Source organism: Durio zibethinus, chromosome 11 (genome assembly GCF_047325235.1).
Source record: "Durio zibethinus cultivar Kanyao isolate XHJ-2024 chromosome 11, ASM4732523v1, whole genome shotgun sequence".
Classification (NCBI taxonomy): domain Eukaryota; kingdom Viridiplantae; phylum Streptophyta; class Magnoliopsida; order Malvales; family Malvaceae; genus Durio; species Durio zibethinus.
In genome coordinates this window covers 22,666,842-22,735,871 of record NC_143172.1, presented here as the reverse complement: position 1 = coordinate 22,735,871, position 69,030 = coordinate 22,666,842, and the positions used below count along the sequence as shown (strand labels likewise).

Below are 69,030 nucleotides of genomic sequence, written 5' to 3'. Positions count from 1 at the left end.
ATAAAAAAATTGTTGATAGTCCATAATAAAGCAGCACACATATTGAAGTTCTCTTTTTTTTTTATGCATCATAGGTTTCAACTCTTTCTCATAATTGCTTTAACTCTTTAATAAGAGGTTGTAAGTAAATTTTTATATCATTATCCGGACCTTTTTTTTCAAGAATTATCATAGATAATATAAATAATTATTGCTTCATGGCAATCCATGGTGATAAATTATAAAAAATCAATACAACTAGCTAAGTACTATTAAAAGTACTCATCATTTTAAACTGGTTAAATCCATCAGATGCTAGTCTAAGCATAACATTTTGAGGATCAAATACAATGTCTGAAAACCTAGAATGAAATGATTTTTATGCTAAAGAATCAGGATGCCTTAATGATCCATCATCTATCCGTTTCTCATGATGCCACATTGAATCTGTAGTTTTGAAAGATATGAAGAGTTGTTGAAGTCTTGGTATTAATGACAAATAATGTAAAATCTTAACAGGCTTCTTTTTTTACATAGACCTCATCACCATCTTCATTTAACCTTTCATCAGGGTTTTTGTCCACCCAACGAGAAATACCATATAAATAACAAGATTCTTGATTTTTTCTATCACTCTAATACAACATGCAATCATTGGGACAACTATGAATTTTCTCATATTCGAGACCTAAATTCTTGATCATCTTCTTTGATTCCTTACAATATTCAAAAAATTTTACAAAAGGAAACATTTCTTTCATAAACTCTAATAATAAAGTTATAGAGTTTTTCGTCCATCCATATAAGCATTTCAAGTTAAAAAAATGAACACAAAAAGATAACCTTGAATGCTTTGATCTCTCATAAAGTTCTTCATTCATATCTTCAAGTAACCTATAAAACTTTGATGCTTCTCTTCTAGATTATTGGTCAAGTACACCTATCCTAAGTTCACCAAATTCATTCATTTCAACATTGAACTGATTAAATCCATCATTTTGGGGAGAATGATTATGAAAATGTTGGTTATGAATGCTAAAAGCATCTCACAACATGCCTTTAATGTCATCTGCTATAAAAGGATCATGTTAGTGTTTGGGAGCCCTTGAAGTTGAATGAACTCTAGTGAAAGACCTTGACGGTACAAACTCTTTATGAAAATACCAATTAACATATCCCGAGAGAAATCTAATACAAATTAAATGTTCAAAAATAACTTGACGTATTTTTCAATCAATATTAGCACACTTCACACATGGACATAATATCATATTATCTTCACTTGTTTTCTCAAATGCAAAATTAAAAAAATTTTCCACTCCATCTCTGTATTCTCGATTTAATCTTAACTTTTACTTCCAATTCTTATCCATTTAGTACTTACTACATTATCCGACTAAATGCATATAAATAATTTATATGAAACCGAACATGTAAAATACTTAAGTTTATTATGTTTTAAACAAAAGATAATAACAAGACCAGTACTTATAGAAAATGAGAACTCTTTGTTATGAAGTATTTTATCAGCTACTTGATATTATGAATGTTAAAACTCTATTACTAACGTAGACAGTACCTAAGAGAATTTATAGTTGGGGTAAAAATAAGGTAAAATAGGTACAAAGGAAACCTAAAAAAGGAAAAAAAAATGAAACGAAAAGGGAAGTGGATGATGGGTTACAAATGGGTATGTGAGGAAGGTGGATTTTGGAGAAAATTATTTAAACAAAAAAAATTACGAATTACAAAAGTTGAATGAATAGTTGAATGAAGTAAAAGCTAAAGTAAATAACTAATGAATAGTTGAAATAGGGTTCTAAAAGTCAATGCTCGAATACTAAAAGCTGAAAGAAAGGGAAAGTAAATTATAGTTGGTCTGAAAAGAGAAATAGTTAAATAATGAAAATGAAGCTTGAAGTTGGTGATTGGATGTGCTAAATTTAGGGATAATTTTATTGGATCGGATAATTGAAGGCGTTTACTAAAAAAAATGTCTTTAATAATTTTCTTTTAAATATTTTTTGAATATATTATAGGCGTCTTCAACAGAGTTATAGTAGAATTATTTGAGATTATTAAAGGTGTTTACGCCCCAAAAATACCTTTAATAATTTCATTTAATTTTTATGATGTATTTATTGAAGGTATTTTTTGCCTAAAAGACAACGCTCAAATACTAAAAGCTGAAAGAAAGGGAAAGTAAATTATAGTTGGTCTGAAAAAAGAAATAGTTAAATAATGAAGATGAAGCTTGAAGTTGGTGATTGGATGTGCTAAATTTGGGGATAATTTTATGGTACCGGATAATTGAAGGCGTTTACTAAGAAAAATGTCTTCAATAATTTTCTCCTAAATATTTTTTGAATATATTATAGGCATCTTCAACAGAGTTATAGTAGAATTATTTGAGATTATTAAAGGTGTTTACGCCCAAAAACACTTTAATAATTTCATTTAATTCTTATGATGTATTTATTGAAGGTATTTTTTGCATAATATGCCTTCAATAATTTCTTCATTTTTATTTGTGAATATCAGTGAATGTGATTTTCTACTAAAAACGTATTCAATAATTTTTTTTTAAATTGTTTGAGATTATTAAAGGCGTCTTTTGTACAAAATGCCTTTAATGTTACACAAATAAAATTCTAAGGGGTTATTGAAGTAGTTTATTCAAGAAAAACACCTTGACTAATTCACTTTATTTTTTGAAGGAATTTATTAAAAGTGTAAAATACCTTCAATATTCCACTACTCAAATTTTTAAATGGTTAGTGAATGTGTTTATTTTAAAAGAATACCTTCATTGATTCCATTTAATATATGTACATAATTATTGAAGGTATTTTTTTAGAACAAACGCATTAAATAATTTTAAAAAAAAAATATTTAAGATTATTAAAGGCATTTTTCAATGAAAAATACCTTCAATATTTCACTACTTAAATTTTAAGATAGTTAGTGAAGGTGTTTATTCTAGAAAAATGGCTTCACTGTTCTTTTTTAATTTTGTACATAATTATTGAAGGTATTTTTTTAGAACAAACGCCTTCAATAATTTTTTTTAAAAATATTTGAGATTATTAAAGGCATCTTTCAGTGAAAAATATCTTCTACTATTCAAATTTTAAGATGGTTAGTGAAGGCATTTATTCTAAAAAAATACCTTCACTGATTCTTTTTAAATTTTATATATAATTATTGAAGGTATTTTTTTAGAACAAATGCCTTCAATAATTTTTTTAAAAAAATATTTGATTATTAAAAACTTTTTTCAGTGAAAAATACCTTCAATATTTCACTACTCAAATTTTAAGATAGTTAGTAAATGCGTTTATTCTAGAAAAATGCCTTTACTAATTTCATTTAATTTATGTATATAATTATTGAAGGTATTTTTTTAGAACAAATACCTTCAATAATTTCTTTTTAAAAACATTTGAGATTATTAAAGACATTTTCTAATGAAAAACGCCTTAAATATTTCATTACTCAAATTTTAAGATGGTTAATGAAGGCTTTTATTCTAGAAAAATACCTTCACTAATTCATTTTAATTTTTTTTACATAATTATTAAAGGCGTTTTTTATGAACAAATGCCTTCAATAATTTTCTTTTAAAAATATTTAGGATTATTAAAAGTGTCTTTTAATATAAAATGCCTTCAATAATGTTAAGGGGATTTTTGAATGCGTTTTTTTGAAAAAAAAAATACCTTCAGTAATTTGTTATAATTTTTTCAAGAAATTTATTGAAGGTGTTTTTTTGCATAATACACCTTTAATAATTTCCTCTATTCCTATCACGAGAATAATGTGATTTAAGGAAAACGCCTTTAATAATTTTTTATAAAAATTATTTTTTGGATTACTAAAGACGTCTTTTAGTAGAAATGCCTTCAATAATTTTCAACTAAAATTTTAAGGGGGTTATTGAAGGTGTTTTTTTTCAAAAAAATACCTTTAATAATAATTTTTATATTCATTCCCCTGTCTTGAACTTCAAAATCGCAAACTGTTAGTAGAAAAAATGATTAAAAGTTGCATTAATCAACCAAACCAAACCCAAAAACACATTTCTATCAAACTTTTAGTTTTTTTATCCCTACCATCGTCATCGACCTTCAACAAATCAATGGTATGCACCTCTCTGTTTATTGGTATGTCTCTATTTTTTTTGTTTACTATATTATTTATATTATTCAATAAAATAACTTTTTTCGGTTCCTTACTATTTACAATTGCATATATTTTTATTAATTTCACCATAAGCATAGTTATCCATGCACCTTTCATTACATGTATGCTATTTCTGTATACTTTTTTTAAAATATTATGGTTTGTCGAATCTTGTTATGTGATATTATTTTGCTGAATGGTCTTGTATGATATTGGTATGCTGAATCGTATGTTAAATGGTTTTCTGAATGATTTGCTGAATAGTATTTCTGAATGATTTACTGAATGGTATGTCTGAGCACATTGCTGATTGGTTTACTGAATGGTATTGTATGATATTGGTATACTAAATCATATGCTGAATGATTTGCTAAATGGTTTTCTGAATAGTTTGTTGACGAGTGTGTTTAAGTACATTATTGATTGGTTTGCTGAATGATGTTTCTATAAATAATATGGTATTGGTTGTATTTAATTATGCACAGTGTTAAGTTTAGACAATCATTTTGTGTAATTTGTATAATTATGATCAAAATCACAGGTATTATGGACTCCGAACAACATCATTCTCCTTCTATTGAACATACACAAGATACATCTGTAGGTTAAAAAAAAAAGAGAAGGGGCCTAAATAAATACCTTAAAGTGAGTGACACAAAAATTCACGTTGACTTCAATTAAAGTGGGCAGCCTATGTCTGAAGGAGCTGCCAAGTTGGCTACTCATATTGGAGCTATCATCCATAGTAAGATTTCAATTATGTACACCAATTGACGATGAGTTCCTGATGATTTAAAAGATGATATATGATAGTCGGTTGTGGTTTGTTTATTCAACTATTTTGTAAAATTTGTTAAATGATCATTACATTGAAATTCAATATGTTCATATTAATTATGTTAAATTACTTAAAAATGGTTCGACGTCCCAATTGACTATAAAAAGATTGTATTACAATCTGTTGGAAAAGTATTCAGAGACTTTAAAAGCAGATTGACAATCCAATATATTTTACCACTGGTTGATCAAAGTGATGTATTGGCTATTCTACCTGTGTCATATGCAAATGTAATAAGTGTTAAAGATTGGATAAATTTTATTCGATACCAACTTTTAGAAAATTTCTCAGTACGCAAACCTATTACCAAAAAAATTATTTATAAGTCTTTATGCAATATATCCTTTGATCTTCATATGTGATTGACATAATTTTTTTCTTTTATAGAAAATAAAAAAAAAACAATGAAACATTCAGGCCAAACAATAATATCACCATTGGATAATAAGAAAAGGATATACAAATATGAAGTATGAGCTTATATATATTCGCATACTTGTTTTATACTTATTAATGAATATTTATGAACAATCATTTCATACATTTTGATTCTTATATTATAATAATTTAATAGGAATCAATGAGCTCTGGCACTGAAGTTTCCAAATGGGATGTCTGGAAACAATGACATCTACGAAACGATGGATTTTTTATAGTTGAAGCAACCGAAGAAATGACAACAAAGATTGTATGTATAACTACATTTTTAATATCATGTATGATTAGCATTGTGGTTATATGCATGACTGTATACTAGCTTATATAGATTTATTTTCTTTCAGGATGATTATGTTACCAAAGTGAAATCTAGTGAATTGGTAACCCAGTATAGCAAAGATCCATTGTCTTTAGCATCAGGCGCTAAAGAAATTCCTAGTCGAGTTCATAAGGTTGGTAAATTTATCTTACCATCAAAGTTTTTTAGTAATCAACCCAAAACCTCACGAATGAAAAATGCACAATATGAAGAAATCATTGGGCAACAACAGCAATGAATTGATGACTAAGAGTAATGCCTCAATGAGCAACAATAAAGACTCACTACTTTAGAGGCCATGTTGGCAACAATGCAGCAAAGCATGCCAGTAGGCTAGTTTGATAGCATCATCCACGTAGGACAAGCATCCGTTGCAAGTTAAGTAGCCAACCCATCCTCTGCTACCACTAATGAAGTATGATTTTGTTTATAAGTTTAATATTAATTTGTTTATTATATTTATTGATTTGGTTTTAATACTTATATTTCATTAAATATTGTAGTAAGATTTTGAGACTCAAAGTATGACCCTTACTCATGCTACCATGGATGAGTTATCTAATTATTCGTTGGAGCATTTATCCAGAGAAAACTTCATAACCATTGAGTCTGAAGAAGGGTTATTTGATAAACTATCATTTTCTTTTATTGGTGTGGAAGATGTTAAAGAATTTTGTGAACTAGATGAATTATCAGCTGTTGATATTATTGTTTATATGAGGTTAGCTTATAATACAAATATGGACATTCAATATGTATTAATCTATATTATGGTGTAATACTAACTAGCATTGTTGATTGTTATCGTGCAGCTTCTTATATAGAAAGCTCAATGGGAGACAGTTGACCAATAAATTTAGATTCGTTGACCCTAACTTCATTAATGAGTAGAGTGGCACAGTCGCTTATCATGCTAATCATGTGATTGAATGCATGAAAAGATTGACTAATTATTATTTACTCCCGTATAATGTACAGTAAGTTATATTCTAACCTTAATTATTCTAACTTTACCCAAATCTGATCTGATGCATAATTTGAGTATATCATTGTTATTATTTTGCAGTCATCATTGGGTGCTTATTATGATTGACACCAAATCCTTAACACCATACTTACTTAATTCAGTTAATCTAACAGCGATGCCTAACTCCAATATTCAAACTTTTATAAATAAGTATTACACTTTATTATATTATATATTTTCTATTTTTTCATAAGTAATTTTATTTATGTATTAAGTAATTTTTTTCTTTTCAATTTAGGGTAATATCTGCATTCGATAAGAAGGCAAAGAAATCGAAATGGGTGTCATTACCGGTAAATGTAAAATTTATTCTTTTATACTGAGTTTATATAGATAAATATTTTCTAAGTCCACTCAATTTAATTTTCAGATAATTCGTCGACCTAATAATACTGAATGTAGATATTATGTCCTTCATTTTATACAGGAGATAGTTTTATATGATTTTATGACCATACCATTCAAGGTTAGTATAAATTTCATAAACTCGTTATATCTTCAAAAAAATAAAAAACTAAATTATGTTATCATTTATTAACATTTATTTTTGATTTTTTTATTAGGAGGGTAAAGAAAGCTTCACGGTAGAGGAACTGGATAAAGTCCGTAAAGAATGGTGTGAGTATGTATTATTATTTATCAATGTTGATAAACCTTGAGGTTAGACATTGTTGTTTGAATGTAAATATATGAGGAACAAATTGTTGTAATGTTTTTAACATGCCATATTGAATGGAAAATTTAAGTTTGTAGATTGAGGTATTAGTTTAATATTATTGGTATACTTCATATGAATACACTATGTATCCTTAATATATTATTGAGTACAATTATTTCAAAAAAGTATATTAATATGGCAATGTTATTAGTTTTAAATTTGGATGTGTGGTCAATTTATTGAAATACAACAATGTTCATTATCTAAATTTCAAAATGTAATTCGTAGTATCACATATATAAACCAAATGTTTTCTAGGTATAAATATACAATTGACTTTAAATGTTTTCTGAGCATAAACTTACAACTAACTTGACATATACAATATCAAAAATATTTTTTTGATGGGATTAATGAAGACGTTTTTAGCAAGAAAACGTCTTAAATCATCCCTAATAAAATATTATTAAAGACGTTTTAAACCAAAATCGCATTCAATAATCCCGTCTAAAAATATATTGTATGAAATATTAAAGGCATTTTGGGCAAAAAACGCCTTTAAAAATTTGTTTCAACTTTTTTGTATGGATTATTGAAGGCATTTTAAAAAAAAAATACCTTCAATAATATCAACTAAAAATTAATTGAATGGATTATTAAAGACGCTTTCGATAAAAAATACCTTCAATAATCCGTTATATATTTTTCATATGGATTATTAAGGGCATTTTTTTACCGAAAACACCTTGAATAATCCCTAATTAAATGTTATTGAAGGTGTTTTTGAAAAGAACTGCCTTCAATAATCTGACCGTTCAAATTTATCGTATGAAATATTAAAGGTATTTTGAGCCAAAAATGCCTTCAAGAATTCATTTCAACTTTTATGTATGGATTATTGAAGGCGTTTTTTACAAAAACTTCCTTTAATAATCCAAACTAAAAACTTATTAGTTGAATTATTAAAGGTGAGTTCGACTAAAAACGCATTCAAGAATCGGTTTCATATTTTTTCTATGGATTATTAAGGGTGTTTCTCTGTAAAAAAACGCCTTCAATATCCTTTTCAAATTTTTTAAAGCAATTGGTAAAGGCATTTTTTCCCAAAAATGTCTAGAATAATTAATTATAAATAATCTCTGCAAACACAAAAAAGGTTAAAGGGAGAGATCAAACCTACCACCTTATGGTTAACATCCGTACAATCTTAAATTTTTTATATGATATTTATTGAAAGTGTTTTTGATAAAAAAAATACTTCAATAAGCCTATGAAATTCTTTGGTGGAATTATTAAAGGTATTTCTTGTAGAAAACTCCTTCAATAATCGCATACATTTTTTTATGAGAGGATTATTAAAGGCGTTGTCTACCAAAAATGCCTTCAGTAATTCCCTATTAATTTTTTTAATGGGATTATTCAAGTCATTTTTTTGCCAAAAACGCCTTTAATATTCACATCAATTTTTAAGGTAGGATTATTCAAGGTGTTTTAGTTGATAAACGCCGCTAATATCAAGTCTTGGGTGGCGTTTATAAGTAACAATGTCGTTATTTGAATATTTAGTGGCGTTTTGATAATAAACGCCTTAAGTTTTATAAAAACATGAAAGCTAATGACGTTTGTAAGTGAAACGTTGCTACAAAATTGTCACTAATCTTTCATTTTCTTGTAATGATAATATGTTAACACATAACATATTTAAATTCAAATAGGTTCAAATCTTATATGTATGAAATATAATATGATAATACATTACATATTTAAATTCAAATGCAAAATGCATGTTCAAAATTTAGGGATTTTTTTCGAAAATGATTTTTTAAAAAAATTATTATATGACTATGATGTAGTATGCATATGAAAGACCTTAATACATAAAGAAAATATAATACAAAATAATATAAAAACAAACATAAAGTGATATAAAAACTCTAATAGTAATTGATTCTATTTAAGTTTGCACATCTAGTCCATCTATATATAACATCACAAAGAAACAAAAAGAATAGAGGCTACTTGTACTCTATAGCAAAAAAGGAGTATCACAAATGGGAAAAAATTTTGTTCTAATGTAATCTATTTCTTAAGCATAAAAAAGAACTCTTATATAGAATGGATCTTTAAACTAATTATGAAATTATTTGTAACTTTGGAATGATTAATTGAATAAAATAAAATTAAGAATGAGTAATAGTATTGAGAGCAATTTAAGTTTGACAAATAGAATGGTCTAAGTATAATTAAGAAATAAAAAGAGAAATTTTAAAATTAGTGTAATAATGATAATGAAATTAATTTGAGTTGACATACAAAATTTGATTTTAATTGATTTGATTATCTATTAATTATTTTAAAATCAACATATTAAATGCAATACATACCTTAAAGGTGCAGCCAATAGGTTACAAATTTCAAAAGCGAGTGTGTTTTTTAATAAATGTAATTTGAGAGTTGAATATTTATAATTAAAAAAAATAGACCCAATTATTTTATTTATTAATAATGATAATCAAAGTTTTATTACTTTTAATATGAATTTATTTGAGAGTGATTTAAAGTAAATAATAAAAATATAAATATAATCAATTTAGTTTTTTTAATATTTTTAAATTAAAAATGCATCAAATGAAATAAGATGCATTTATTAAAAGATATGTGATAATTTTTAAGAACATAAATATGTTAATAATATAGACCATCCACATCAAATATTTTTTTTACCGAAAGGTTTTGTAAAGAGAAATAAGAAAAAAAAGTGAAAATTAATAAGTAGTATTTCTTACATTCCATAAACAATAATGTGGGTTTATTTTTTAAAAATATTGATAATTAATATTTTAAACATTTTATTTAATTAAATTTTATAAAATATATTTAAAAACCTTTTCGTTCAAGATATTTTAAAAATATTCTTTCATATTTTAATTATTCATATATTTCCAATAAAATGAAATCAAAATTGAAATGTTTGACCATTGAATAATTAAATTAGAACCATGGGGAATAATAGTTTTCTATATTGTTTATTCTTTTATGAATAATGAGATAGTCGACCTGTAGCATTTTAATGATTTTTATTTTTAAATGAATTATCGTTTTATAGAAATTTTAAATAGATTATTATCTTATACATCAATGTTGAAATTATTAAATTTTATAAACAAATTATAATCTTTTGATTATAATTTTACCGTTATACTTTTGATTTCGTTGATTATTGAGTTTATTATTTTAAAGTGATCTTTATTTAGAAATAAAGATATTGAATTAAAATAGCTTGATTAATAATTTTGAAGAACAAGATTTCAAGATAAAAAAATCAATATTTTTCTTGACTTATTTTGAAAAATATTTTAGAAAATTTTTAACATTTTGGGCTCAATCTTTTTCTAAAATATACAAGTTCTCATATGAATATTATTGGTCAAATTATTTTTTTTTAAAAGTCAATTTATTTTCATGGTTAAAATGTTCAATTTTTGAAAAATGTAAAGAGAGGATCGGTCACATGCTCATAAGGATAGATGATTACTTTTTGATTTTTCAAAAGGATTAATCCTTTTTTTAAAAAGATCATTTCTTTAAAAATACAGAATGCTTCATTTGGTTTGAAAGCATGAAAGAATCGATCCCTTGGTCACTAATGGTTTATTTTTTGGAATTTCGCAGCTAAAGGATCAATCTCTTTCTCAAAAAGATATCGATCCCCTTATTGCAGACAGAATTAAAATGAGCCAAAATTTAAAGATCTCTAACAGCTCTTACACCCCATCTTAGTCAAAGGTGAGCGGTGGAAGATGACAGTCAGCGATGACGGTGGACTGAAAGAGAAAAGATAGGAAGAGAATTTAAGGGTTAAAGAAAAAGCATCAAAAGATGGATTAAAAAAATTGTAATATTTTTTTTAATAATTAAAAATTTTATAATTTAGTTTGATTCAAAATGCATCGAAGTGGATGGATAAGAATATGCCTTGTGGCATAAAAAAATAAAAGCCATATCAACAACAAATAAATCATATAAGCGAAATGCGAAATCAAGGCCTCATAGCCTACTTAATGAAATAAATTTAATAATTATTAATTTGATTGAGATTATCAAATTAATATAATAAGATCATCGAATTTATATAAATTATATTAAAAAATTATATCTCAAATATTAAATAAATAATTAATTAAATAAATAATTTGACCAAATTTAAAAAATTTACACATTCTCAAAAAGCTAACTTTAGGATATAACCCTCGTCAAGGATTTGGCTTGCCATTAAAGCATTTTCACCTCTTTTTTTTTCTCTGCATAAAGTATCATTATTTCTTGTCTCCTAAACGCATTAAGACGTGGAAAAGAAAAAAAAATGTTCTTTGCAATTGCATGTTAAATGGGTGGCGGGACCCGCATTATGTAACCGTGTTTCACGGTTGGGGTGTCGTGACCCGCTGGTGAGGGATAGCAAAGGGGAGGGCGAGGCGAGGACTCCGGTCCTTATCCGTTGAAGGAGAAAAGAGACCTTCGGTGGGTCCCACTCATGTAATTATTTCAGCACCTCTTATCCAATAGTTTTTTTTTTTTTTTTTACAAACAATTACTATTATTTTTTGTCAAATTATAACAAAAGATTTTTACTATAACCAACGTATGTTGGATCGAGTTTGTTCTTTTTAAATAAAGTTTTAATTTTAAAATTCTTATGAATAAAAAATAAAGGTGTTGAGAGTGCTTATGTTTCTTATGCGATTCAATTAAATTTAATTTTAAATTAATTAAAATTTAAAATGATTATCGAATATCAAAATATTTTAGATAAATTTTTTTTATTATAAAAAATTTAAATTTAAATTTTATATTCTAGTTTTTAAAATTTTAATCATCATATTATTTTAATTTAATAATTTTAGTTTAATTACTATTTTTATTAATTTTTTATTGTTAAAAATATTAATTTATTATTAATTTGATGGTGTAAGTATTAACTTTATTGATATGACTTAGAATTTACTGACGTGATAAGTTTAATAAATAAAACTATTTTACAAATAATTTTAATACTCATATGAAATTCAAATTTAATTCTTTTAATATAATTCATAAAAATTTCATCTCGTATAAGTCAAATTTGATAATATTAGAACAATTACTAATGAAAAATCATATTTTTTAATTTAAAAAAATATATTATTTTTTAATAAAAATTAATATATCAATTTTAGAATTTTCTCATATTTTTAAAATATTAAATTTAACATTTTAAAAATATTTTAATTTTAAAAAGCTTTATATTTTTAATTTTTTTAAAATAAATATTTTAAAAATTTTAAAATTTTGATTTTTTTAGAAAATTTCTTGATTTTTTAAAAATATTAAATTTATTTTTTTAATATTTTATTTTTTAAATTGCATTTTTTTAAATGTTTTGTATATTTTTTTTTCAAAATCTAACATTTTTATTTATTCAAATATTTAATTTAATTTTTTGTAATTTTTATAAACTTTTCTATATGTCAATTTTTATATTTTTATAATTTTTATTTTTTTTTACATTTTTAAAAAGAGTTTACAATTTTTAAAATTTTGTGCGTGTGTTTGTTTTTATGTTATTCAAGGGAACAATAAATCGAAATTATAAGCACTTTGTGTATTTCTATTGCTTTGTTTTACCTTAAATTTTTATATTCTTTCTTCTCAAATATACGAAAACAAAATAAATTCTAAAGACACGTGTTTTTTTATAATTTATTTATTTATTTTATTTAAATATTTAAAAATTTAGAAATTTTTTAAAAAACATAAAAATAAAAAATTTTATAAGAATTCCAAAAAATTAGAAAACAAAACAATAAACATTTTGATTAAATAAAAATATTAAAATTTAAAAAATTAAAAAAAATTAAAAATAAATTTTATTTAAAAATTTTAAAATACTAAAAAATAAATTTAATATTTTAAAAATCTAAAAAATTTCTAAGAATTTATAAATATTAATTTTTTAAAAAAATCAATAACATTTCTTTACAAATTAAAATTTTTAAAAATATTAAATTTAATATTTTTAAAAGACTTAGTATTTGATTTACTGTTAATGTAAAATTTTAATTATATAATTAAGGTTAAGAGAGTGACATATGTCTCATTTCTTTTTTAATTAAATTTTTAATTTTTTAAAAATATATCTTAAAAAACATGTGTCACTCTCTTAATCTCTTTTTGTAATCAAAATTCTATGTTGATATTGTATCAAATACTAATTTTTAAAAAAAATATAAAAAAATTTCTTAAAAAGTACAAATTATTGATTTTTGCAAAAAATTAAGATCTTGTTTCTAAAAAAATTAAAAAAAAAAATACAATTTTTATTAATAATAGAACAACATTATCAAATTTAACTTGTACAAATACAAAATTTTTATAAATTATATTAGAAAGATTAAAGTTCAAATTTTGTATGAATATAAAAATTATTTGCATAATTTGACAATTAATTTCATTTATCTAAGTTGTTACATTTGAAAAATTAATACTATGTCAGTAAAATTAATGATCATGTCAATATTTTAACGATAAAAGATTGATAAAGTTAATTTAAGTTAAAGTTATAAAATTAAATTAATATGATAATTAAATTTATATGAATTATAATATATGCATTAAATTTTAAATTTTGATAGAGTATAAGACTTTCGGCATAATTTGACTTTTTTTTTTTTTTGGGTAGGTTGGAGTTGGATATTTATTATTTAAATTTGATATTTATGTATTTGTGTTATGATTTATACAAAGTTATTAAATACAATTCATGTTGATAGAAAATTAACGAAATATTTTTTTTATTTTATCAAATCATATATAATTTTTATTAAAATTTTAAATCGTATTATTATTTTTTTATATTTTTGACATTATTTTGATATTATATCATATTGTATTTTAAACGGAGTAGAGGTGAAGTATCTTTTCCATAAAGAACAGAAAGAAATTTCGAGTATATTCGCTTACACGAATCCGATCCATCCTCTAAGGAGTGTTTGTTTGGTAATTGTCATGGGTCTTTGAGATTGACTTAGGCCCATTTTGATATATTATGTGAAATGGGCTGCCATGCTTCTACACTTATTCTCATCAATTCATCATTCTCATGTGGAGAATTTGCTCTTTCACACTGTTATGTTTGATAAAGCTTCAATTAAAGCTTGAGGATACTCCTCATCTTATTATTAAAATAAAAATATATATATGTTTATAAATGGAGGAGAAAAATAAAAAAGAATTTAAGTACGATTTGAAATGCTTTATTTATATGTATAAAAAGACAATTTCTTTCATTTTCTTTTATAGCTCTTATTTCCTTCCACTCATAGGCAAGAAATTAAATTTCCCTTGTTCTTCTTACTACACTTACTTTAAACAAAATGTTAGAAAATTAATTTCTACCTAAAATTCCATGAATCTATATGTTTTTAATAGTTAGAGATGAAGGATTAGTAAATATAAAATCCAACATTTTTTATAGGAAAACTCTTGCATTGTGCACATGGTACTTGTTAGCATAATTTATACACCACTTTTTTTTTGTTTTGGCACATTTGATTAAGTGAACAACTGCAAGTTATCACTATCTTTTCAGAACCCGTTGGCAACCAGATATTACCTGATGCATTGGATCCTTCTCCTGTAATGGTTGAAAAATCTTCTGCACTGCAAGAAGGGATTATTAGACTCTACAAATTAACACATGTCGGCAACCATGATTTCACGTCAAAATCAGACCAGTATAAATGGCATAGAGTTCAACCTTGACTACAATACCCTAGCCAAGTTTGCTAGTGGAAACCAAACAATAAATTACCACTTACATCTGTACATAAACCATTTAACGCCAGGTACTAAAAATTCGAACTAGCCGCCTCATCAACATTCACTTTCATAAAGTTGGCGGAAGGAAGCCTGTCAAGCAATAAACCGCATCTGCTTTGTAACAAAAATCCCTTACAAAACCTGATACTACCAATAATCCCTTATTAACTGCATTATTAAGCAACAAAAAATTAGCATCAAATGTAACTTTGTTTCTATTTTTTTTATTGTACATAGGTCACTGGAAATATGATAAACAAAACACACATATGGTTACACTTGTACAATAAAAATTATCTTAAAACTGTTAGCAAGAATCACAAAACAATTAATCATATATGCAAAACAAAGTTTAGAAACTTTACTTTCTTATTATAGAGATTAAAAAGTAACTTGAAATATAATGTAGAGATACAATGCATTGCACATATAAAAAATTAGAGTAAGATATTACTTATGGCATTGTAGATGACATCGAAGTTTTTTGGTAAATCTTCAAAGTTCTTCTATGTGTAATCAATAGTCAAGGCATGATTGCAACTTCTTTCTACAATAAAAAATTAAGCAAAGGCATGGTAACAAAATTCTAAATTCTTGCTAATTATATTATGTGCATGTCTAAACCCTAGTTACTCCTAATAAATCCAAGAAAGATGAAATTAAAAGCAAGCAAAAATTACTTAAAAAAGTTTAGAAACTTAATTAAAAATAAACTAAATTTTGTTAAAGTCATATAGCATTGAGATTTCATTAACTCTAAAGCCAAGACCCAAATTCAAGTCTTAATTAGTTAATCGACAATAGAGATTAATAGATCTTTAGATTGAGAAGCTTTCATGGATTATCTTGCTTGAATGCAACCAGACAGATTATCAAGCATGTCCTTGCTACTTAGTTTTCATGATGCTTGTTGTGGACAATAATGTTTTGAATAATTTTAAGTGGAAGAATTATAATGCCTATGTCGTTAAGTGGGAACCAATGGCTATACTCTCAAGGTTATGATGTAACTTTTCATCCTTCATAAGTTGAACATAATTCCAGCTGCTTTGCTTTTGTGTTCAAGATTTGTTACAACACAACTTTAGATCTAATCCATTCAAGAACCATATAAACTGCAAAATCAAGCTAAAGCAAAGAGATGCTGATCACCACTAATCTGCCTACATTTATTTCTTCCTCAGGCTTTCCCAAAAGCAACGTGTGAGCTTAGCATCTACAACAATAATATTTTTGAAAGACACATAACGCAGTTATATGATATACGTAACAATAATTTTCATCAAAGTAGACAAATAATTTATTGAAACTGACCGACTATAGATGCATAAAGGAAAATACTTCCCTGGCCGTAAATTCAAAGCTCAACAATAACTAAAAATAGATCCAACTATTAGCTATTTTTACTTCGTAAACATAACTAAAAATCCTTAAAACTTTGTGAGTTCGAAGATTTAGTTACATATTTTTTGTTATTGTTAAAAAGTAACCAAATAGATCCAATTAGAACTAAAAATAGACCCAACCAATAATTCATTTTCAACTCTAAGTGCACTTGAAATTTTACAATTCACATAAAGCTACTAAGCATAAAATCTTTGGTGAGATTGAACTATTTTCCAATGCAACTCCTATATATAAGAATTCACCTCAAAACTTCAAATTCACCTTAACGTAGTGGAAATGTCAGTTTTCTATTTCTATTTAACAACACATTGTTTTTTCCTTTAATAAACTAAGCAAAGTTAAGTATTCCCTCATCTTACTGAAGACAGTTATTTGGACAAAGTAATGCCAATAAGCAGTCATTTACCTCCAAGTTCTTGTTTCAGTTTTCCAGCTTCAATCATTTTTAGAACTGATAATTTGATAGTCATAGCAAATTTTCCTCTATAAAACCCTGTCACAATGCACAAAGGATTCTTTTAGAGGCTTTCATTTCCTCTATAAAACTATATACATTAAACAATATGCTTATTTGTAGCCTTAATTAGCGCAAAAGGTTTACTTAGCAAAACCTCGGTTTTAACTAAAAATAAGGAAAATGAAGCCACTTTGTGTAAGAGAAGAGATTAAATTAAAATAATTTTTATATTTATGTTATATCTCTACTTTGAAGATGGATGAACATGCATACACCAGCTATAGTGAAAAATTACAAATAAACAAATTTGATCCTAAAAAATAAACCAAATAATAAAACTATAGCATGAAAATAGATAGAATAAAATGGGTAAAAATAATCTAGTAACCGAAATTGAAAGTCTGAATAACAACTACCTCATGTATCACTGACCCAATTTCTGTCACATCTTCTTATTCAGTCAACAAAGAACAGACTTGACATTTGCTAAGTTGAATCTCTCTCTTTTTTTGGCTCTCCACGCTTCCTTCCATTCTTTCTCCCTCTCCCTTTTCGTCGTAAAAAATATTTCAAAAATGAAAAAAATCAGATCTCATGAACAGATCTTCTTCCGCCATCACACCTTTGCTTCCTTTTTCTCTTTCGCTTTCCAAATCTCTATTTTTCCTACTCTGTTGTTGCATATTTCGGTGTCTTCTTCTCACCCCTCCCATCCCTCCACTTTTAGCCCCATCCATCCTTTTTTATTTTTAACTCACCTTTCTCTCGACAATTCCATACTGAATCCCTTTCTCTTTCTTCTCTTAGCCTTTCAAAAGTTCTAAGCTCAGAAGTAAGCCTTTATCTCTTTTTTTGGAAATTTTTTTAGAAACCTAAAAGATAATATTTCTTGCATGCAATGTTCTCATACTTGATAAAGAGAAGAACTTCGAGCAAACAGTAGTACCTAAGAAAAAAAAAGTAATCAAAATATATAAATTTGACTATATACTCTCAACAAACAAAAGCAAACAAAAATCACCTATAAAAAGAAAACACTATAAATGCATGAAAGGAATAAAAAAAACCTAAAAAATAAATCTAAAAGAATTAAGAGATGGAGAAAGAAAAAACAAAATTACAGATTGACAGAATCGACAAAGAAAAGAACAAAGAAACAAAGACTTTCTTATTAAAAATAACAAAATATGGTTAAAAAAATAAAAAACAATGATATCCAAAGCTTGAGGCAGAGGTGAAGATGGTGACGTACAAAGATTTGTTTGTTTCTGTTGCAGGATTGTTGAATTGGGAAGCGTGAAAACTAATCTTATCAGATGAAGTTTTTGGAGCTTTTTTAAGTCCAACACTACCCCTCAATTGTTTCTTTTACATTGCTAAATTGTCCCTTTAATACGAAACGGGACAAATTTTATATTAAGTTATAGATATATAAGATTTTCATACTTTATATATAAAAGATAAATCTGAACTCACAAAGGTTTCATTTGGAATCAAAAGCTATTGTAGTGAAGCATTATTAAAGTCTTCAATTGCATCATTTCAATGTTTGGATAATCATTTTATAGTACGGTGATATATTTTTATTGTAAATTATGGTGTTAGTTTTTTTAGATCTAAAGAGCAAAAAGATTAAGTTTTTCATTAGAAAAACTCAATAGACAATTATATATATTTTAAAATTTTTAATCAAATTGTCCTGAATTCACAAGCTTATATAAGCATAACCACATCATCAATCTATGGCTAGATCCCTTTGGACACTAACTTGTCATGCTTTAAGAGAATGGTCAACATCCATATTAGTTCGGACCTACTAAATCATCCTAGCACTAAGGTTGCCCAAAACATCCATCTTATAGGTATAAATAGTACAATTCAAATGCCATTTTCTCATCTTGCTTTTTCTACTCACTTATTATCTCCTCCCTATTTCTTTACTTTGATTGATTTTTGATTTGAGTGTTAGAACATAAACATTAAAATCACTATTAGCCTTTGTTTTTAATCACTTTCTTTCTCTCTCTTATGATTTCAAGATTTTGGTCCTTAAGGATAACTTAGCATAAACATATGGATAGAATAAGATAAGATAGGATAGGATGATTATCATCTAATCTTATATTTAGTCTACACATAAGAGAGAGGATTGGATAGCAACAAGGAATAGTCGTTCTCTTAGTATAAAATGACTCGATTCACTGTAAAAAATAAATAAATATTTTAAAGAGAAATTATCAAATATATTGATAGTATAATTTTTTTAATTTCATAAGCGGGATTAAGATAGTGACATGCATATATTTAAAAAATAAAAAGGTTAATTTAAAAAAAAATGAGATATGTATCATCATTTTAACATCACTTGTAGAGTTAAAAAATACCATTATTAGTATATCAAATAATTTTTTCTATTTTTAATCTTATGAAATTAGATAATAAATGCTTATAAATTACTTATTTTACTTCTAAAACTTGCTTTTAAAATTTGATTTAAATAATTAATAAGGTGACAAATGTCATTATTTAATTGTGAATCAAAATTTTTTTTTAATTTTTTCTTCTTTTTCTTTATTTAATTTTTCTCTCTTTTTCTTTTTCTTTTATTTTTTCCTCTTCTTCATTTTTTGGCTTTTCCCCCATTTTTCTTTATTTTTTCTTTCGAATAAAAAAATAGTTTTGATAAAAACTTATTTTTTGAAAAGTAATTTACATTCTTGGAAATAATCAAAATTTTAATTATTTTTAAAAAACTAAATTTAACTCTTAACTATAAAAATTATTCTAAATTAAATATTTTGTTAATAGATTTTGAATTATTAAATTTAAATAGAAAAAAAAGTTTTTTCTTATTTTTCTCTTTTCATTTTTCCTTTTTTGTCTTCTTTTTCCTCTCTTTTGTCTTTTGTTTTTTTCCCTTTTCCTTTTGCCGTGAGGGAGAATAAAAAAAAAATAAAAGAAAAATAAAAAAATAGATAAAATTATAATTTTGATAATTATTTTTGGAAAAACTCAATTATTTTTTAAAATTATTTTTGCTCTCAATCATATAAATTATTTTAAATTTAAATTATACAAAGAAGAAAAGCAATGAAAAAGAAAGAAAATAAAAGGAAAATAATAAAAAATATTTTACATAAAAAATAAATTTAAGTTTTAATAAAAGATAATTTTTAAAAAAAATTAAATTTAGCTCTTATCTATAGAAGTTATCATAAAATATCTATTTTTTGATTAAAAATTTTTAGAATCACATTTATATAAAAAATTATAAATTTAAATTATTAGTACTTTAAAAGGAGTAATTTTAATTAATAAAAAAACCATTTTATCTTCATCTTAGGCTTTACTCGGTAAAGTGAAAAAAAATAGAGAAATGAAAAATTGGAGGGAAAATGTAGAAAGATAGAAAACATGTTATTTCTTTCCATATATGTGCTTGATAAGAAAGTGGATGGAAAATATCTTTTCTTAATTAGTAGAGTTGAAAAGTGAGAGCAACGAAAATAAAATAAAAAAACAATCATCTTACCCCTCATAAAAATATTTATGAAGAATTGTGCTTGGAGTTCCCTCCCCTACCCCCTCTCGTCAATCCCACGCACCGCTTATCCTTTCACTTTTCTTGTCCTTTCACTTTTCAACTGCAACAGACATCATTTTAGTCTTACATATAACAAACATGATGAAGATAAAAATCATTTTATTATAATTTTAATTTTTATACATATTAAATATATGATAAAATAATATAATATAATTTATAATCTTATATTATCTTATTCTATCTTAAAATGTACACCAAACACACTCAAAAAGTAATAAAATTTAAAATCAAACTACATGTTAATTTTTAATTAAAAATAATCTATTCAGGTAATAATACTTTTTCATTAATGAAAAAACAATACATTCAGACATGAACATTCCATTTATATTATTCTAACTTCTTGTCAGTTTCTTGTTGCAATTTAATTTAAATTTTACTACTAGTAGGTATTACTCTATCTATCCCAAAATATTATTTTTTTATTGACATTTTTGGTCAAATTAACTCAATTTTGATTATTATTTTTAATAAAATAATAAAATAAAAATTTTTCATAAAAATAAATTTTGTAAACTTTGAATTTTAAAATTTTGAAAACATATTTTTTAAAAATTTTAATTTAATATTATATTTAAAAAATAAAATTAAAGTAGAATTAATTTGACCCAAAAAATTCAACAGGAGATAATTATTTTAGGACAGAGAGTATTTATTTACAAAACCATCTCAAATCAAAAGACAAAACGCAAACATATCATTAAACCAACCAAAAACCTAGCCAAGAGTCAAAACGCCCAACAAATTCCAGCGCAGTTCCCGGCATTCGTCACCAGGGAAATGCCAGGGCCAGGTCCGCACCTCATGTATGCGATGAGCTCTGGCGTAGCTCTGACCCACCTCACCAAGGGGCGTTTCTCCCCTCACCACACCCTTACTTACACTCTCAACGCCTTCTTTGGCCCTGACATAGGCTCCTTCTCAGAGTGGCTAAGCTCTACTTTCTTTGCTGGCTCTTCCTTTGTCTCTTCTTTAGCTGATGCAATCCATCATCCTTTTTATTATGTGTTCATTCTGGGGTTCCCTTTATGCGTTTTCTACTCTTGGGTATCAAGTGTTTCGGTGCGAAGAGGTTTACTTGATTCTGTTTCTGGGGTGAGTTGAGTTTCTTTTATATTGGAGAAAGATTCTTATTTCCTTTTTGAAGCGTTATTTCTTATGGTAGGAAATAGAAAATATATTATTGCTTGTTCTAGCTGGATTTTTGATATTGGATTTGTTGGTTAATTCTTTTTTTTTTCTACAGTAGCAAATTTAGTTAAGTTGGATTTTTTGATTGGCTTTATTTTATTGTTTATTGATTGGGAGCATATAGTTGTTTTGGGTCTAATTGAGCTTATTTGAGCTTGAAGTTTTTTCATTCTGCTTTCCTGCTCAAGTTCAATTAGGATATTCCACATAGCTTCTTAAGGTATTTTATCTTCTTTTGCCGACTGGTCTGAAATTTGGCAATCTCAAAGGAATTCCTATCTAAATTGCATCAAGAAAGAAAAAAAAAAGGAGAAAAAAACTGAGACTTTAAAGCAAAATCCTGTTTAAATCATCATACCACAACCCAAATAGTTAACTTTTGTTAATGTTGTTTTCATTTCTAAGACTGGAAAAATAAAACAAAGATATGTTAGTATCCTGCACAACTTAGCTATTAGCTTCACATTTTCCCGTTGCTTTAATATGTAAAGTATACATAGGTAAAGCGAATTGAAATCTAATTCTTGGTGAACTGTTCAGTTGGTTGCTTATGGCACCAACCTTGTAATAATTGTGATTGGCCAATGTTTCAGATTGATGGCAATGGTGCTCAATATCAAATTAGTTGACTGCCTTTGTTTAAGAACAAGTTGCTCGGTCAATGCTATTTGATTCAGTTGCCAATGCTAGGTCTTGTTCTGTGTGGATTTTATTTTGCAGGTGCCACTTTCAAGGAGTCAGTGCTTATTGTTGATGTCAGCGGGTTCTTTGTCACACTTTTTCCTTGACCACTTGTTTGAGGTAAAATTTAAAAATTTTGTTTCCAATTCATGTGGCTAAGTTTGTTCGATTTATTTTTTCTGTGTAATTAGCATGTAAGGGTGATGATGCAAAATGATGCTAGAAATTGGTGCAAAACGAGGAAATTGATGTTTGAGATAGAACTTATTTGCTAAGCTTCAAGAATGATGAAAACTGTAAGAGATTCATGGTTGATGATTCTTTTTTGGAGGGTACAAGGCTAATTATTTTTGTATTGAGAGATGGAATTGCTGAAATTACTATGTTTTGAGGGCTAGCTATGATTGCATGGGTTTATGACTTGACTATTGAGTGCTAAATGGGAAGAAACTGTTGAGACAGAGTGAGAAGGAAACGATAGTAAATAAATTTTTTAGTGCTTAATATGGAAACACGGCTCAAATCATCCTTTCCCATATCTAACCAAATGACAGGTTTGGAGAGAACAGAGACTATACATCCATTATCAAGTTTCTAGAATGTTAAAATGTTGAACACTATAGTATATAAACAAATACATGAACATGGTCATTGAATATTACTTTAGGTGGGGGCCAAAATACTTTAGGATGTAGAATTCTGTTTCATTATATGACTGCCATGATGAACTTATTAGGCATAAAAGCTATGTTCGTGACAAAATTCTGATTCAATGGCTCATTAGAGATGGTGTAACGTGTTCTCTTGGTAGGCACAATAATGTGCAGGGTGGTAAGAAATTTGATCTATGGAATGGAAGTGTGTAAATACTCAAACAAAGAGCTAGAATATTATTGTTAAGATTTCATCAGGAAGATAAATGCCTGTTCATTGCTTATTCATGAATTTCTGCTTCTAAAGGCATGCTCATTTCACTTTGCAGTTTATATCTCTTGTAAGTTTTTGTATAGATATCAGATTAGTAGACAATCCAAGAACATGAAGAACATTTTTAAGAACAAACGAGAGATTAATTTGAACATCACCTAATCCTGCCATTATAGTAAGTGAACCATTTGCAGCAACAATTTTCTTATTACTAGGACACAGGGTATATGTACTAAACTTATGTGAGGAATGTGTCATATGGTATGTGGCTCCTAAGTCAATGAGCCAAGAACTCGTAATAGGCTTAACTGAGGCATTTAATCCATGAGAACCAGAAGCTTTACCTGAACTAGAGACCTTACCCAAGGAATATACCCCAGTAGGCTTTTCAAGGGTTTTCAATAGGCTTCTCAGCTTTTCAATCTCTTCTTTGTCCAACTCTCCTTGTTTTCGAGATATTTGTAGTACTTCGGTGATTTTTTCAGTTGACACCTCCTCAAATTGGGTGGTAGTGATATCTTTCTTTGAACTGAAACAAGTCTTAAGATATAATCAGAAATGACTCTTAGCAATGAAGGCTAAAGAAGGGAAAAATAAAATGGCTATGAAGGCCTTAACAGGGTTTGGCAATGAAGGCCTAAAATAGAAGTAAGCAATGAAGGCTGAAAATTTCGCTTCCCAAGAAGAGCCTAAAGCTCTGATACCATTTGAAAAAATTAAGAAATGAAACTGTATGAAAAACTAAGAGAAAAAACTCAATGTATATTAAAAAACTGCTCATTAAGAATTATACAAGCACCTTAGGTATATGTACAACTAATTAGGGTTTAAACTAGGAAACTAAATCTTCCTAAAAACTGATCCTATAATTGAAGGATTGTCTATCATAATTTTTTAATTTTTTGTCCTTAATTCTAGGGATACAAACACTTAATTCTAGAGATATAAATATAAATATACAGATTATAAGATTACAACCAGCTGTAAATAAGTGTTTCCCACACAGGGATAAAATGCAAAATGGACATTGGGGCTAAGGTTGGTTAAGGAACAGTTTGGACTTTGGAAGAAGTTATAAAATATGAATTAAGTCAGGAGAAGGGGAGTTAGAATACTTCTTTTCATGGTTGTTCCATCTTGAAATAGTTAGATATTAGTATTTTATTTGATCGTTTACCTAGCAATTAATGCTTTCATGAGCATGCTTTCATTTGTTTATCTGGTAGCTTCTTTGAGATGAATTACTGCAAATTCTATGTTCTAGCATTTGCCATTGGGCATATATCATACAATGCTGCTATGTAAAATGGTGAGATGATCAAGAAGAGTTGGCTGCCATCTTGTCATATTGCTGGTTTACCATGCAAGATGTCATCTAGTTTGGCCACATTACCAATATTCAGATTCAAAAAATGTTAAGAGGCCTTGTTATTTGAATTATGCTGAGTGACGTGAAGATACCTTGTTAAAACAGTCTAAAATGTGGATGTCAGGTTTCTTATCTGATCCTTCTCTGGACTAACATTGTTAATTATTGAATAGTAGTGAAGGTAGGGCAAGAAGAAAATACAAGTAATTAGGGTATAGATTTTCTCTTACAACCAAACAACAAACTAAACCTTTTCCAACTAGGAAGTTTCCCCGTAATAATATTAATTAATCTAACCCTTGGAAGGGGTTAAAGTTTCATGTCTTTGGTTTTGCTGCATTGAATGTCTTATCTTATTTAATCTTCGACATTTCTTTTGCACAAGTTTATAGACCTTATGCAAATATAAACATACAGGAAAATGGACACTCATCCATGTATACGTGGATATTGAGCACTGGTTGGTGGATAAACCGTGCACCTGTCAACCCAGATGCTGTCATTGTTGTTGGATTGTTATGCACTTGTTTAATTGGTGGCTTCCTTTACATCAACAGGTGCTTGTTTATCAAATTTTATATGTTTGTTTGATCTTATTATTTCAGCTTTGTGTATGGTCCTCATAAACTGGTATTGTACTGCTATCCTGTTTGCAGAGCAAGGTTGACAAAGTCCACCAGAAAACAATCATATCAATCCATGAAACTTATTTTGATTATAGCTAGCCTCTACTGCTTGTGGTGTGCAAGCCAAATATATTGGGTGAATCCTCGTCGGCCTGCAGTTGGTGAAGAAGCTGATCTTGGAGTCCTCCTATTTATGGCCACATATTTTTTTCTTCCTCACTGTCTCTGTATTTTGTCCATGAACTCTGAGGATCTTCGTACAGAGCAGCTCCCTCTTTATTTGTATTATCAGCATTGAGAAAGGTGATCATTGCTGCTCCCCTGCCAATTAGATATACTTACTATGTATAGAGAAAGTTTACAGATTGTTCAACACTGCATCCTGTTAGGCAGCATCATATTGCCTTGTGGAATGGTACCACTAGATTGTAATGTGTTGTGGTTAAATTGTTCGTTGCTTCTTGTTTTCCTGTAAGAGGGAAATTTTGTATGTGGAAATAGTGTACAGACTCTTCATACGAGTCTGATACAGAAAGCCATAGCTTCTGCCATTGTGAGCACATATTTTCTTTGGCATATATGACTATAGTAACAATTACTTTGCATTAAGGAAAATTTCTAATAATACTGGTGCGTTCATTGATTTAGCATATATTATGCTAAAAAAATTGGATTCTGCCTCGAGAAACTGCAATTGCTGATGGTTCTGTGATGATGAGAAATATCACAGAATTGAACATATTCAAATCAACAACAGATACAGGATCAAGTCGTATTTTATGAGTATGTCAGAAATCCAACTTTGGTAAGAATTAGTCCCCGTAACAATATATAAATATTGTTATTTATTTAATTTTATATTTATATATGTATATATATTAATAAAATTATTATTTAATATTTTAATTTAAAATATTAATTTAATAAAATTATTATATTTATATATAAGTGAGATATTATTTAATTTAAAAATTAATATTTTTATAAATATAATATTATATTAAAATTATTAAATTAATTTCAAATCAAACACGAATTATATAAATAAGGTCGGAGTTGAATATAAAATTATAATTCAATATCAAATTAGGTAAATGCCAAATATATTTTTTTTAAATTTGATCGAAGTTGTAACGAACGAAAATCTTTTCTTATTTGACTCGTCATCATCCCAACGTGGGATTCATATCCATGTACAAGATATCATTATTTTTATCAATAATGAATCATAATTTTATTCAACAAAAAATATTTTATATGTTAACAATGCATCGATAATTATATACCAATCAAATATAAAAATACATAAATAATTATATATCAATCAAATTTTAGTACATAATCAATATAAGATTCAAAGTTTTTCTTTTAAAATAAAAAAAAAATCTTTTATCCAACTAGAGTTCATTATCTTCAATAGTACATTACTAATACTCATCTCCAATGCTATATCAAATGTCACTGTTTATATTAATTTATAAAATATTATTTTTTCTGTCTCATTTTGTATATCTTTATTGATTTTTTTAGTCAAATGAATTCAATTTTAATTATTTTTTTTTTAAAAATTATTTTAAATTAAAAAATTTTATAAACATAATTTGAAAATTTTGAAATTCAAACTTTACAAATCTTAATTTTAAATTTTTTTTAATTTTATGATTTTAATAAAACTGATGATCAAAGTTGAATTGATCTGATAAACAAAAAAATAAATCTTAAAATTTTATTTTAACTTATTAAATCTTAAAATTTTATCTAAAAAAATAATTTAAAAAATGTACCAACATTACTATAGTACACAATGTGATTTATGACTACTCCTAATATTAAGAATATGCGTTGGACCTCACATGATAAACTCTACCTATATGTCAACTTCAGGGGTGATTAATGTCCACATTATTATCTCGTTTGCTCCTCTTCATCAATTGTTTAAGGAAAATTATTTAAGTAATAAATTTCCTAAAGTACAAAAGGAAAAAAGGTTTATAACAAACCATGCAGTAATTGCCATGGGAAAAGAACAGAATGGAGCTTTGGCATTCACAAAAATTGAATAGTTCTGCGACCATTTTAATCAATTTCAGTACTTAAACAACTCGTTTCAAAGCTTAACTTGGGTGCATGAGAGATTATTCAATTATTAAAATGAAAACTGGAAATAATGGCAAAGGCCAAGCTGATCAGATTTTTGAACCAATCACCTTCATAGTGAAAGATGGTAGACAGAATGCCGCAGCATGAATCTGCAATAATAAGGAAAAAAAAAGAATAAATGAATTAATTCATTAGGGCAAAAAAAAAAAGATGGAGCAGTGAAGAACACTGGGTGGGACTTACGTCAGAGTTGTAAAACTTGGGTGGTCCTTTTGCTACACCAAAATTTTCTGGATTTAAAGGATTTATTGGGTGTTTGAAGTCTACAGCTGGCCCTTCAGTGGAGCAAAGCATGAATCCGATTACCCCACTGAAAAAGAAATTTGACAAATGAATCCACACTCACAATTAATTTATATACTCATTATTAAGAATTTTTCAGGACAAAAAAATTATAAAAACAGTTGTGGGTTTGCAAATTAAAGTTCATGCCTAGGATATGCAGGAACAGTTGTCCAAGCATAATTGACAGATCCTTTGAATACTTTGCTACAATTTGCCATCGTATGCGCGAGGTTGAAATCTTTCTGCCACGGACCATCTGCTGGGCATGACATGACTCCCCCAGGGCGAAGAGCCTTTGCCACTGCTTCCAGGAAGCGTTTATCCCCGAGTTCTACTGCAACGGGCCCTGTATATTAGAATAAGATAATTAAGAATGTTTAGCTTGAGTAGAGTATATTGAAAGCAGTATTTTGAATATAGACCAGTTTTGGGGAACAAGACCTAGCAGTTTAAACCAATTATAGGTAATATATATATATATATATATATGGAAATACTTAGTATAAAATGAGAAAATGAGAGATACCCATCTCCTGGAATGCGTCCAATATAATGACGTCATATGTGGCTGGAGGAACAGACTTGATGAATTCGACACCTGCAAATTTTATTTTGAAAGAAGTAAGAAAACTAGAAAATCACTCCAAGAAGCTACAAAACCAAACAAAATTTTCAATTATGGTCAAACAAGAGCAAGCTATACAAACTGCCAAGTTGCATACCATTGCCTATATGTACATTCACCCTGGGATCCTCGTATCCAACTGCTATATCGGGAAAGAATTTTTTGTAAACCTGAAACAGTTGAGGAATTCACAAAAACGTCCATTATTTCACTTTTCAAGCTCGACTTGATCACTTAATTAATAGTAGTTCAAAATGGCTTCGGAGCCTGCAAAACATGGTAAGATGAACTTCGGTTTACTCACGTCGATCACCATTTTGTCAAGTTCACAAATATCTATCTGCTCAACGGAAGGATGACGGGATAGTTCTCGTAGAATACCACCATCTCCTCCCCCAATAAGTAGAACCTAAAAGGGGATGGAAATTGAAGTTTTAGTTTCAGTTGCAAGTCATGCCTGAGCTTTTTGTTGGAAGCCTGTAGACAGCTTTTTAAAGAATTCAGCAAAAAAAAAAGAAAAAGAAAACATTGGTCTTTGTGGGGAACCTTCTTTGGATTTGGAATGGAGCAAAGAGGAAGGTGAGTGAGCATTTCTTGGTAAGCAAATTCATCCCGCTCGGTGAGTTGAAGAGATCCATCGAGGATGACAATCTTGCCATGTTCTGGCGACTACATACAAAGAAAACATTTGTAAAGAATTACCAGCAACATGAGTACTAATCTGGTTTGTTTATTTTTGGAAACTTTCTTTTTCTCTGTGATTTCATTTCATAGTACCTGAAATACCAAAAGTTCCTGGTATTCTGACTTTCCATGAAACAAGATCTTTTCTATTTTGTAGAATTTGGCCTCCCCTGCATGCAAAGTAAAAGCCCTTTAAATTAACAACTGCTTGGGTCATACATCAGCAACTAAATCTCAACTACTTCTATAGTTCTATTCACCAGTCACTAGCTTGTCTATCGACAGAGTCAATTTGTAAATGGGTAGGAAAACAGCAACACATTCAACGTATAAAAACAAAAGCTGAAATGATACACAATAGACACTATAGGGCTGAAAATGATGTAGTACATATGTGATGAAATTTCATTATAAAATCTAACTGGAGATTTTGGTTTTTACAGTTCATAACAAGGGGCTTTTCAGATTATTATGTTTCAACATGTATACCTTCACGTGCTGAATAGTTGAAATACAAAAAGTAGGCATTGGGACCAAATATTAAAAAATAAATATACCTGGCCATTCTTCGAGAACATTAGCATACCACCCAGGTATTTGAACAGATGCACCAGCAATTAATTTATAGTGTATCTCAAGATCATCATCATCAGCAGCTGCTGAGGACTTGATGGTCTTATATTCACTCACAAAACTATCTGCAACCACTTCCTTCACGTGTAAATTGGTGGATACGTCAACCAAAGCGAAACCATTTTCTGTTTGCATAATCAATCCTTCCTTACTGAACTCTAATTTTGCAATGTCAGAGATCTCTTACTCAATGTGCTAGCTGTTGCAAGCCGCGTCTTGCATGAGGGTATTAAATAGGCCAATCTCCAAGATATTTTTTTGGCACCAGCTGAACATGCAAGTTGGCACTTCTGCTTGAAGCAAAGTTTAAACAAGTTTTTCAGATAAATTTTGTAAAATTCTTTACTAAAAATACCTAATCAAAATATTAATAAAAATTTCAAACTGATAGATTAATAGGACTAAATAAATAGATTAATAATATATAAAAAATAATTAAAAATAATATTTATAATTTAAATTTAATTAATTTTTACTTAACAGTAAAAATTTTATCAAAATTTTTAATAAAAAAATATCAAAATTCTATATATATATTTATATTAAAACATTTACAAATTTAATTTATATAATAAAAATTTTTTAAATTCAATTTTAATTTAATAATTTTAACAAATTTCACAATCTTTATCTAAAAACATTAATGTATTTGTCTTTTTCTCTGAATGAACAACACAGGCCAGTGAATTTGCAACTTGCGGGCCTATTTTGGGGTCTGAATCTTTTGTTCCCAGATACTTTTGAATCGGTATATCAGTGTGTGTCCAATACTGTCCCTGCGGTCCCGATTACGTAACGTGATTTGCATTGAAAAGGTAACGTCAATACTAACTTTCATTACTGCTTTATTATCTCAATAATGGGCTGACATGACAGCCCTGGCCCGCTCTTTTATTTTGTGGCATTGGTAGTAAAACATTAAAAAAATTTTACCACTCTCCTAGTGATCAAATCAAGTTCATTTTTACCAATCAACCAGATTCTGGAGATTGTATGGACATGCTTCTTCTGCTTAGTCAATATATATTTTTTCTCCATTCCACATGGGTTAATTTCAATGGCTGACAAAAAGAAAAAAAAATTGTTTTAAATGAAGCATTGGAGCCCGTACTGTCATTACACCAAATAATGCCGACTGCCAGAAAAGCTAAAAAGTTGGAGCTGAAACAGGTAAGAGGCGCTTGGGGGTCCCTGGTTGGTTGCTGAAGATTAAATGCAATAATGCCCATTGGTCGATCAGAATGTTTGAAACTTAACTCTAGGGGCAGGTACTGAAGCCAGCTAGACTATTTCTCGTCTTTATTTGATTTAATTGAAGTTTAAGGCAAAATCTTTGATTTTATTGTATTTTATATTAAAATTTTATTTTATTAATTTTCATGAAATTGATATATAAAAAATTTAAATATTAAAAATAAAAATCACAAAAATTATTTTTAAAATATAAAAAGAATTGGACACTAAAAAGAATAAATTTTAAGACATAAAAATGAAAAAAAAATTGGAGGAAGAAATATTTGTTTAATTTTTAAACATTATATATATAAATAAATTCATCTATTTTTAATTAAAAAAAATTTTAAATAAACTTTTCTTATACTTCATCTGTATCTCTTTTACTCGCGTTATTTTCTTCGAACACCATTAAGTAATAACCCTATTGTTGTTCTTTGAAAGATAAATAAAAGATTAAAAAAAAAGAAAATACAATTAAAACTTTTTGTAACTCATCTATTATATTAATTAACTTTTAAAATATTAAATTATAAATTTAAATAAACTGAATATAAATTAACTTTAACGGATGTTTGAAATCAAACTTTGAACAAACATTTTCAAATATTAATAAAACCTACCTAAATTCAACCCACTTACATTTTTAGTATCATCGTTAACATGATTAATAATACAATATATGTTTGGTACATAAATATGTTTTTTATTGGTTTGTGTCAATACCTTTACTATATAACAGTCAAATTCATATGAAATTTACATTAACGTTAAAGCAGGTAAGAGAGAATGATGGTATGCTGATAAGATGTTGAATTTTTAATTTTAATGATTAAAGTTTAAATATAGATAATCTTGAATATTAAAAGAAGAGAGTGATGTGTTGGGAATGGACAGGAACGTGAATTAAATATTATATATCTATGAAAGGCCAGAAATACACCGACGAAATTAAGACAGGAAATGAGCTGCGTTATCCTAACAGACAGGTTGGCCAAAATATTTATCATGTTTTTCGTTTTCATTTGGAAAGAGGTTAGAGACCCGACCGTGCATTTTCATTCCAAATAATTGAAGCAGGTCACTCTTTTCTGAAGCCAGAAGAATGAAATCCATGTTGTCTAAGCCCTATCCCACTAAAAATTTCACAATTACTTGTCTGTTTCTTGTCTCATCTATTCATTTCTAAAGAGATATTCAATTCATTTTGTTTTTCATTTTAGGTTAGAGTTGCTAGCCGTTGAAGAGGTTGTTCATGATGAATAATTAATTATTTCAATTCAAAGTTTTAAGTTGATGAAACATATGATTTTTTTATTTTAATGTAACAGATGGCATTTTACTATTTTAGGTCCTAATTAATGCTCCGTTTATTTCATTGAAATAATTTTTTTTTTTTTCAAAATTTTGAGTGTTTATTTCATGAAAAATAACTTGACCAAAGGAAAAATTGTCACGTGTCAACGGAAAATCAAGACATTTATCTTTTTCTTTTCAAAAGGGCAGTCAATTTACTCAATTTGGAAAGAGAAAAGACCTACCTCCTTCTACCTTTAGTCCTGAAACGCTAACTTGCCATCGCTGTCATTTCTTATATTTATGGCGACACTCCCGCCTTTTTGTTCTCCTTTTTAGGTCTTAACTTTTTTTTTTTCTTTATCTTCATATTGTTTAGGCTCTAGCTTATTTCGTCCCTTTGAAGTTCCTAAATTTTATTTATTTATTCATTTATTTATTTTTTTCATCCCTTATTTAAAAAGTTAGAATCATGAAAAGCCATGAAAATGTAAAGATTGAACTTTTACCTGTTTATAATTAAAACTCATTTTGTTATCTGGCTTTTTTTTTTTTTTTTTGGTTCAGTAAGTGTTAAAACTTAAAATTGGGGTTTTCATTATTTTTTAAAATTTAAAAAGCCATAAGCAAATCAATTTCCTGAAGTTGATTCGTTGCCAGATGGTTTTTAAAATTTTGATTAATTGGTATTCTGGCAGAAATCAATTTAAACGAGGAGTTGATCAACAGCTTAGGTTGCAAATAAAATACATAGATATATCATCACTCCCACTGCTAAACAATGATCTTGGATTGCTAATGCATTTCATTGCTTGCATGAAAATACTTTCTGTATGCTTCACCTGATTAAAATGACTACGTTACCTCGTCATCTTTCATTTCTTTACATATTTTTTCTTTTATCAACACAAGTTTTTGATTTGGATACGAGTTTTGTTCCTAATATATTATTATGTGGTATGATTTGTACTATCTTTATGATTCATGATTAATTAGGAGGGTCTTGTTAATCTTAGAATGATTTTGCATAAAACGCATAAGGAGTCACAAAAAATTTTTGGGCCTACCACTATGTTAATAGCAAGCAACAAGAAACTTAAAAATCTTCCAGAAGAAACTTTGATGTTCAAACAATTATAAATTTTGACTTTTGGTTTGATTATTATTATTATTATTATTGTAAGCCCGAAAATTTTCACTTTAGTAATAGAGGTTTTCAAAAGGTTTCGTACACTTGAAAATATTTTTGGACATTGAATTTTTTTTGACTGTGATACTTATGTATAAAAAGTTGATTTTGAAATCATTTAGAGAACTTTTACTTAAACAGGTTTCAAGCTCGTAGCTTAATTTGTTTGCAGGAGTAAAATACCATTGTGTATTAATTTAAATATTAAAAAAAAATATAATAATAAAAGAGTTCTATCCATATTTTTTTGTGAGTTTCATTAGCTTAGATTGTATGTTATCAGAAGGTTGAAGTTATAATACAACCATAATATATAAAAATTATGTTTAAGATGAGCCATACATTTAAATTGGTATAAGCAACAAACTATCTAGATTTAATTTAGTCATGCAACAACATATGGTGGAGCATTTTAGAAGTTTTATAAAAGAAAATCAAAACTGTTACACGTTAAACTTCACCAAGGGTGACAAATATTGGTGCAACCCTTTACTGATTTATTGACTTTATCAAGTTTTTGCATAAACAACTCTCCAGGCACCACTGCTCTGCGCTCTACAGAAGAATGATGCAGTGAAACTGTCAACTGAATAACATATGCAAGTGCAACAATAATTGGTAAAGCATAAATCTAGCTGGGGGAAAAAGGGTCAAATACTAACTAAAATAGCACCCATTGCGATTTTCATTCGATAGAACATGTTCTACAAGCATCTTTGTGTTTGTTCTTTGGAGGCTTTGTTTAAACCGTACGTTTAGACCTTCAAAATTCCAATATTTTTTTCACCAAAGGTTTCAACATGTGAACATTTATACTCGTACTTAAATACGACAAAATTTCATTATAGTCCCATAATGAACCACTAATGCCCTTCTTTCTCCTATCGGAAGAAAATCTAAAATCAATCTATTCCAATATGACCTTACATTCTTGATGGCAGAGTTGTAGATTTATAAGTTCAACTTTGCACCAAGTGTAAACTAACTAAATCAGGATATGCTGCATCCTAAATCCACCCGATTTAAACAGGAAGATAGGCTGGCCAAAGCAGAGTATCCGATATTTCTCATGCTTACCAAAGAAATGTAGATGATTAGGTGCAAAATTTTGAGGAGGCAAATAGGCAAGGGGGTTAAATTACCTTACAACTTTTGGCTGGTGATCTTAGGATAGGTTGCCCTTCTGTCAATGATGCCATTCGAGATATAGTTTCCATTTCACCAGTGACAGTAGAAAGTTTCCAACTTTTACCAACATCTTGTATAGCCTTTGCAGCTTCTCTTACAGTGACCTGTAATAAAAGTGAAAGTCACTTATGATTTTCATTCTCCATGAGGATTCCTCGTATACACAACAACAATGAAATTATAAAGCCTATCTGATTACACTTTGGGTTCTTTTAACAACAAAGATTTTAGCAAAATTTGCTGCAATCTCAATTATTACTCAAATCATTGGCAAAATATGTTGCTTCTACAAGCATCTGCATAATAATTTTTATGTATATACAAACCCTTTTAAACATGCACACTTTGTCTGTATATGGTATGTTTTAAGACATTGGACTACATGTCCAACACCAAGCTTCAACCATAGAGGGTTGACCAAGCTGGTAATTCGTAAACACCAATTGATGATATCAATCTCATAAAAAAATCTATCATAAATGTTCCTATATTGTAAAAGCGCTCTTTCCCCCTTACTCTATTTGACGAAGTTGTCGAGCAATCCACAAATTGTATCTTTTGTATTCTGAATAATTTGAAAGACTCAAATAACTCAAATGGCTTTCACCTCTTCATCCATCGTTGCAATAGCTTCATTATTTTGAAGCGTTTTTTGTGTTATGGATCAAGTTTTGATGGGGTATATGAGCCATGAAGATCCTCTACTATGTACTCCAGCAAAAAACCAATGTGAGATTTAATCAGTTTAATCAGTAATAATATGAATAAAGATATAATTATAAGGCTAGCTTTCAATGATAGCTTAGTAAGCTCCCTCTTAGTATGAATGTGGTAGTGTTTTTTGCCAAATTCGCCGTATTGCCATTGTGGCAGCAAGGAAACCATAAGCTATCCCCAAAATAGCAAAGATAACAACAAAAACCACCAGCAGTGCAAAGCATACTTCCATAGATGCAAGAAAGCAATCTAAGATACCCCACCCATAACAGCAATTTTGGCATCCAGCCATGCGTGGATCATTGCCATCGAGACTGTATTGCCATTGTGGCAGCAAGGAAACCATAAGCTATCCCCAAAATAGCAAAAATAACAGCAAAAACCACCGCCAGTGCAAAGCATACTTCCATAGATGCATGAAAGCAATCTTAGATACCCCACCCACAACAGCAATTTTGGCATCTAGCTACGCGAGGATCATTGCTATTGAGAGAGAAGCAATAAAATATGAGCCCAAAAAATCCAAACAACACGAAGAAGGCACGTAACCCTAGAAAACATAGAATACATGATGAGTTTATCATCTAACTACAATTGAAATTGGCACATGCTGCTAAAATCAAGCATCAAACACTATCAATACATAAAGGAATATTAGACGTGGTACTTTCAAAAAATATTTAATACAATAGAAAAAAAAATCAGGGAAGCGAAATGCAGCAAATTAATTAAATAGAAAAACTGAAGAGGAAAAAATGGAGGATGCGAGGAAAAAGAAAAGACTTGATAGGATATAGGGGATCTCTTTTTTTTCTTCTTTCTATTGCAACACCGAATCATCTTTCACGGGTGAGAAACAAAAATAAGAAAAGGAAGAATGGAAAGAAAGAATAAACGAAGAGAACATAGCAAAACGAAAGGGACCCTTCCTCTAATTTCAGCTGTTCCCTCTATTTTTTTAGCTTCTAGACCCTTCCTCTCTCTTTTTTTTTTTCGTCATATATCCTCAGCAAATGATAAATCTCTTTTTAGTTTTTATTGAACAGGTGTCACACCTGCCTTTCTTTACATTTTTTACTTTTTCCAATTGTGTTCCTCGGTAAATATGTACTATCCTCAAATTTACCTTTAAATCCTTTTTGAAGACAATTAATAGTTGTTCACCAAATTTGAGTTTGAAGACAGTTTTTATAGTAAATACAGATATTTGATATTATCTAATTTTGAGTCACATACCTTTTATAATACTTGGATTATATTGAACAAACTTTACATTGTTGGAGACAGCATTCAGTTCTCTCTCTTTTGATATATTATAAGTTCAAATATGATTAGTATTTAATAAGATATGACTAAAATATGAAGCATGTCTTAAAATTTGACATACCTTTAAAATTTTTAGCATATCTTGTAAAAAACTTTGAATTTTTGAGTGAAATTAGTTTCTTTAGAATCTAGACTTCTTAAGATTTCCAATGATACATATTTCATTCAATTTGGACATAAAATGAAAAAGTTATGGCCATTTAAATTTAGGACTGCGATGCTAGAAATCGAGTAGTGTCGATTGACAATATTGTGTGTCGATTGGCCCACTATGTTTTGTCCAATTTTCATGATTAATTTTTTATTTTTGGGATTTCAATAAAATAAGATTAAAATATGAAACATTTTTTGAAATTTGACATGCCTTTAGTGTTTTTCATAGATCTTGTAAAATACTTTGAATATTTTAGTGAAATCAATTTCTTTAGAATTTAGACTCCTTAAGCTTTCCAACGGTATATAAATTAGTCAATATGGACATAGGATGAGAAAGCTATGGCCATTTGAAATTAGATTTGCAATTTTGGAAATGGAGTTGTGCCAATCAACAATTGCTTGAATCAATCGATCCACCTTATTTTGGCCAAATTTCAAGATTAATTTTGTATTTTGGGGATTTATCCTTCCAAAATGATATTACCAACGGATAATTGATTTTTTAGGGGATAAATATTTGAAATAAATCCCATATGAAGATAATTTGAGTGATAAATGTGACTTTTTACTTAATAATTAATCTTTAGAATTATATCTCTCATATGACAGAGTCCAATCCTTATATCCAAGACTCAGCCTCTCACTATTAATTATCCCATTGAGTTCTTCATTCAACATACTGTAAGCAACTCTCTTCTCCCTTTCTAAGAAATTTAGTTATAAGATTCCTAAAAATCATTCCTAAATACATGAGGAAATCTCCTCATTCTCTATATTTTCAACCTTCTAAAAACTTTCCTCAACCATTCCCAATCACCTAGATAATCTTAAGCCCCAGCCTAAGCATCTGCTTTACCTTGACCCTCTATCTAACTATTTTTAAACCTTTAAAAACCAGTTACGACTCCTAGTTGATTGATACATCCCCAACCAATCGATAGCATCTTATTAACCCTTTCACTTTTATTTCACTTGTCTTTTCCATACCAATCTTTAGGACCTTGTCCCTACCACTCAAATGCAGCACTTACAGCCTAGACACTAAAGCAAAACTTTATCCAAAAAGTCACAATCTAACCAAAATTTTACCTTATGAGTCCCAATCCAACTAAAACTCTCTAAAAAGTTAAAGTTCCACTAAAACTTTATCCAAATAGTTCAAGTCCAAGCAAAACTCTACCTTAAGAATCCAAAGTTATTCTAAAATTCTCTTAAAGATTTCTAGCTCCATAAAAACTCTCTTAAAGAGTTTCAGTTCCACCAAAACTTTTTTTGACAAGTCTTTTTCAAACTAAAATTTTTTCAAAGAATCTTGATCCAACTAAATCTCTTCTCGATGATCCAAAGAGTTAAGGTAAAACTTTGCTTAACTTAACTCAACTCAAAACTCAGACTTATAACTATTATATTAGATCTTGTATTAGGTAAATCTGCTTATGTATATTCTTCAAAACCATTAAGCATTTTAAGTGTCTCTTTAGATTATAACCATGTCAATATGTCATCCATGATCACACATCATGTAGTCTTAGGATTGCATGTTAGTATGCCAAATAGCCAACTTAAGATTTACTTTATTGTTAAAGGCAATGGATATTTCCATATAAATATATGTCTAGCATGCCATACCATACATTATCTTTTCATCTAGATTATGTAAGACTAATGAGTTGTATTAATTATGCCCTAAAGTCATTTTATTGAATTGTAATTATAATATGTCATTTAAACTAGGTTACATTTCATTCTTCACTAGTTACACTTTCATGCTTTATGTAATAAGGCATGAATTGTTTATTTATGTAAAATTGATTGATGGCATGGTGGTTGTATTATTAATGGTTGATAAACTACCTGAGACTGCCATCTCACATGTATCTTTCTAAATGCATGTGCTGGAACATGAAACATATAAATTATTCATATGCATTCTTTTTTACCTAGAACAAAAAAGATAGGCATAATTTTTAATTTATAAACTAGTCGAAGTGTTGGTCTAAAATGGATAAGTAGAGGCTAGGTTTATCCCACACAAGATTTGGAGCTTTGATTCCTTTAATATCTTGTTTATTATCTTCGAACCAAATTTTTGGTAAAAACGAGACTATAATTTTGAAATTGAAATATCAATTCCTAGGATATAAACAAATCGATTGATGACTCTCAATAAAATCTTGAATTTTAGCATTGAGATAATGCTATGAGTGAAACTCGCAATGTTCATAATTATGTTAATTAAAATGATACTTTATGACTTAACTCTTAATAAATAATTCAAACAATCTAGAGATTTGGTTATTTTAGCAAAACACTTTTGAAATATTATTATGAATTGGAATCTTCACTCATAAGATTGCAAGTACATAAAGCTTTCAACACACTATATTAGTATTAGAGGTGATAATGATAAATTGTTTTTGAATATTGATAAGATGAGGGTGATTTATTATATACATATATATATATATAAATATATATAACAAGCTATAATAGAATTTTACTATCTTGTAACCTTGGAGGTTCAACCAACCTCTCTTTCACCATGGTCAAACCTCATTTTGTTTCATTTTATTTTTTCTTGCTTCCAAAAGTTTCTTGTGATGATTAAATGGTAAGTTTATTTGTTATTTGCATAAATTTTAGCTTGTATGTGATATATGCATCTTGTTTGGCGTTGAATGTTTGGCTCCATGATTTTGTTTCCATTTAGTTTATTAGTTGCTTGATAAAACTTCTCTCATAATATAGATGTCTTCAAATGATGAACATAGTGATGATAAATGCTTACTTAAGTGAAACAGAATGCAAAAGTGATGATGAAAGTGCATGAGAGGTTTGACTATAAAGGTTCTTGGTTTGGTCGAGCCTCTCTCTTAATTTTATGAGTGGTTATTGCTTTAATTCATATGTTGGATTATGTATTTATTATGATTTTCATGTTTCATAGGTGTTGAATCAAATTTCCAATGAAAAAAAAGTTGTTTGATGGTTGGTTTTAGTGACTCTTTTTTATGTTTGTTTGGTTGGTTTTTTTAAAGGAAAATTGGTGGAACGTTCATCCAAAATTTGAAAATTTTTATGTTTGATTCATTTTTTCCTTTGATTTCACATGTACAACTTAGTTTGTAATTTAATTTTGCAAGTATCTAGGTTTGTAATTATTTTGTTCTCATGTCATACTTTTGTCACATCCATCATTAATAGTATTTTTGTAATTTGCAATTGTCACATGCATAATTTCCATAAAACCTTAAACCATAAATTCTACACTTTAAGCCTTAAACCCTAAATCATAAATCACCTCTCAAACCTTAAACCCTAAACCACAATTTCATTTTACATTATTAAAAGCATTCATAAATTGTCATGCATTCATAATTTGTAATTCATATCATACATTCATTACATATTATGTTCATGCATATCATGCATAGTATTTTTTAAAATGAGTTTTCAAAAAAAATGTTTTGAATAAGATAACATCTTAATTAAATATAGTCATCGAGATCAGGCCTAACTATAAAAAGACTCTCAGTGAGTATTTAAAGCTCTACCAATTATAGGAAAGTGAAAGATGTGTTGCAATATTTAAGGAGTTTTCATCTTGATCTAAGATAAAAAAATGTTTTGTTTTTAAAATTTGATTTTTTTTTTTTTGAAAAAAAGAAGAAAATGAATTAATTTTAAACATTAAGAAAAATAGGACAATTTTTACCAAAATTAAAAGATAGCATGCAATCAATTGGTACCATCTTTGATGGGCGAATGAGGGTGCTAATAATTCTTCACGCATAATCGATTCTCAGACCTAAATTCTAATTTCATTGACCATAAATATATTCTTTTTATAAACCTTTAAACCAGTTTTTAAATATTTTATAAAAAAAGATAAAATTTTGAGTGACTAATCACACTCTAAAAAAGATTGATACTGACTCTTTATTTTATTTTTATCAAAGATGCTTTTTAGCCTCCTGTTTTTCAATTCCCCAACTTGTCCGGCTTTTGGGTCACCCACCCCTAGGTCCTGAGATGTCACGACAATTATTTAGTAATATGTCTTTTTTAGCATTAGAATTATAAATTTATTAATATGATTCACAAGATTAATTTTTATGTCAGGGACAATGAATTTTTCTTTTGAATAAATTTTAAGATTAAATTATATTAAAACTTAAAGAACTTGCTATTCTTTTTATGTTTGTAATTTTTATTTTTATCTATAGGACGTAATTTGATTAACATCTTCGAAAATAATATTTAGATTAGATCCTAATAGAGCAAAACCACTTAAATATAACTAATATAAACTAATTTTAAAGAACTTTAATCCTAACAATATTTTTATAATGAATTCAAATGGAATATGATTGGTATTGGTGAATTTTTTTTACATTCAATTCCTCAAAAGTAAGTCTTTTAAGAAATATAGATTTTAGTACAATTATAAATTATAAGAATTCATAATGCATCTTATTACTCATATTAACAATATAGCATATGAACACACGATGTTTTCACTAACACCTTTTACATTTCATTTTGTCTTTGTATTTGCTAATATATAATTTATACTGTTTGTAATAATAACAAGATATTATCCTCTATTTAAATAAATAAAACACATCATTTATTGAAAAATAAAATTTAAATAGAATAAATATGCGATACAAATAATATTTTTTCATCATCAAATAACTTGTGGAGACCATTCTCAACTCACGAGGTATTGTTTGTTTTGACCAGAAAGCTTCACAATTTTCATCTCGTAAAAGTCACCTCATAAGTTTATAATTAAATATCAACTTATATATCATAGTAGATTTTTAAAATATCTCAACGTGAGATTAGAGTGTTACAAATTCTTTCATTAAAGCTTGATGTCCTCATTCAACCCAGTGTAAAGCACACTGAATCAACAAAACCGTACACATAAAACTGTAGAACCAAAACTACACCAAACACTAAGAGTCTAGAGGTGACTCTCACCGTATAGCCCTTAGCTCCTGTAAGATTCTAAAAGTGGCTCATACAGTATAACACTTAGGTCTTATTTGACTGGTGACTACTATAATACAATTTGTAAAAATTTAAATCCAATTTGCGAGATATTATTCTCTTTAACCTGAAGATCTTAAGGTTTTATCCCACAAAAGATATCTCACAAGTTTAGGAATAAGTCTTAACTTATATATTATGGTAGATTCTTAGAACATCCAAATATGGATTGGAGTGTCACATAACTAAAAAAATAATAAAACTAGTAGTTATCTTCAAATTGTTATGGCAAACAGAACAATTTAATCTATCTTTACTATTGGATTTTTATATTTATATTTAAATTTTAAGTACAATATTAAAAAAAAGATATTGATGATATAATATAAAATCATATAATTATCAAAATTTTATAAAATTTAATATTATTTAATTATGAAATTAATGGTGCAAAGCACTTAGTATTATATATAAATGCATATTATTATTTAATATAATTTATATTTATATTAATTCATATTATTATGTATTAAAATTTAATATTAAATAATTATATTAAATAATTTATATAATTATTACTTTTAGAAATTAATGAATTAATACTTTCTAATTATATTATTTAGCTTATAGTTAATTATAATATTGTTTAAATGATATTAAATTCAAATATAATTTAATAATAAAATAATATCATTTAAATTATATTATTTAAATAATATAATTGTATTTAATAAACATAATAATATTGTTATTTAATTTTAAAATTTCATTTCGTTTGTTGAATTACATTTGAAACAATAATATTCGTTTAAATGTGCAACAAAATTACGTACCAAACATATTTTATGTTTTCAAAATTTTGAAAACAAATTAAAATAAAAAAAATTAACAAAAAATGAAAATAAAGAACAAAAAAATAGAAAGCAGAAAACAGTAGCAAATGACAATACTGAAACGGATAATGTCTTTGTTGGATGTCTTAAAAGGTTGCAATAATAATTGAACTGTAAATCAAATAAATTTCAGTGAGTACTGTGACTACTAGCATTGCTTGGTCTGCTTTGCGATTGGGTCATTTAAACGAATATCCCATCCGTCTGTTTAATTTCAACCAAAAAGACGTTTCCTATCCGTATTTAGATCTTTTTCTTGATTCCTGTCGATATGCAGAGTACTGTACGGCATACGTAATTTATGATTTCAAATTGCGAGCGCCATTATTACTTAAAATATCCAGCTAACAAAAAAGCTAGAGGGCACACAATCCATATTTAGAGCACCTTTAGTCAAGATTTATAACTCTTCCAAATCTCTTTAGATTCAAAAAGATTTGCATGGCAATTGCTAAGTAGTTGGGCCTCCGTGATTTATTAAGATATAGGTTAATATTTAAATATTTATTAAGATATAAATTAATATTTAAATAGATTGCATCAATTATATATCTATATGTATATATATATATATGTCATCCAAATCTCTTTAGATTACTCAAAAAGATTTGCATGGCAATTGTTAAGTAGTTGGACCTACATGGTGTATTAAGATATAGACTAATATTTAAATATTTATTAAGATATAAATTAATATTTAAATAGATTGTATCAACTTGATATATATATATATATATATTTCAAGTCTTGAGTTTTTGATCTATTATTGATACGATAGGAATGACTTAACATTCTCTTCATTTAGGTTAATTCTTCGAGTAATATATTCTTTGTTATACAAACATTTTGCAAATATCCATCGTATATTTAATTGATTCGACAAGTCAATAAATAACATGACTAGTCATTAGATTTTAAATAAATTTGAGAGTAAATATTTTTAGATATGATAATTTATGTTTTTGTGTCTTATTTTTATCGTGTTTAATATGTATAATGATACGAATTATTAAAAAATAAATACGATTTATTTTATAAAATGTATTTAAATTTTAAATACGAATATGATATGTTTATTATTCATGTTACACGTGATATGACACGATTAATATGTATATAATTAATTCGTTTAAATTTAATATAAATAGCACGAATGACACTAATTTACATGATTAAATATGATATTCATAATTATCACTGTAAAAATAAATTAAACTTTAGTTTTAAAATATTCAAAATACAAAATACAAATCAAACACAAATACATATCACATGTCATCAAATTTCAAACTTTAAACATCATATCCAATTCAACAGATACCGATCTACTAATTTTAAAGTATTCAACATACAACAATAATTTCCTCAGTGTTTTGGCAAGAAACGGCATGATGAAAACTGAAAGGGACATAAAGGCTTTGTCAATTGATGGATTGATTGTGGTTTTTGAGTGCAAGGCGAGTGGTGGTTGCCTGAGAAAGGAGGCAAGAATAGGTGAAAGGTGAGTGATGGTTACCTAGCTTGATGGCTGAAAAAGGAGAGAATATTGCTGTGGCTAGAAGTCTGCAACGAAAGAGTGAAAATGTGAAAGTGAAATGGGGTAAAAAACTTTTTAAGGTTAAATGGTTAAGCTTTCACACGTATGGCTTTAATAAAAACATGTTAATTGTTAAATAATAAAAACAGATTGGTTACCTAACCGATGGGCTACCTAATCGGTTTATAAAACTAAAAGCAAATTGTTGTTTGCCTTCAAAGTATAAAACTAAATTTAATTTAGATTTTGTTTAATTAATTTTTCTTATAGTAATTTTATACTAAAGGTAATAAAAATTAGCTTGAAAGTTTAAAAATCAGCCTTGAAAGTTGAAACGGGTTTAAGAAAGTAATAAATTTTAGTAATTTTTAATTTAAAATAAATAAATAAAAATATGAAAAAATTATGAATATATAATAATCATGTATTATATATAAGATAAAAAAGTTTATTTCAAAAGCTATTTTTTATATTTTTATATTTTTATACATAATATTAATATATATATATACACACTAGATTTATTTCTTTTTTAATATATAAATATTATTATTTATTTTCAATAATTACTTAATTAGCATGATTTATTTATAAAAGATTTGAATGACTTATTAAAATTATTAAAAAATATTAAATTAACATATATTTAAAAAGTCAAATTAATATATTTATGTTACTTATAATAATTTTTTATACGTTATAATATGATTAAAATAAATTGTATATTTTAATTATCATAGATATAAAATATACTCATTTACATATGATTTAGAATAAATTATATAATCTCTTATAATTATATAATATGATGCGATTTAAATTTTAGAAAAAAATATATAAAATAAGTCATTAAGAGGAGTATATATATTATATTATATTAATACTTTATTATGTGATATAGAAATATAAATTATATAATCTCTTATCATTTTAAATGCTATTTAGAATAAATACGTTATTTTAAATTTCAGATATATAATCTCTTGTCATGTGATCTAGAATAAAGTATTTAAAATAAGTTATCGAGATGTGTATTTACAGTAATAATTTATAAGTTACGTTTTAATAATATCGTATTATGTAATATAAAATAAATTATATAATTTTTTATTATTACACATATTATTTAGAATATGTATTATTTTTAATTTTAAATATCTAATCTCTTATTTTAATTCTTATAATTTAAAATAGTCGCATATTATAATTTATGTTATTAAGATTATCAGATAATTTCTTATTATTATAAATGTTATTTACTATCATTATAATATATTATTGTCTATTCATATGATTTGGATCTATTTTATTTAATCAATAACCATATTGTTCGTTGTTGGATGTTATTTGTTATTAACAATTAAGTGTATATTATCGTTTTAAGTTCTCTTTTTAATAAAAAATCATTTTTAATCTTATTATAAAAAGTTACAAAAATAATATATATTTAATATGTTAAGATTTATATATGTAATGTATACATTACTAATATAAAAAATACTTGCCTATTTAAAAAAATATAAAAAAATTGATTCCCTTTTAATATGCATTTAACATATATATATTTAAATTTTAATGTATACGTTACTAATATATGTATATATATATATATATATATATATATATATATAAATTTAATATATATATTTTAATATATGCATTTACTATAAATGTATAGATAACTATATTAGTTTTTAATACAAAATACAAAATGATAAACTACTAAAGATTTAAAAATAAAATAATAATGTATCGTACTAATATTATTATTTATATTGTATTTATATTATTAATAATAATAATAATTTTATAATAATTATAAAATATGTATCATAATTAAATATTTAAAACAATATATCAAATAGCTAATTAAGTATTATAATTTAGAAAATAAAAAATTAAAATAATCTTTACATGTTTATATTAAATTAAAATAGATATAAAAATATGTTAAACATATTTTTGTATCATGTTATAAGTAAAATACATATCTATATGACACATTTTATTTAAACATACATTCGTATCGTTGTTATAACATATAGATCCAAAAATCTATAATTAGACTTAACAAATGGAGTCACCACAAATCTTTTTTAACTAGGTGTGATTGATCACCTAAGAAATCTATCCTTTTAAGGAACTCTTAAGCTTGACTAAGGATCTTTAAAATAATAGGTTCTGGTCTACTAACTAAAATAGGATTCAAGAGTTCGGTTGCATGTGAAAAATGTTATAGCACCTCCATATGCCCATCCGAAAAATGGTACCATATAATTTTAAATTTATCCTAGGGTATTTGTTATAATGGTTTCAAATTTTTATGTTGAAATATTAGAAATAATTCTTAAGATTCTTTCATTAATCTGGTAGAATTTTTAAAAATATTCTCTCACCTCAATAATATTCAAGGATTCCATTTGATTCCTTGAAGAGGCTCCATCGTCAAAAAAATGTTATTTATTATTATTTTTTTTTGTCAAAAATATATCTAATTATTTCATAATTTGAGTCAAATTAAAAATATTTTCTTGTTTTGAATTTTTAAATTTTCTACCACTTGGGCCTATTTAGAAATTTTTTTTTTTTTTTTTGGATTTCTAAATTTTTCATAATTTTTCATAATTTGAGTCAATTTAGAAATATTTGCTTTTTTGAAATTTTTAAAATTTTCACCATTTGTGCATATTTAAAAATTCTTGTTCTTTTTTTTTTTTTGCTTTCGAAAAGAAAATGATATGATAATTATTTTTTGTTGAAATTTCATTTAAATTCTTCCACCATTTAGGACAAATTTAAAGAAATTTCTCACTTAGAGATTTCTTACGAATTTATAATTTGAAATTTTTAAAAATCTCATTATTAGATAATTATCACATATTTTCAACCAAAATTTTTTTTGGAAAAGAATACAATTACTTTTATTGAAATTTTATCTAAATTATTCCATCATTTGGGACAAATTTAGAGAAAATTTCTCACCTAAAGATTTATTAGGAATTTATCATTTAAAATTTTTAAGAATCTCAACATCGGATAATTATCACATATTTTCAACGAAAGTTTTATTTGAAAAATAATACAATTACTTTTATTGAAATTTCATCTAAATGATTCCACCATTTGGGATAAATTTAGAGAAAATTTTTTACCTAGAGATTTCTTAAGAATTTATCATTTAAAATTTTTAAGAATCTCATCCTTGAGTAATTTGTATTTTTATTTTTTTATTTTTTTTGTTTGAAAATAAATATTAATTATTGTTATTAAAATTTTATCTAAATTATTCCACCATTTAAGACAAATTTAAAAAAATATTTTCACCTAAAAATTTTATAAAAATTTATTATTTAAAATTTTTATAAATTTCATCATTAGATAATTAATATTTATTCGTGAAATTTATTTTATTTATTATTTTTATTAAATTAAATCATGCAAAAATACTAAAAAAACACAAAAAAATAAATAAATAACACAAAAAAACCAAAAAATGAAACGACTTGGCTTAACGATTGGAATTCGGTTGGCTTGAGACAAAAACAATAGCTCAAAAATACGGCTCGAGACATGGCTCGGCTCTATCTGAATAGAAACGTGCGGACCTTGGGGGTTTCTTAACGCCAAAATGACATCATTTTACAATGGTACAAAAGACTAAATCCTAACTTTTTATCAGATCTCCCCTCTTCCTTTTCTCTCTTACCCTTTTTTTCCTCTCTCATTCTTTTTACAAATCCGAAATCCGATTGAATATTTCACCAAAAACTAGGATAAGCTATCGAAAACTAAAAAATTAGGCCAAAAAATTCAAGTTTTGTCGAAAATTTCATCGAAATTTGGATTTTTTTAATAAATTTCCCAAAAAAAAAACTATAAAAATTTTTAAAAAATTCCTAAAAAATCTAAGATTACTTTTGCTCTTCTAAACACCTTTTTTGCTTTTAGTTTTTGTGTGTTGCTTCTGTGTGTTCAAGGCTATATTTATAGGGTCTCAAATCTGATAACCCTAAACCATATGGGATTTCAATCCCTTTTGGGTTTTAACTTCTATGTTTTAATCCAACTTAAATTTCTTATACCATTTCATACAAATTCAACACCTATTTTTTATTTTTTTGATTTTTGATTTTCTAATTAATAGAATCCTAATCTAGTAGACCCTCAGACAAATTAGGCTATCTACAGTGCTTCTATTTGCACATTTTCTGTGAAATAGGAATTGTGCAAAGAAGTAGACATCTCGCGTATGATCATCTCAACATATTCGCTCTCTTTTTTTCATTTTCTTTTTTTTTTTGAAAAAATAAACAAAGTTCCTTTAAACAAAGGCTTAAGAACTTTAAGAAAAATAAATGCTTCTTTAAATAGAGGCTTAACAACTTTTGAAAAATAAAATGCTCTTCTAAATAGGGGCAACCTTTAGGTAGAGTTTAGGTGTAACTATTTATACTTAAGATCCTGTTTTTATTTTTATTTTTTTGTGTTTAATCTTATTAATGTTTTGGCTTAAGGAATCATATGAAAAACATAATGAAATACAATTTCTTAAGTACCCCATTTTGTAGGCAGCATTTAGGAATATATTATTTCTCTTGAGATTTTCATTAAAATCCCTTGAATTTTGGATTAATGTTTGGTTTGGGTCCAAGGTTTTGGGATTTAACTGGTTTCATTATTTAGACAATATAAGGTTTTGGGTTGGACGTAAAGTTTGGTTCCAACTTGAGATTATGGGGTTCAATTTAGGGTTTAGGCTTTGGTTTATGATTAATTATTTTAGAGTTTGACTATGATTTTGGGTTAGGTTTAGGGTTTGTGTTAAAGTTTGAGTACGATTTAAGTCTTGATTAAGGTTTAAGGTTTGGTTTAAGATTTAAGGTAAGTTTAAGGTTTATGATTTAGGTTAGGTTAGAGTTTAGGGTTAAGTTTAGGTTATGGTTTAAGGCTTAGGGATAGATTTATGTTAAGGTTTAAAGTTTAGGCTAGGGTTTAGGGTTTAGAGTTAAGTTTTAGGGCTTGGGTAATTTAAGGTTTAAGTTATTTTGGGGTTTTAGCCTAGATTTAGGGTTTATGGTATTTTAAGGTTGCAATTTGGGGTTAAGGTTTATGGATTTTTAGGGTTTGGGATGATGGTTAGGTTTTCAAGTTTACAGGATTTTCGTTTAGGGTTTTTATAATTTTGGTTTAGGATATTTTTAGGGCTTTCATGATTTTTATGAACTTATTCAAAAATCCTTAACATCTTGGTGGACTTTCAAAACAAGCCAAAAAACCATAGAAAAGACCTCATATATCACCACCAAGAGAATTTTGATAAAATCTTGGATATTGCAAGCTAGAAAATTTTAATGAAATTCATACTTGAATACTCGGATATTATCATTAAGAAAATGTAAATGTCTTTAGATATTACCACTGAATATACCTCGTATATCACCACTAAGAGAATTTTGATGAAAATTTGATATCACCACCTAAAAATTTTAATGAAATTTAAATTTGAATACTCAAATATCAACACTAAGTGAATTTGATTAGAACTCGGATATCATCATTGGAGAGTTTTAATGAAAGCTCGAATTTCACCGTAGAGAAAATTTTAATGAAATTCAAACTTGAATACCTGGATATCACCACTAAGTGAATTTGATTAAAGCAAAAACATCACCACTAAGAAAGTTTTAATGAAAGTTCAGATATCACCACAAAATTTTTTTTTAATAAAGTTCATACTAGAATGCTCAGATATCACAATCGAGAGATGTGGATAAAATTTTTTTAAAAAAGATTTAATAATGCTATGATATCATGATCGAGAAATATGACAAAAACTCAATTATCACTATTAGATTTAAAATTTTGGACTTTTGAACACTTAAATATTATCATCAAGATTTGAAAACTTAGACTTTGAACACTTAGATATCACCATCAAGATTTGAAAAATTAGAATTTAAACACTCGGATATTGCCACTGAGAAGTTTTAATAAAATCCATATATCATCACCAAAACATATAGAAAACTCGGATATTACCATTGAGAAGTTTTCATAAAAATTCACATATTATCATAAAACGTGCAAAAAACTCAGATATCACTACCAAGAAGATTAAATAAAATATGGTATTATCAAAAGAAAACCTTGGCTTATTTATTTTTATAAATTATTGTTCATTGTTTTTGCATCCATTTCTATTTTTCTCAATTTTTTTCTTTTTTTTTTTACTCCAACCATTCAAATTTTCTTTTTCTCTTTTCTCAATATTTACAAAATTATTAAGTGTAACTATGATGCAAATGTTTATTTCCAAAATAATAATGCAAAAGTAAATGTCTTTATGCAAGCGTAAAAATCCCTACCAATTATACAAGTGCAAATATCTTTTCCATGTTGTAACTGTTGTATGCAAAAATACAAATGCAAAATCTTTTATCAGTGAATTTCTTTTGCCAAATGTAAAAGCAAAAGTATAAAGACTCTTACCAAAATACAATTTCTAATGCTGCCCTAATGTAGTAAATGGAAGAATTCTGAAAGAAAAAGTATATGTAAATATCTAATCCATGGATACATGATCCAAGCACTTATTCAAACATGCTAATACAAATCCTAACTTTGACAATGTGAACGTAACTGTCAAGATGCAAACACAAAACCTTATTCTAAGAAAGTAAACATAAATGATCAACCATCATGATGTGAAATGTCAATCCCCTCTACAATGATGCAAATGCAAGTGTTCCTATGCAAATGTAAATGTTCTTTCCAAGATGCACATATAATGATACTAATGCATCTACAAGGTTACAAATGAAAATATTTGTCCCAATGATGCAACTGTTTCCTTCAAAGATGCTGACATAAATTTCTAATCTAACGATGCAAATACCTTTTAATTATATTGTAAATGCAAATATTTATCCTAATGATGTAGATGTCTTTTACAAAATTAGTTTCTATCAAAACAATTCAAAAGCCCTCTAACTAAAGTGCAAATGTTTATCCTAATGGTGCAATTACCTTTTTTTGTGATGAAGATGCATGCCAAAAATACAAGTGCTAAAACCTTTTTTTCCTTTTCATTCTTTAAATTTCAATTTTGTTGATTTTTTTTTTCACTCATCAAATTAGCTCTTCAATTTTCTCTCAAAAGGATTGCCTCTCCCATTTTCTCACGTCTTTTTCTTCATTCTTTCACCTATCTCTCTTATTGTATCTTTACTAATTTTTCTTCTCTTTCCTTTTCAAACATGATTTCTTTTTTTTTTTCCTTTTAATTTCTTTTCCCTTTTCGTTTTTATCATTAATTCTAACAAACCACTTTGCATATGATTACTGTTAATTTAATTTATACATCGTGTAAGAAGACAAACAACTGTATTACTTCTACTTATAAGTGCCTAAAATAATCTTTTTTTTTAAATGTTTATTCTTCAATGGAAAATATTTTTTTAATCAAAACTAGTCAAATGATTTCTTTATTCATTACAAAAGTGCCAACGAGTCATTCAAAAATTTTCAAAATAACCAATAAAATTGCCCTACATAATTAAATTTCATGATCAAAGATAATGAAGTATCCAAGCAAATATGATTTGGAGTCTTTTGAGAATCAATTTTCCCTATTAGAAAGAAAAAATATTTTTGTAATGTATCGTTCTAAAACTCGATTGCTAAACGTAAAAATTTTGAAATTAATAAAACATAAAGAATCACCATCGATTTTTTTGAAGTGTGATTAGCCCTTCAAAAATTTTATCTTTTCAATAAAATAATAAAATAGGTTTAAAGTTTATTAAAAAGATGATTTTGGTCTATGAGAATAAGATTAGATTCGAAAGTCGATTATGTGTTGGGAATAATTAACACTCTCACAGCGCTTATAAAATTAGTACAAATTAACCATTCACTATCTATATTTTTGGATAAAAATGGTTTTTATTTAAAATTTAATAATAATTATTTTAAAAAAAATCAATTAAAAATTTTTATTTATGACTATTGTGAAAATTTTAAATTAAAAAAATATTTTATAATTGTTAAACATCTAGGCATAATTTAAATATAATCATTTCTGTCTTCACCACAAAATTCCTTTAAACGTAAAAATATCATTCTTTACAAATGATAATTATTGATGACTCTCTAATATTTAGGTATAGTATAAAAAATTATCTTCCTCAAAATGTTATTTTAATTTTATTTATTTATTTATTTTTATTTGAAATCAATTTGTTGAAGAACTTTTTTGTTTTTGTGTAAAAAACAAAGGATGTTATGATTAACCATAAACAACAATAATTAAAATACATGTATGTGCATAATAAGTGCAAGAAAATGGATATATGCAAATGTGTCCTAAATGATAATAAGAGATTACTTTGGGATCAAGTCCTTAAATATAAAGAGACTATCTGAATTCTTCAACCTTTAGGTAGAATTTGAGTGCAACTATTTATATTTAAGATCCTATTTTATTTATATTTTTTTATCTAATCTTATTATTGTTTTGATTAAAGAATTATATAAAAAATCTTAATGAAATAAAATTTTCTAAATACCCTATCTTCTAAGTAGTATTTGAAAACAGATTATTTCACAAAAATGTTTTCACAGAAATTCTTAAAATTTTAATATATTTTGGAATTTTGAGTAGATTTAATGTTTTCAGGTTTTATTTAAGGTTTAAGTTTTCATTTAGGACTTAGGGTTTCACTAAGAGTTTAGGATTTGCACATAAGTTCTAGGGTTTCATTTTAGGGTTTTACTTTAAAGTTTTATTTTAGGGTTACATTTTAGAGTTTCAAAAAATTATAGACCTCTCTAATAATCTCCAACAACTAAAGTTTAGGATTTAAGATTTGCACATAGGTTCTAGAATTTCATTTTAGGGTTTCAAAAAAATTACAAATCTCTTTAAAAATCTTAACATCTAAGTAAATTTTGGGAGCAAATTTGTTTTTCATGATTTTTCTAAAACATAATGAATTTTTATATTTTTATACATTTTCTTTTTTCATTAAAATTTTATTATTATTATTTTTAATCTTTTAGTATTATTATTTTTATTATTTAATAATTTCTCGACATCAAAGTTGAATTATTTTTAAAACATGATTTCCAATTCTTTCCAATTTCTAGGCATGGATTTCTATATCGTTTTTTCTTTATTGAAGTTTTGTTTGTTAATAATATTCTTAAGAGATCTTTACAAGAAATACAAATTCCGATGAAAATATATGGATTTGATAAAATAACATAAATATGCTAATTAAAAGGCTAATGCATGTATACTATCATTAATCACTCAAAATTAAATATAAGCCAAAATAATCATATGATGGTAAGCATGATTCCAATACAAAAAATAAAAGTAATAATAACATTGATGTAAAAGATCATGTAACATTCACAAGCCCTAAGTTTTTACGTACTTTTTTTTATTTTTACTTATTACTATTTCTTTATTTTTTATTTTATTAAAATATCTTTCATTTTCTTTATTTCTAAAACACCCTCATTTTTTAACATTATTTCATTTTCATTTTCATTTTTTTATTATTTGCAATATGATAAAATTTCACCGTAAGAGCCCCAAACTTTCATGGAGAAATAACCTTAACCTATGTTTTAATCTAAAAGCCATTTTAGCAATAACAAGAACAAAAACTCTAAAACCAGTACTTAAGCATAACAGAAAACTCTAGCTTTAAATGCTATTACAGAAATTATTAACAAACACAAGCCTCATTAATTCCATGCAAGTTTGATATATCAAGCAAATGCTAAGGAAAAGAGAGAGATAAACCAAAAATGTAAACCCAACATGAAACATGAAATTCTTGCCAACAGAGCAAGCAACCAATGAAATTTCAAGCTTCAACCAACCAAGTTCATAGAAAAAGGGGCACTAGAAAGCCAAACATGTAAAGGCTATGATTTAAAGGGTTTTTGCAAACAATCTTTACATAGAAGCAAATAAGCACTATGAGAAGACCCAAACTTTTAACCATTTTCTTTTACAGATCATTCCCTTACTCTATTTTAGAAAATTAATTTTTTTATTGAAAAATAAAACTTCTTTCATTGTTTCCAAGCAATTTTTAATTTTAAACAGAGGAAAAAATCTTTTTTTTATGATAAACCAGAGGATAATGGATAAAGGAGAAAACTTTAACCCTATGTGATAAAAAAAAGAAGGTGTGTCTCAATCTCACATTTGCTACAAATTCTGCTATTTTTTTTCTTTTACCTTTCACGTCTATTTTTTTTTGTTGGTTTTCACTTTTTTTTTTCTGTGGGTTTTCCCTTTCTTTTTTGCCCTTTTTTTTTATATTGTTTTGCTATTCCTTTCCTGTTTTATTTTTTTATTTTTTTGGTTTTTGCTACCAATTTTTTTTTTATGCATGGTTTTCTTTTCTTATTTCATACTGCTTTTCTCTTTCTTCTCTTTTCCTTCTTATCTTTTTTCTGGCTCCCTCATGATTACCCATTTTCTCTCTTTTTTTTCCAATTTTTTTACCACCGTTGTCTTCTCATTTTTTCTAGTTTCGTCTCTTTGCTGCTTTATGCATCCATAATTTTTTTTGCTTTTTTATTTTTTGCTTTAGTTTCTTTTGGTTTTGTTTTTGCCTTGTTATAATAAAATGATGCTATTGAATTAATCAAAAGTTAATATAAATAAGAGAAGAAAGAAATAGACCAGAACATAAGATGATTAAGACCAAAAAAAATATATGAGAGTAAGAAAATTAGGTTTCTTTTTCATAATCCCAAAATGTGCATATACATGATAAATTTTAATTTGTGAATTATAACCCACAATACATAATTATTATTCTTATAACCGACTAATCATTGGCTTGATAGCTTGCACCAAATAACTTCATTCTCAACTCTTCTATATCATTACTATCAATTTTTTTAACCCTTTACTGGTATCTTTGTCAGCTTCTAGCTTCATCACATTACCCTCCCCTTGAGAGCATCCTTGTTCCCAATGATTAAAAAGTGAAAATTGAGATTTAAAGATCGAGAAATCATCCAATGTAGCATTCTCTGGACTCAGATTAGACCATTCAATTAGTAGCTAAGTGACTACCTTGTTATTTCTCTTCACCATTCATTTATCAAGCACAACAACTAGATATACCACTAGTTGACCATTCTCACCCACTTCAGGAGGGGTTAGACTAGGGACATCCTTAATGCCGATCATTTTCTTTAAGAGGCTAACATGAAAAATATGATGCAACTTTGAAAATTTTGGTAACTGTAACTTATAAACTATTTTTCCAATCTTTGCAACTACAGGATAAAGACCAAAATACCTTGATGAAAGCTTTAAATTTTTTCTTAATGCAAGAAAGGTCTGTTTATGAGGCCATAGTTTTTAAATACACCATATCTGCCACCTAAAACTCCCTTTCAGTCCTGTTTTTATCAACATAAAACTTTATCATGTGTTGAGCTTTTCCTAATTGATCAACCAGTAGTTTACTCAAATTTTTTCATTCTTTAAACAAGTCTTCCACAATTGATATTTTTACTTCATTAATAATATTCCAAGAAAACCCAAGAGGTGGATATCCATACAAAGCTTGGAAGGGACTTATTTTTATGGCAGTATGATAGCTAATTTTGTACCACCACTCAACTAAAGGTAGTCATTGGTGAGCATAAAGAAACACTAAAGACTCTGTTTGGCATACAAGCAACAACAAGTCCATTCTCCTTCAAATCCAAAAGTTCATTGGAACATAACTGGATCAATTTGAGAATTACTCAACATGCAACAGACACTTTGTTGCAATAAATCTCTTCTTGCATGTATTTGATCTCATGAACATAGTCTTTAGCAATAGATGCCCCAAATTGAACCATCATCTCTACACATACTTCATGATTGCATCAATATAATTCTCGAATCATAGTTATGATATCACTTGTTGAGAGATATGAGAGAAACATTCATTATAAATGTAAAGATTAAAAAAAAAGTATAAAAACACAAAAAAAAAAAATCCTAGGCCTTGAGCAAACTTAATTTCCACAATCTTTAGTGTTTAGACATGTGAATACCTTTTATCCCATATGATCTTAAGTTTTCTCTAGCTTTTTTTCACATCTCTACAACCCATCTCTCACATACAAATCACATAAAGACTACATCTTCCTTATTATTCTAAATGTTAAAATCCACTCCATATTTATATAGCCATGTTATTTGATTATCAAAAATTTTATTCATTAAGAACTCTTATTCTTCATGCAATAAAATTTCGTTGTAATCCAAATTAATTCTGTTTGCATAAAAATCTAACATTCTATCTTTTAAATCTAGAAATGCATTTTATCTATGTTAATTTCCCTACGCTTTGGAGTTGTTCATATGATTTTTCTTTTTGTAAGTTTTATTCTCTTAATAATTACAAAATTTTCTCAATTTATTTAAGTTTGTTTTATTAAAATAAGTGGCCCATTTAAAATGATTATGATAGAAGTATATGGTGACGTATAAATAATTTATTATTGAATCAATTAATTCGTACTCGATAATATATATTACTTTTTTAACACAATCTTGTTTATAATTTGGTACATGTAAGATAATTATTGGTTGGTAGGTTTTAGGCGAAAACACTAAAAAAGAATTCTTTATACTTTTACTTTTTAGATGATTTGATCCATACGAAGGCCTAATTTAATATTGATGTTTTGTTTAAAAAAAATTTTGTTTGAAAAAATACGTTTAAAAATATGATAAAAAATATGGTTAAAAATTTTAAATATTTGAAATTGCTATGAAATAAGTGTTATAAGAAATTAAAATATCTAACAATATATGTATAAATTAATAAAATATTAGCATCTAGGAATAATATAATATATTTTTTAAAAATTATTTTTCACCACATAAATACTTTTTGAGAAATTTTTTGGTTTAGATCAGTAAATCATGTTTCAAGACTGAAAAGTTACATTTTTTTGTTGTTTAACATTGTGGTTTGATCAAAAACACTTTTTGAATGAAAAAATTATTTTCATCAGCAATGTTAAACTAAGTCTTAAGTACCTTTACTTTTCTTAAGTCATCTAATATTTTAGGTTAAAAAAAACATAATAATAACAAGTTATATTTATTATGACTTTCATTTGGACCCTCAAAATTAGATATCTAGATCCTGCTTGAAATTAAGATAGGTGTTTTATATTTTATGTTTTTTTAAATTTTTTTATTTATTTTTAATTTATTAAATTTGAAAAAAATACTTGATAAAATGTTTTATTACAAAAGTTTCAAAGCAAAAAACATAGTAAGAGAAAATGATTAAAGTTTTAAATTATAAGATAGGAAAGGTTTAAATTCTTTTAATAACAACTTTTTTTATTTTCAAACATTAGCAGTGGCCAGAGTTTTTTCTAAACTAGTATATTTCTAAATCTTAATTCCTTTTAAACTTTATTACAAAATAAAGATAAATTCACTCTAATAAAATTCCACATAAGCTTTTTTCCACGTCATTATTTTCTTCCTTCACCATTCCTCCTTCATAACCAGAGGAATGGTTAGATATCGATGCCACCATAAAACTTGCGTCATCTTTTACTATTCCTCATATGGGTCTACGCAACTCCAGCAACCAGTTCCTTCAGAGACAAAATGAAATGGAAGGTCCATGGAGTCCTGCTTACTATTTTCTTAGGCACCATGGACATCATGATCCCAGAACACTGTCACCATCAGAGTTTCCACCTTCACCATCTTCTGCTCGTTATCGAAAAACATTTCCAGAATTACCAGACAAATGCTTGGATATAATGCATGAAGAATATTTGTTGCAGTAGTTAAATCATCATCCCCAATATGAACACCAACGACAGTTTTCAGACAATGTAGTATGGGTGCCAATTGGAGCTATTTCTGGTGATAAGGTTGGTGTTCCTCAGGTCAATAATCCATATGCTAAATGCCCCCCAAACCAGGAAGCTTTCATATTGAATGCAGATTTTGAGTTTTATTCCAAAGATCAAACTTATCACACTTCTACTTACGGTGAAACACACGATCATGGAAGAGGATGGATTTTGTTGCACCAATTGAACCGTTGTGTTGAGGAAGCAAGAAATGTATATGGAGCTGGAAGATTGAATGGCCGGTATGTTCTAGATGGTGGTGGCATGAATTTACCTCATGGGCATGCTAGTTTAGCTGTGTCCATCATCTCCTTCAAATTATGTTCATCACCGAACTGGATATGCATTAGGGAATGAAGTGTTTCCAATGAAGTATTTCATGATCAAATTTTGGTTGCTTCATTCCACATCCACATTTTTTCTTAAAGAACATAGAGTCCGTTATGGGAATTACCCTTACCCTTATGGAGGAGATAATGTTTACCAAGCGTCACATGGACACGTGTATGTGCAGTCTTTATGGAGAAACGTTCAAAATCCAACTTATGGTATAGATAATCAACTCAACACTCTGTCGATCCCCTCAAGACATGCTAAATTTTGCCATTTCCATAGAACCTGTTTGGTTGCGCGATCAACCTTCAACTTTAATCCATGATAAATCTATTTCCAGTAACAATCCCAAATCACATGATGATTCTAATGGCATCAGAGCATTGAGGATTAAGGACAAATTTGTTTCCATAGAAGATAACGAAGCAAATCATGTAGTGAAGATGGAAAAGTATGATGTTCCAAGTATTTGCTGTCCATAGAAAAAAATTTTGAGAAAGATGGCTGATGGGTTAAGTATTCCTTTATTTTATAAAATTTTGGAAACATCATTTACGAGATTTTAACAATTTTTAAAATTTTTCAAAATTTTATTTTGAATTTTTTATTTTTAAAAACCAAAACAGCCCACTAAACATACTTTTATTTCTTATTTCCAAAAATAAAATAAAAATATAAAATACAAGAAGAACAGAACACCAAACTAGCCCTTAGTTGGGCATAAATCAAATCGAACGGCCACTTTAATGGACGAACCTGCCGATGTTTCTATCATTTCCAAATTACTCCCAAAAACTTAAAATTTTTAAAGTTTTATAGAAGTCAAAGGACCATTATTCATCATATCAGCAGAAAAGATTGAAGAATTTAAAGGGAAAAAAAAACTTATGTTGAAATTGAAGGGATGGGAGTTGTCAGATGGCAAACCATTTGTCTCTATATGTTGCAAGAGCGTGGAGTTTTGGCAATGATAGTTTCATTAACCAAAGTTCCTAGTTAGACATTTTGGTCTTTAATTATGGCTTATTAATCCTCTTATTATTTATTCTTTCAATTAAAAAAAATATCATTGTAATTACATATGTATATTGATTAAAAAGTTACTAATTTAAGAAGGGCAGGAAAGATATAAATCTTTTTATTAAAAATTATGCATCGAATTTTATGCCATATAAATGAATTCAAGGCAAAACTTGTGGTGCAACCAACAAACTTTACAAGTTAATTAAAGCATACATACATATATATATATATATATATATATATATATAAATGAACGGGAGAGAATTTGTTTTGGAAGATAAAAGCCTCCAACCACGGACAGTTTACTAGCACTCCTCAACCACACGTCTTAAGAAAGTGATAGCGAAAGTGACCGATCAACTGAACCATAAGATATTTTGTGAAAACTATTTTAAAATTAAAAAGAAATTGAAAATGACGTAACAAAGAAAAAAAATCATGGAATTAAAACTTTTTTCGTTTAATTTTTTTTTTTACTAAATATAATGCAAAAATCTTAATACTCTTTACCAAAATTAGAAATATGGTCATAGATTTATTCTAAAAGTAGCATTTTAACATGTGGGATGCACCAATTGTTTTATTATATTTTTGTAACTTTAATTTTTTAATTCATTTTAATATTTATATTATCTTATAAAAGAATATATATATTCATTTTTTATTATAAAAAATTAATTTATCACATCTTAATCTTAAAATTTTTATTTTAAAAAGGCATATATATTTATAATCTATTTGATTCATGATAAAAAAAAAAAATTAAATTGTTTGATCCGTAAATTATAAATTATCTAAAGTGGTTAAAGAAATGTATAAAGTATAAAAATATTTTTACATGGTAAAAATAAAAAAAAAAATCTAAAGGGATTTATAAGCTATTTGATTTATGAATTATCTTACAATATTCTTTAAATAATAAATTACATAAATATACCTTGAAGTTTAACGTAACTTAAATTTGTTCCTTAAGATTTAAAAAATGATATTTAACTATCCTAAGTTATGTATCCGTACATTTCATTTGTTTTCATTAACACCGTTAACAACTATTCAATAAATCCTAGCTCTTTCCCTAAATTTTTTTTTTGTTTGCTATTTCTCATATTCAAACATTTCAAAAAAAAATTTGAACTAAAAGTATGAATTTTTCATAATTTTCAGCAAGTGTGAGATCAAATATTGAAAACAAAAAACTAGTGTGGTGTGTGCTGCCAGTTAATCTTCTCCCTTTTTCCTCTTTCCATTTATATTTTAAAAATCTAAAAATTCTTAAAAAATTCAAACTGAAACCCACAGAAAAAAAAACCATTATTAATGAGTTGTTATGGCTGCTTTGTGGATTTGTGATTGCTTTGTAGGTTTACCGGGTGTGGATAATACAAAGTGAATTTGGGTTCTATGAATTTTTTTTATGGCTACTGGGTTTGTTTTTGAATTTCTTCGAGGCTATGGTTGTCTTTGAAAATTGGTATGGCTACAAAATGAAAAATTGGTTATTTGTTTAATGCTTGATACAATTCCTAACAGCAAAAATTTAATTCCCAAAAAGAGACAAAACCTAGAATTTGCATACAAGTAGATAAGCAAAAAAAAAAAAAAAATTGAAAGTCTTAACCAAGAGCAATCAACACAGACAAAGAACATCATTAACAAGAACATTTAAAAGCAAAATCAAAACTTTCGGTCTTGGTTTAAGATTGCTTTTTTAAATTTGTGAAAAAAAATTTTTTAATGGTTTTGGATTTGGTTGTCTTAAAGGGTTTTTTTTTTTTTTCAAACTAAGGAGAATAAGGCATTACTGGTAGAAAAAAGGTATGGTAACACAATGGGTTCTCTGACTTTAATGTTGGGATTTTCTTTTCTAGTTTATAGTGGTGGTCATTGGTGATGAAGGATGATAGTGGCAACCAATAGTGGTAGCCCAATAGATGGTGATGGTGAGTTTTTAACGAAATCTGAAATTTTATTTTCTTCAATTCTAAAAAGAATGCATAAAACATAACTTAGAGAAAAAGAGCTGTTGCAAAATAATAATAATAAGAATAATAATAATAATAATAATAATAATAATAATAATAAAGCATTAAAGATGGAAGAACCAAAGGAAATAAGTTTTATTGAAGGACTTTTATAGAGGGAGAATTCATTTGATTTTAGAAAGAGAGAATGAATTGAAAATAAAGAAGAAGAAAAAAAAGAAAAAATAATGGTTTAAGTAAAAATATAATAAAATAAATTATAAAATAATTAAATATCACATTTTAAATTTCAGAAGACAAACTTAAATTCGTTTAACCAAAGGTATTTATATGTAATTTACCTTTCTTTAAAATAGTGAAAGTATATAGTTACAAATACTAAACCAAAGATGATAATATATGATATAATCAAATTGAATATCTTTTGAGTTATTTATCTTAAAATAAAAGCAAAAAAACAATATCTTTATCATTGGTATCTCATCAATTTACCAAAAACAATTATTCATGGATTGAAACAAGCAATAAGATTATCATTTTTCCTTTAATAATGATAGTATTTATTTTATCATAACCAAATTGTATGATCTCAAAAATTAATTCATAATAAAACAAACTATTTCTAAAATATATGAAGAATGTGAAAAGTAAAAGAAATAGCGTATCTTGATAATAGGTTAAAATGAGAAAAAAAAATCACCAAGAATCTAAAATAGTACAATTAAAAAAAAAATATCCTAGTAAGTTATATTTTAATATAAATTTCTTGAAAAACAAAAATATTTTAATAAACATTTATGAATATACCATCACTTTGTGATAAAATGATCAAAACTCTAAAACAAAATAAGCAAAAAAAAAAAAAAAGTTAGTAAATGAGCGTTAAAAAAGTGAATTGAAATAAATATTAGTTTTTTTTATAAAAACAAAAATATAAAACTAACAGTATATCATTGGAAAAAAGTTATAAGTTGAACAAATAATAATAGTGTAACACATACTATTTATAGGTTTATTGTATAACAATTAAGTGTATAGATAATTTTCAATTTGATAAATATATTTTGAATTTACGAAATATAATAAGTGATTTTTATCTTTTCAAATTTTAAAACGTTTAAAAAATAAATGAATATAAAAAATTTATAAAGGTAAAAATATCTAATTTTGAGATTTTAAAATTTTAAAAAAGAGATATATTTACATAACTAATGAAATATGAATTAAATAAGATTAACTTTTAAAATTTAAAATTTATATTATTATTTACTTTTTATTTTAAATGAATAATTTTATTTATTTAATTATTTTAAATTTAAATTGATCGAAATAAATGTTAATAATGTGAAATCAACACTTAAAAATTTAAAATAAAAATTTTATGTAAAAAGATATAACTAAATTGGGACAATTCCTGCAATAAAAAATAATAAAGACTTAATTATAGACAATATAATAAATTTTTATTATATATATAAATTTGTCTTCTATTTAAATTTTAAAAGTTTGGATAACTAAATAAATTTTCAAATATATATTTTTGATAAATAGTTTTGTCATAACAAAAATAAAATTTAGAAATTTTTTTAAGTGTAGAAAAATAAATTATTCATATAAACGTTTACATTAAAAAATCTTATACGATAATTATATATTTTGTAATGTAATATTATATATGATATATAATTAAAAGTACGACGACAAAATAATATTTTTAAAATTGTTTTTTAATTCAAAACAACTTCTAACAAGTGTCTTGTGAAGAAGTATTTTTCAATTAAATTTTGATCAAAAGTTTTTTCAAAATTAAAAATATAGTGATAAATTTATTTCAATTAAAAATATGATAAATAACATCTATAATTCCTAAATTTTGAAATAAATTTTATTTTGATTTTTAATTTTTAAAAATTTTAATTAAGTCTCGATTAGTTAAAATTATTTTATTTTGATCATTTCATCAAAAAATCATTTAAATTGATGATAAATATCAGTTGACGTTATATGAAATTTATAATGTTATAATAAAATTTTTTATATAAATATAATTGAAAATTTAAGATAAAAGATGAAAATTTGTTAGTGTACATTGAGATCAAACTCTAATTTTGCAAGATTCACCTTCTGAAAAAACATTTGTGAATCATTTTGACTAAATCTCAAATTTAATAATATTTTATTTAAATAAGGGACACAAATATTATTATTTTTTAAGCGTGAAAAACCATGACAGCGACGTGCCACTTCAAAAACCTCAACAGGCATTTTGAATCACCTCAAATTACAGGGTACTTTTATATAATTTATCCTAAAAATAATTTTAAATAATACACTGCAATAGCTGTGATTGTTAAAAAGGAATTTGAGATTATATTCTAAAAAAATTGGACTTCAATTTTGGTTTTTCAAATACTTTTTTGTTTTATTTTCTTTGTTCATATGTTTTTTTGGATCATTTCAAAATTATTTTTTTAACATGTAAAACTTTTAATTTTTTTATTTTTTAACAATAAATATGATAAAAATTTTATTTTTTAATTTTTTAATTTTAATACTACATGCGTTAAAGTAAAAAAAATTTTAAACTCTGACGAATGAACGAGGAACGTTCAATTTGAGATGGGAAAGAAAAAAAATCTTGGAACCAGCGCGTCCAAAGAATATGACACAGAAGGCGATAAATTCTACCTGCCTTATCCCAATCTTCTTGCAATACGGTGACAATTGACAAACACTATGGTTGTCGTGTCTGCGCTATTTCTTCGTGCGTATATCTTTCTCAATTAATCCTTTTTTTAATGAGAAAAACAAAACATAATTAGTTTCTTATTTTATCTTTTGAAAGCTGTCTCATTGCTTTTGCTGAATTATCCTCTTTTTCCATCAAAATAAAGTATCCTTCTTTCATTGCTTCTGTTCACCAATCAACATGACCAACTTCTTGAATAAATAAACAAAGATGAAGAAACAAAACCCAGCGTCATCGTGATGTCCATGAATATTTGTATTTATTTTTCTAGTAAAAATTGTAAAAAAGAATTTTAAATTAAAAAGGATCCAATAGTTTTGGATACTTTAAGCGCAAGTTGGTGAGTGGTGACACATCAAGGAGACTTGAGACTTGATCCGACAGACCGTCGTTTATTTATTTATATTTTTTTTGCTCTTCTTTTTCCTGCAATCCTTTAGTTTTGTTTTTCTGAAGTTATTCTGAACAAAAACAGGAAAAGGCAAAAAAAAAAAAAAAACGAAAAGAGTTTTGAGATTATCCTGTGTGGCCATGGCAGCTCGCAGAATCTCTTCATTGCTTACTCGTTCACTCTCTGCTTCTTCTTCTGCCTCTGCTTCTCTGCTTTCATCTCTAGGTGGCCCACTCATCTCTTTGATTCCTCTTTTTTTTTTTTTACCCTTTCGTTTCTTAGTTTTGGTTCAAGTTTTCTTTTTCTTTTTTGCTTTAACGTTTTTGTTTTGTAGTGTTGCAGATACTTGAAAAGTGTCCTGATTTTTATTTAATATACTAGTTTCTGTTTGGTTGGTGAGAAACTGAAGAGTATAGAGGAAAAAGCCGGCTATTTTGGTCTAGATATTTTTTTTTTTTTTTTGTGGGGAAAGATTCAAGCTTTATGCAACGAATTTTTGGAGATTCTGCATAACTTTATTTAAAGATCTGTTCTTAGAAGCTTTTGTCTTGGAAGGTTTTGTCTATTATTTAATTTCTTTTCTTTTTGATCTGTTGTCTGAGTAATCTAACTAAATCTTGAGTTTATGTCCTGCTATTAAAAAAAAAAAAACTAAATGCAAGAAGCTCTGTCACCTAAGAATGTTTGGGAATCTAAGTGATGAAGGAACAGAATTTTGGGTGATTTAAAAAGTCAACATCTTTTATAAATAGATAATTTTAGAAATAAAATAAAGTGAAATCACTTCTATAAACCGCAAAGGATTATCAAAATCCAAGGCCCTCTGAGATTTTTGGAGGATATGAAATACCAACAGGCCAAATGCATTGAATCATAGATGACATGACCTCATCTGTAACAGATTCTGGAACATCATTTTTTATTCCAGGGAACTTACTTTTTTCACATGTGCCGTATCTCTTTTTAGCAATAAATGCATTAGTCTGTACTCTAGTTTTCTTTCTAACAGGATTGTGACAGTCTATTGACTCCCTGTTTTTCAATTAATTTCCCTCTTTTCACAAAATTTTGTTGTGCAAAAAACTTACTTGACTGTAAAACTATAAATGTTCCAGGGACAAACAGTTGCAGAAATGGAAGTATCAAGAGATGTAGCACTGCTGCAGCTCTGGAGGAACTGATTTTTCCACCAGTTCAAATTTCTTACACTCAGAATCTAATTGATGGGAAATTTGTAGATGCAGCATCTGGTAATCATTCTTCATCAAACAAATTAGTTTAGTTTTTGAGTTGTGCTATTGACAAGTTGTGCAATTAAGCTGATGCTAGAAATTATTTACACATTGAACAGGGAAAACATTCCCCACCTATGACCCTCGTACTGGAGAAGTGATTGCACGTGTTGCTGAAGGTGATGCTGAAGATATTAATCGTGCAGTTGCTGCTGCTCGCAAGGCATTTGACGAGGGACCATGGCCAAAAATGAGTCCATATGTAAGAATTCCCTCTTCCATCTCTCTATCTTGTTGCATTTTGATCAAGGATGGCTTTATAGCGTGATGAATTTCTGATTTGTTAATGCTTTTGTTTCAGGAACGATCACGGATACTGTTGCGCTTTGCTGATTTGGTTGAGAAACATAGTGAGGAGCTTGCAGCTTTAGAGACATGGAATAATGGAAAGCCTCATGAGCAGGCTGCTAAATCTGAATTGCCATTGCTGATACGTCTTTTTCACTACTATGCTGGTAGGATCACTGAGACAAATTAAATTTCATTTGGTTTGTCATGTTTTTATTTTTTTCATGACTTTACCGGCCAATGATCCAGGTTGGGCAGATAAGATCCATGGGCTAACAGTCCCAGCTGATGGACCTCACCATGTGCAGACATTGCATGAGCCAATAGGTGTTGCAGGACAGATAATTCCATGGAACTTTCCTCTTATCATGTTTGCTTGGAAGGTTGGGCCTGCATTAGCATGTGGCAATACGATAGTCTTAAAGACTGCTGAGCAAACTCCTTTGACTGCTCTCTATGTGGCTAAGCTGTTCCATGAGGTAAGGATAAGAATAATCAGAATTATTAGATTATCTTTAGAATCAAGAGTTGAATAAAAATGTCTGAGCGCCTTATAGTTTCTTGCTGGAATTAAACTAGCATTAACTCAAATAGAGATAAATACAATGTTCTCTAAGTGTTATTTTATTAAAAAGGAATCTCCAAATATATAGAAGAATCGATATGTACAAAGAAATCCATAAAATCATGATATAATCATTTAAACATAGAAAGAAATAACGGACCAAAAATATAAATCCCAACAAATCAGGAAATTGATCCTCATTTGATAAATAATCTATTAACACTCCCCCTCAAGCTGGAGAATAGATATTTATCATTCTCCGCTTGTCAACAAGAGTCTCAAAGCTTGGTTTATGTAGTTCCTTTGTTTGGATATCTGCTACTTGTTGCTTTGTAGAAACATAGGTCATATAGATCACTCCAATATCAGTTTTCTCTTTGATAAAATGCCTATCAACTTTCACATGCTTTGTTTGATCATGATGTACTGGATTATGAGCAACACTTATGGCAGCCTTGTTATCACAATACAATTTCATAGGGTATTCAGTTGTCATATTCTATTCTCCCAAAAGTCTCTTCATCTAGATAAGTTCACAAGTTCCTTGTTCAAGAGCTCTAAATTTTGCTTCTGCAGTACTTTGAGCAATAATAGATTGTTTCTTGCTCCTCCATGTGACAAGATTACCCCAAACCTTTGTACGATACCCAGAGGTGGATTTTTTGTCTGCAATTGATCCTGCACAATCTGCATTTGTAAATGCTTCCACATTTCTTTGTTCATTCTTCTCAAACAACAAACCTTTACCAGGGGTGGCCTTCAAATACCTTAAGATTCGATACACAGCTTCAAGATGCTTTTCGAATGGGGATTGCATGTATTGACTTACTACACTAAGTACAAAGGCAATATCAGGTCTTGTATGATACAATTAGATCAGCTTTCCAACTAGTTATTGATATCTCCCTTATCTACTGGAATTCCTCATTTCTTTCCAAGTTTCACATTAGGATCTATAGATGTATTAACTGGTTTACAGTTAAGTATACTAGTTTCCTTCAAGAGACCAATCGTATATTTTTTTTGGGAAACAATAATGCGTTCTTGCTCTTTGCAACTTCCATCCTTAAAATATATTTTAGTTGTCCAAGATCTTTAAGTTCAAATTCTTTTCCAAGAGTCTTCTTTAGCCTTTCTATTTCTTCAGTTTCATCACCTGTCAATGATACCTTCAACAGAAGCGATCAAAATAGTCTTTTTTCCATGTTGTGAGTGTTTAAAAAAAAGAGTATGATCAGTTTGTCTTTGGCTAAATTCATGTCTCCTTATTGGCTTTACAAAGCGATCAAACCAAGCCTTTGGTGACTATTTCAAAACATAGAGAGACTTCATCAGTTTGCATACCTTCCTGTCGTTATTTTCCCCTTCAAAGCCAAGAGGCAGGTCAATATAAACTTCTTCATCCAGCTCCCCATTAAGAAAGGCATTCTCAACATCCATTTGGTGTAATGGCCAATCAAGATTAGCAGCTAGTGAAAGCAGTACCCTTATAGTATTCAATTTAGCAACTGGAGCAAAAGTTTCAGTGTAGTCCATTCCAAAAGTTTGACTAAATTCCTTTGCAACTAAGTCAGCCTTGTGTCTTTCTGTTCCAACATCTGAATTATACTTAATAGTAAACATTCACTTACATGTAACTGATGTTTTTTCTCTAGGTAACTCCACAACATCACAAGTCTCGTTCTTTTTCAAAGCTCTCATCTCTTTAAGTATAGTAGCTTCCTATTTTGGGACTTTTAGAGCTTAATAAATATTTTGTGGGATTTTACTTACCTCAGTCTTTTCTATCATGGCACGAAATGCAGTAGACAAATGACTGTAGGATAGATAAGTAGACAACGGATGTTGAATGCTCGATCTTACACCTTTCTTGAGTGCTATAGGTTAGATCGTCAGATGGAGTATTCACTGATGAAGGTGCGGTTGGTAAAACATTTTTTGATTCAGAATTTACTTGTAGATCAATGTTCACTGGTGATGGTGTTATAGGCTTAGCATGTT

At 27.2% G+C, this 69,030-nt stretch overlaps 3 protein-coding genes across 3 annotated transcripts in view; 2 read left to right on the top strand and 1 right to left on the bottom strand.

The window, feature by feature from the left end:
* Positions 1-21,443: 21,443 nt before the first annotated feature.
* Positions 21,444-26,112, top strand: LOC111291107 (uncharacterized). Its single transcript, XM_022882694.2, has 4 exons — positions 21,444-21,864; positions 22,681-22,761; positions 25,355-25,494; positions 25,594-26,112. The coding sequence occupies exons 1-4, from the start codon at positions 21,550-21,552 to the stop codon at positions 25,859-25,861; spliced, it is 804 nt and encodes a 267-aa protein (XP_022738429.2). The 5' UTR covers positions 21,444-21,549; the 3' UTR covers positions 25,862-26,112.
* Positions 26,113-27,468: 1,356 nt separating this feature from the next.
* LOC111290258 (spermidine synthase 1-like) lies at positions 27,469-30,166 on the bottom strand. The gene is made up of 9 exons (XM_022881582.2): positions 29,875-30,166; positions 29,411-29,487; positions 29,180-29,302; positions 28,938-29,042; positions 28,731-28,803; positions 28,535-28,606; positions 28,156-28,354; positions 27,907-28,033; positions 27,469-27,812 (listed from the first exon to the last, which is right to left on the bottom strand). The coding sequence occupies exons 1-9, from the start codon at positions 30,083-30,085 to the stop codon at positions 27,750-27,752; spliced, it is 1,050 nt and encodes a 349-aa protein (XP_022737317.2). The 5' UTR covers positions 30,086-30,166; the 3' UTR covers positions 27,469-27,749.
* Positions 30,167-64,921: 34,755 nt separating this feature from the next.
* The window catches only part of LOC111289911 (aldehyde dehydrogenase family 2 member B4, mitochondrial-like), an 8,988-nt gene continuing 4,879 nt past the window's right edge, over positions 64,922-69,030 (top strand). Inside the window, exons 1-5 of the mRNA XM_022881270.2 lie at positions 64,922-65,109; positions 66,000-66,134; positions 66,236-66,378; positions 66,478-66,631; positions 66,714-66,943. Coding sequence (XP_022737005.1) covers positions 65,025-65,109; positions 66,000-66,134; positions 66,236-66,378; positions 66,478-66,631; positions 66,714-66,943 — 747 coding nt within the window. The 5' untranslated portion in view covers positions 64,922-65,024. The remainder of the gene's footprint in view (positions 65,110-65,999; positions 66,135-66,235; positions 66,379-66,477; positions 66,632-66,713; positions 66,944-69,030) is intronic.

Coding starts and splice junctions, on each gene's coding strand:
- LOC111291107 (XM_022882694.2), top strand. CDS start 21,550: ATGCCAGGGCCAGGTCCGCACCTCATGTATGCGATGAGCTCTGGCGTA. Junction 22,762..25,354: donor TCCTTGACCACTTGTTTGAG/GTAAAATTTAAA, acceptor ATAAACATACAG/GAAAATGGACACTCATCCAT. Junction 25,495..25,593: donor GGCTTCCTTTACATCAACAG/GTGCTTGTTTAT, acceptor TCCTGTTTGCAG/AGCAAGGTTGACAAAGTCCA.
- LOC111290258 (XM_022881582.2), bottom strand. CDS start 30,085: ATGCAAACAGAAAATGGTTTCGCTTTGGTTGACGTATCCACCAATTTA. Junction 29,043..29,179: donor CCATTCCAAATCCAAAGAAG/GTTCCCCACAAA, acceptor ATCCCCTTTTAG/GTTCTACTTATTGGGGGAGG. Junction 28,355..28,534: donor GGACGCATTCCAGGAGATGG/GTATCTCTCATT, acceptor TCTAATATACAG/GGCCCGTTGCAGTAGAACTC.